Source organism: Plasmodium relictum (assembly GCF_900005765.1).
Source record: "Plasmodium relictum strain SGS1 genome assembly, contig: PRELSG_00_v1_296, whole genome shotgun sequence".
NCBI classification, from domain to species: domain Eukaryota; phylum Apicomplexa; class Aconoidasida; order Haemosporida; family Plasmodiidae; genus Plasmodium; species Plasmodium relictum.
Genome location: NW_021628500.1, coordinates 5622 through 68834, shown reverse-complemented (window position 1 = coordinate 68834; position 63213 = coordinate 5622). Strand labels below are relative to the sequence as shown.

At 19.1% G+C, this 63213-nt stretch overlaps 5 protein-coding genes and 1 pseudogene across 6 annotated transcripts, besides 7 other annotated features; all 6 read right to left on the bottom strand.

Moving 5' to 3' along the window:
• Positions 1 to 2618: 2618 nt before the first annotated feature.
• PRELSG_0023200 (surface-associated interspersed protein (SURFIN)) lies at positions 2619 to 6666 on the bottom strand (the record flags this gene model as incomplete). The annotated part of the gene is given in 3 exon segments (XM_028680159.1): positions 2619 to 3796; positions 3799 to 5179; positions 5299 to 6666. Coding segments are annotated over 3 exon segments (3927 nt in total).
• A 3060-nt stretch (positions 6667 to 9726) lies between these two features.
• Positions 9727 to 11312: a repeat region.
• Positions 11313 to 11621: 309 nt separating this feature from the next.
• Positions 11622 to 12068: a repeat region.
• A 4500-nt stretch (positions 12069 to 16568) lies between these two features.
• On the bottom strand, positions 16569 to 17360 carry PRELSG_0023100 (hypothetical protein; the record flags this gene model as incomplete). The annotated part of the gene is made up of 1 exon (XM_028680148.1): positions 16569 to 17360. The coding sequence occupies one exon, from the start codon at positions 17358 to 17360 to the stop codon at positions 16569 to 16571; it is 792 nt and encodes a 263-aa protein (XP_028531106.1).
• Positions 17361 to 21204: 3844 nt separating this feature from the next.
• Positions 21205 to 21759: a repeat region.
• Positions 21760 to 25367: 3608 nt separating this feature from the next.
• PRELSG_0023000 lies at positions 25368 to 26575 on the bottom strand (annotated as a pseudogene). Its single transcript is given in 2 exon segments — positions 25368 to 25805; positions 25808 to 26575. Coding segments are annotated over 2 exon segments (1206 nt in total).
• A 9227-nt stretch (positions 26576 to 35802) lies between these two features.
• On the bottom strand, positions 35803 to 37008 carry PRELSG_0022800 (hypothetical protein; the record flags this gene model as incomplete). The annotated part of the gene is made up of 1 exon (XM_028680137.1): positions 35803 to 37008. The coding sequence occupies one exon, from the start codon at positions 37006 to 37008 to the stop codon at positions 35803 to 35805; it is 1206 nt and encodes a 401-aa protein (XP_028531105.1).
• A 6671-nt stretch (positions 37009 to 43679) lies between these two features.
• PRELSG_0022700 (hypothetical protein) lies at positions 43680 to 44447 on the bottom strand (the record flags this gene model as incomplete). Its single annotated transcript, XM_028680126.1, has 1 exon — positions 43680 to 44447. The coding sequence occupies one exon, from the start codon at positions 44445 to 44447 to the stop codon at positions 43680 to 43682; it is 768 nt and encodes a 255-aa protein (XP_028531104.1).
• Positions 44448 to 46501: 2054 nt separating this feature from the next.
• On the bottom strand, positions 46502 to 47349 carry PRELSG_0022650 (Plasmodium exported protein, unknown function; the record flags this gene model as incomplete). Its single annotated transcript, XM_028680115.1, has 2 exons — positions 46502 to 47041; positions 47158 to 47349. 2 exons carry the CDS (start codon positions 47347 to 47349, stop codon positions 46502 to 46504), a joined length of 732 nt encoding a protein of 243 aa, XP_028531103.1.
• A 9208-nt stretch (positions 47350 to 56557) lies between these two features.
• Positions 56558 to 57254: a repeat region.
• Positions 57255 to 57277: 23 nt separating this feature from the next.
• Positions 57278 to 57972: a repeat region.
• Positions 57973 to 57982: 10 nt separating this feature from the next.
• Positions 57983 to 58485: a repeat region.
• Positions 58486 to 58496: 11 nt separating this feature from the next.
• Positions 58497 to 59651: a repeat region.
• Between the last annotated feature and the right edge of the window lie 3562 nt (positions 59652 to 63213).

Genomic DNA, 63213 nt, shown 5'->3' with positions numbered 1-63213 from the left:
AAATTTAACTTCAATTAAATATTATGCATCATAAGAAAACAGTATATATATATATATATATATATATATATATATATATATATATATATATAAAAACGAATATATATACATAAACGTATACTTAGTTATACATGCTCTTTATTAATTTGTTTTCTTAATACTCTAGCAAAGTCATTAAACAGGCAATTAATAAATCAGCCATGCACTGATACTAGTTAAAAAAAAAAATATATAAAGTTATTTTTGTTTTGTTTTTATTGTGTATACATCTTTGTAATAAAAAAAAAAAAAAAAATGAAATTATTTTTTTTTTTTTTGTCGGTTGGCGTTTGCTTGAATTAAAATGATAATTAATTTTTACTTACATACAAATTTAATGAAAAAAGTCAGACATATACTGACACCAGTTATAGAAAAAAAAAAAGAAAAAAAAAATATATAGCTATATTTTTTTTATTTAATTTTTATTTTTAGATATCATTGTAATTAATAAAAAAAAAAAAAAAATAATTTTTTTTTTGTCGTGAGTTAACGTTTTTGGAATTTGAGAAATTAATACTTATCTTAAAATATAAAAATTAATGTAAATAAATATAGTATCTATGTTTTATTCAATTTGTATATTTTGAAATTGCATTAAATAATTTAGAATTTAATTTTTGTTATTAGTTATAACTTAATCTTGTAAGTATTTTTAATTAAAAGAATATACTTATTTTTTGTAAAAAAAAATACATTTATAAAAGTAAAAATATGTCTGCTAAGCAATATTGAATTACTTAAATCAAGTTAAAGGTTATATATGTATATATATCAATTATTATATATAATAAGTATATATATATATATATAAATCAGTATATTTAATTATACATGTGTTTTATTAATTTCCCGCTTAATGACTTTGCTAGAGTATTAAACAAAAAAATTAATAAAGAGAGTGTATAACTAAGTATACGTTTATATATATGTATATTCGTTTTTATTATATATATAATGTTCTTTTATGATGTATAATATTTAATTGGAATTTAATTTTTACTGCATCTCTTAATAAACCTATTAATTGTTATAAATGAGTTTTTATTTACAAGGAATTAGTATCTTCTTTTAATTAAAAACATACAAACAAATTATGACAATAAATTCAAAACTTTAATTTATTCAATTTTATTTCAAAAAATATATATTGAATATAACATAAACATTATTCGTTTTATATCTTAAGTTTTTATAAGTAAAAGTTAATTCTTTACTTAATTCGAAAGATAAATATCAACCAAACAACAACAAAAAAAATAATTTAATTTAATTTATATTTTTTTTTTTAATTACAATGATGTATATCAAATAAAATAAACAAAAAAAAATAACTTTATATTTTTTTTTTTTAACTAGCTTCAGTGTATGACTGACTTGTACATACACGACTAGTAAACTAGCTTAGTGTACTACAAAAAGTTAATAATATCTTTTATTGACCAATACTCTAGCAAAGTCACTACGCAACTACTGATTTATTAATTGCCCATCTAATGACTTTGCTAAGGTATTGAATGAACAATGTAATAAAGAGCATTTTCATAAAGTTTAATCTTTTTATTTGTTTATGTTTTTACTTTTTAGTGAAGTTACATAAAGATGATAAAGTGTTTAATTATTTAATAATTTATAATTATTCAATAGTCAACATATACTTAACATATAATAAATATCTTATATAAGCATACATACGTAATATCTTTGATTAAATATAATGCCTTTTACTTAAGTTTATATATTCTTAAAAACTTCATTTTCTTTCCAAAAAAAAAAATTAAAAATTAAAATTAAAAAATAATATCTTTCTTTACGAAAACCAAAATGTTAAAAAAAATTAATTTAAAGAATTTTTTTTTTTTTTAATTTAGCTAAAAACTTATTGGCGTTGATAACATTTGGTGAGAAGCTAAATTTCTTCATTATTATTTTAATTAGCTATTATATACAAAGTTAATATACAAACTCTTATTAACTAATTGCTTAACAGACATATTTTTACTTTTACGCGCATAAAACTATGTTATAACAAATAATAAAAATTAAACTTTACGTTATTCAATTTTATTTCAAAATATACAAACCGAATACAATTGAAACTATATCTTTTCATACACTAATTTTTATGTAAGTAAAAATTAATTATTTCTTCTATTCAAACACCAACAAAAAAAAAAAAAAAAAGTTTTTTTTTATTAAATAACTACAAACATATATATATATATATAAGTAAAATAAACGAAAAAAAAAAAAAAAAAAATAAAAGTAAAAGTAAAAATAAAAATAAAAAAAAATATAGCTATGCATATATATATCTTTCTTTTTCTTTTTAACTATCGTCAGTGCATGGTTAGTATTTTTCTAATTAGTAATCTAACTTTATTCATTATAAAAAGTTAATAAAATCTTTGTTAACCAGTACATGAATAGTTTTATTTTTCTGATTGAAAAGACGACTTTTATTATTGCAAAGAATTATTAATATTTTTTATTAATAACTAGTTATCTATAAAGTAATTGGATAATTAATAAATAAATTAAAAAGTCATTAAGATATAGTGTACACAATATACTAGGTTTTATAGTATTGTAATATCCAATTCTTTTAAATCGTTTTCATCATTTTCGCCTTCTATCGCTTCTTCATCTTTGTTCTTTTTCATCAACATTTCATTTTTATTTTGTTTATTCCGTTTCTTTAAAATATTCCTTTGTCTTTCTTGCCACTGTTTCTCAATTATTTGTGTTTCCAACATGGAATTTATAACTTTTTCTCTTATATTATCCGTTATTTCTTTCATATGTATCATTTCCTTTTTCCAATTCAACTTTAATTCCTGAAACCAATCCTCTTTTTTCCAACACTCCCATTTTTCTTTCTTATTCTCTATCATAATATTCATTTCTCTTTCTTTTTCTATTTCATCTATTTTCTTATTTCCCGTTTCTTGTTCACGAAATTTCTCATGTTCTTTCTTTTGTTCTATGTATGATTTAAGAAACTCATTTTTCATTGACTCTATCTCTTCCTTTTTACATTGATCTAATACCATCATATGTATCTCTGCACACATACTATATATTAACCTTTCTTTCTTTATGTCTACTACTGCTACTTCTTTTATCTCATTTTCTAAGTTATTTTTTTTTTCCTCTACATTCTCCTCGTTTTCTTCTTTTATAAATTCATATTCTTCCTTCTCATATTCTTCTAACAACTCTGTAAACCATCCTTCCTTATAATAACCTATAAATACCTCCCTTTGTCTCTGTAGCCATTTCTTCCATATTTCTTTTTTCCTCTCTAATGTAGTATTACTCTCCATTTTATCTTGTATATCCATGACTTCTAATTTATCTTTTGTTTCTGCATACATATTCTCCTCCTTTTTCCATTCTTCTTTCAAGTTTTTAAACCATTCTTCCTTTTCCCATTTTTCCAATAGCCTTCTTTTTCTTTCTATCCATTTCTTTGATAGCATCTTCTGATTTTCTAATGCTGCATTACTGCTTTCTTTTTCTTCTCCTAATATGACTTCTTTGTCCATTATATTTTCAATTATTTCCTCGTTTTTTAACCATTCATTCAAGCAAATTTCTAAAAATTCTATTCTATTTAATTCCCACTCCTCTTTTTTACAATCCTGCATTATCATCATATGTATTTCTATTATAGTTTTTCTCTTCGGCTTCCTTCTCAATGTCATATAATTACTCTTTTTTTTTACTTCTTCTATCTTTCCTTCCATATGTTTCATTTTTTTTTTTTTTTTTTTTCCTTTTTAATTTCGTCTTCTTTTATATTTTTTTCTTCTTTATTAATTTTATCTATTTCTTTTACATTGGTTTCTTTTTTCTTTAATTCTTCCATCAACTTTATAAAGCACTCTTTCTTATTTTCATCCTCTAGCTTTTTACATATCTCTTCCCAATGTTTCTTCCATATAATCTTTTGCTTTTGTAACATGAGATTTTCAATTATTTCTTCATTAACTCCTAATAAGTTTTCTTTATTCACTTCTTCCATATATTTCTTTTCATTATTTATCCATTCTTGTTTCAATTCAATAAAACATTTTTCTTTTTTAAATTTCTCCAATTTCTCATTTTTTTTTTTTAATGTAATATTTTTCATTATTTCTTCTTCTATTTCTAAAAGTTCTTTTTCATTTGAATTATCCTGTAATTTTAATTCTCCTATGCATGTTTTAAAAAATTCTTTTTTGTTCCTTATCCACTCCTCTTTTTTGCATTCGTCTAATATCATCATATGTATCTCTATTCTTAATCTTGATATTAATTTATTTTTGATTGAATTATTATCTATTTTATTTTTTTTCTCAATCTCCCTTTCTATTTTTTCTCTATCTATTATTTCCATATTCTTTTTCATTTCTTCTTCTGTTTCATATTCTACTAACAATTTTTTTAACAATTCTTCGTCATCAAAAGTATGTAATTTATTTTGCTTTTGTATCCACTTCTTCCATATTATTTTTTGTGTGTCTAGTATGGTGTTAACCGCTCCCTTCTCTTTGGTTTCCATCATTTCTTCATTTTTTATCAATGGTATATATTTATTTACCTCATTTTTCCATTCTTTCTTTAAATTTTTAAACCATTGTTCCCTTTTCCATTTTTCTATCAACTTATTGTTCCTTTCTGTCCATATTTTCCATAAGGGTTTTTGTTCTAAAAAAATATTAGTAATTTTTTCTTGATCTGCTTCCATAATTAAGTGTTTATTAATTATATCCGAATAAATTCCTTCTTCTTTAAATTCTTCCAAGCAAATTTTTAGAAATTCTTTTCTAATCAATTCCCATTCCTCTTTTTGGAACTCCTCTAATACAATCATATGCACTTCAATTACAGCCTTCCATTTTAACTTTTTCCTTCTTTCTGCAATATTACTTTTTGTTTCCATATTTCTTTCATTATTTTCATTTTCCAATGCAATTTCGCATGTGGAACTGTTTTTCTCATTACATATTGGAAAGTTTTTCATATTGATCTCTGATTCTTTATCGGAAAATCCTACAAATATTGATTCATTATCTATCTGTACTTGCTTCTTTTTTCTCTCTGTTTTTTTTTTCTTTGATCTACTGTTACCCAGCCACGATCCAACGAAAGAACACTATTACAAAATATTAAATTTATAAAATATATCTCTTTTATTTTAATAATTTTAATCAAAATTTATAGTTAAAATAAGTACAGATATATGTATGCATTTATATAATAATTTTGTCTTACTCTATACAAAAATATAAAAAGGAGAAAAATTCCCAAAAATGATCCCAAGGCAGCTGAAAGAGGAATAATTGTAGATTTAGTTACTGTAGATGAACTTTTAATAGAAATACCCGAAGGCATATTCATATAACTTGTATTATTAACAGGAATGCTTGCAGATAAACCATGTACGGATGTAGTAGTTGTAAAATTAGTTAATACAACACTGGAATTTTGTTTTCTATTACTTAGTGTAGTTGAAGGTATTGATGTAATTGTATGTTTTGTTGTATTTGTATGTTTTGATGTAGTTACAGGTTTTGATCTAATTGAAGGTTTTGATGTAGTTGTAGGTTTTAATGTAGATAGGGATGCTGTTGTATTTGTAGATTTTAATGTAGATGAGGGTGATGGTGTATTTTTAGCTTTTGGTACATTTGTTGATGTAGTTGAAGGTACTTTTGCAGATATGGGTGTAGTTTCTCGTGCAGTTGAAGGTGTAGGTGTGGGCATAGATGTAGTTGTAAGTGCAGTTGTAGATGTAGATTCATTTTTAGATGTAGTTGTAGGTGCAGTTGTAGATGCAATTGTAGGTATAGTTGAGGATATAATGGTATATGTATCTGTAGATGCATTTACTATATGTGCAGATGTAGTTGTAGTATTAAGAGCAGTATTGTGTGCAATAGTTTTAATTGATGTTACATTTCTATTAGGAATTTGTGGGGATGCTAAAGGAGAAAATGAACTTTGTTTACTTGAATTACTCGTCATTTTTTTTTGTATCTGGTTATATTTATCACAACTCTCATTTGAAAACATACCCATATTGATCAATGTACAATTATGAGAAATTTTGAAATCTTGATCTTTTCCATTGCTATCATTCGTACTCCATGAATTGTTTTTTATAAATCTATCCTTTTCTTCATTTATCCATTTATTATAATTTAAACATTCCTCATTTGTCCCTTTTAATTTGAGGACTTGAAAATGTTCATCTCTTTCTTCACAGAAATCTATTATCTTGTTCCTTTTATCTCTTTTTTCTTTTGGATAAGTACTAGGAATTCTTATACATTGAAGATTGGGATATTGACGTATTTTTGTATTTATATGTTGTTCAATTTCTTTCCATAGTTCTTCAGGATCTCCATCAACTTGTAATTTTATCACTTTTACTCCCATAAAATCTTCTTTTGTGTCATCTACGTTACCATTGAAATCTCTACATTGTTTTCTTTTTTTTGTTTTATTTCTTTCTCTACTAATATTCTGAAGTTTATTATCAAACTCATTAGTAACTTGACTCTTCCATCTATCATATCCAGCTCCATATTGTGAAGCACTTCTAGTTTTTCTTCTATTGATTTTTCTTTCAGTATTCATTCAATGCTCACTCTTAATTATGTTTATTATTTTTATTATTTAGTTTGTATATATAACTTAAAAAAAGAGTATATATATATATATTCATATAATTATTCAAATGCCAATTTTATATTACTTAAAAATAGTACTAAAGTATTCAAATATTGCAAATAAAGATAACAATAGTCAAAAAGGTAGGGTTATTTATTTTTATTTTTGTATAAAATTTATTTAAAAAATTTGTGTGTAAATTAGATAAATTTGTAAATATATTAGTGTTTTTGCAGGTTGTTATAATACTATTAAACATATTAATAGATTTTGTATTAAATCGTTATATTTCTTAAATGTAAATATTTCATAATAAGAAGTTATTTATAATTTGTTTTTCATAGTAATTTATAATAATGTAGTTATTTTTAGATAAAATTAAGGCCTCTTAGAAAAAAATAAAACAATAACTTAAATAAAAGTATATTATATAAAATAAAAATTAATAAGATAGTAAAGAAAAAAATTATTTTACAAAAAATTCTTATATAAATGTATTATATTTCATTTTTGTTACTGTAAATTATTGAATAAACTGAGTTTTTAATTCAAATATATAAAGCATGATTTTTATTCGCGTCGAATATTTTTCCTAACATTTTCTATCTATTTAAAAAAATTTCTTGATAAATATGAATATTCAGATTGAAAAAAAACACTTTTTTGAGAAATAAGTATTTTTTTTAGAAGCATTAAATTAAAAAATCATAATTTTGTTGGTTCACTTTTGCGTTTATAATTATATATAAGGAATTTAAAATTTTAAATTTAAATATATAATTTTAAGTTTAATTTAAAGAAAAAATATTGTAAAAAAAATTATTATAATTCCTAATGAATTTTTTTTTTTAACTATTGAAGGGTTATATATTTTAGTAGTTTTTATTTTATTCTCATCAAGTTATTTCAAAGATAATTTTTCTGATCTTTATGTCGATTTTCTATGATCTTCTCTATTTTTTTTATTATAATTTTGTGATACATTTTTATTTCTAGAATATTAAAATTCTTAGATCATAAAATATATTTTTTAATTACCAATGTAATTTTATATATATTGATATATTAAAAAGTGTAACAATTAAAAATAATTTGAAATATGAAAATTTTTTAAAATAGGAATAAATAAAATTATAAAAGGAAAAAGGCTAGAAAATTTATATATTTGTTGAAAAAAATAAAAAAATAGTTGCATATGCTATATATTATCAATACATTAAAAAAATATATACGTTATCCGAATTAAGCTCAAAAAAAAAAAAAAAAAGTAATAAGTTCAAGATGACTTTTTTTTTTCTTTATAGTTATAATATTTACTAAAGTATGTGATAAAAAGAATCTTACAAAAAATTAAAAATCATTTATTTTTTTAAATTTTACTTATATTATTTCCATTTATAAATAACACCCAATAATATCACTTCATTTACAAAAAACAAATGACAAAATATTAATTTTTACATTTTTGTTTAAGATATATGTTTGCTATAATACTTTTTAAAATATACAAAATATTAAATTTTAAGTTGAAGTATGGTATTATATTTTAAATGCTTTTTATTGTTATGATTGCTTAGTGATTTATTAATTGCCCATTAGAATATTTCGCTAGAGTATTGAATGTACAAATTAATGAAGAGCATGCATAAAAAATTATACTGATATTTTTTTTATACTTATTTTTATTTTAAATTTAAGTAAATTTATAAAATGTAAATTTAATTATATAAATTTTATTATCTCAGAGAAATTTATTTATTTTAGCAAAGGTGCATTATATTTTTGTTAAAATAAGTTGATATTCTCTTATGAATTATAATTATGTAAAGTAGTTTAATAGCAACGAATAACAAAATTTAATTTAAAGTTATTTAAATATCTTTAAAAACATAAAAATTAAAAAAAATATATATATACTTTTTATTTATATTAAAATAAAAAGTTTAATATTCTTTCTTTAAATACTTCAAAAAAAATAAAGAAAATAAAAAAAATAATTATGCATTTTTCATGGAATCAGTATACGAATAAATTTGCATTTTCCTGATTAGAAAGATGACTTTTATTACTATAAAGGTTTAATAATATTTTCTATTAATCAATTAGATATTTTTTAACAAAAACAGGATCTTTCATGTTCCTATAAATATTACTAATATGTTACAATTAATTTTTTAAAGATATATTTTATATTATTTGATTGATATTTTTCTTTTTTTTTTTTTTTTTTGTTAGAATGCTTTTTCACTGCTTTTCCAATTGAGAATTTTTATTAACAATATAAAAAGAAAAGGAAAAAAATATATTGTGTATGGTTTATAAGCATCAATATTTTGATTATTTAAAATATTTCAAAATTTGAAGTTATATGTATAGTATTTATAAAACATTAAATTTGTCCCTTTTTAATTTTTTATTAATTTATTTTTCTATAAACAATAAGTTTAATTTGAATAGAAAAGAATTCATAATTGTAGATTATCATTAGGTATTTTTTCTTTATTCTAGAATATAAAGTTTACCCGTTGATATTTAATCTATAGAATTTACATTTTATAATAGATTATTAGTTAATAAAATATATTATTAACCTTTTGTAGTATGTTAAGCTAAGTTACTGGTCGTGTATATACAAGTTAGCCATGCACTGACACTAGTTTTAAAAAAAAAAAAAAATATAAAGTTATTTTTTGGTTTGTTTGTTTATTTTATTTTTTATACATCTTTGTAATTAAAAAAAAAAAAAAATTAAATTTTTTTTTTTTTTGTGGTTGACGTTTGTTCGAATTAAAAAGAGAATTTATTTGTGTTACATGAAAAACTTAAAGAAACAAAAAGTATAATGTTTATGTTGTATTCGATGAGTATACATTGAAGTAACATTGAATAAATTAAAGTTTTGATTTTATTAATTGTTATAATTTGTTTATATGTTCTTTAATTAAAAGAAGATACTAATTCTTTGTAAATAAAAATTCATTTATAATAATTAATAGGTCTATTAAAGGATTCAGTATTAATTATACATGCTCTTTATTAATTTGTTTGTTTAATACTCTAGCAAAGTCATTAAGCGCCAAATTAATAAATCAATTGGCGACAGAGGCAGGATATTCGAAACCAACGCAAATAGAACCCCATTGGATTAGCAAAGTTCAAGATGAAATAAAATATCAAAAGGATTAGATTCGAGACATTTAAAGAAATAGTAAATTTCAATGAAACATATATATTTAAAGTAAAGGAAACCGAGGAGTTCACTAAAATCAAAACTCCAAATGGAATAACAGAAATTGAAGAGGAAGAAATAGATGATTATTTCTTGTGGTTTGAAACATTCGAAAATAAGATAAGGATGCAAAGATTAACAAATATTAAAACCTGTTTGATATTGGAATCACTGTTATCAAGAGCTCATGACAGAAAAATATTCAAGTCATGTGAAGACGAGGAAATAAAGAATATAATGCAGTTGAAAATTAAACTAGCCAGGAAGATCTTTATAGACAACGATGAGCAAATAGAACATATAATAAAGTTCGGAACTGCTAAGCGTGACTCAAGTTTAAAAGAAGCTATAAATTCATTTATCAAAGATTGTTTGATATATGCTAATAGTTGTTTATTCTTCAATGAGGTCAATGATGTTACTACAAATTATTTATGGAAATATTTTAAGAGACGTGTTTCAAAAGAAAATCTAATTCAGATACCCGGTTATTATCCAATAGACAAGACATTTATGGAAACCTTATCTTCTGCATCAATGAATATAAAAAGAACCTCCAAGAGAGAAATAAGATCTGATGTTATAGTATATTCTGTAAATCAAAATTATGATAGGGATACAGCAAAATATAAAAATAAACTTATTATTAAATGCTATTGTTGTGGTAATAAAGGCCATTTAAAAAAAATTGTGAGTATAGAAAAGAGAGATGTAAAAATTGTTATATGATAGGAAATTTGGAAAAAGTATATCCAAAAAAAGTCATAAGAGATAAAAAGGATAGAATTAAAGGAATAATAACTGATAAAATATATGATATGCACGTTAAGATGTTTAAAAATGAAACCAATCCACAGAGGATCCGTCAAATGCAAATATATCTTGATAAACAGATGGAATACATCACAAAAAAAAAGGAGAGAACAAAAGAAGGTATAAAGAAAAACAACAAGCTAAGGAAAGTGATGAAGATTTGACTCGAAAAAGAAATAGAGCTGAAAATATTATTGAACGAGATAAATCATCAAAAGAGTCTGATGACAATGATTATTCAGAATAATCAAAAGGAGACATATCTTGTGTTAATAGAATTGAATATTGTGAAGACAATCATGATTGTGAGAAGTATAGAGAAGATTAGTAGAATTTAATGGAAAAGTATAGTAAATATCTTGCTAGACTCAGGAGAAGATGCAAATACGATATCAACTCACACTGCAAAAGAATTAAATATAGAGACTGATTTAACAATTCTATTTTTTTCAATTAGATGATTATTTGTTAGTAATAATGGGAGAAAATCTAAAAAGGTTGCAATAAAGATGCTATCTAATGGCAGAACAATTAAAATAAGGTTTGTAATCGTAGAGGGAAATAAACCTCTAATTTTACTTAGCATGACGATAATGAAACGATTAAGACTTAATATTCAAGAAGAATATGAAAAGAATGCATATATTACGGAAGTTAAAGCTGAAAATACAGAAGAAAAAGTGAAAAAATCAAATCAAAAAATAATACAAAATTTTATTGACAAATCTGATTTAAATGGCCTGAAGAATAAAGATAGAATGAAAAATTTATTAGAAAAGAGCGTTAATCAATGAATAAATTCATTTTCCTTAATTAATGTACAGTTTGAGGTTTATCTTAATAAAACTTATATATATGTTCGTAGTTAATATCATAGTACTAAATAATTATTTCTTTATCTAGGAGTACAATACAATGCAATAAGTTAAGTTACTTGAACCTTAACCCACTTAGTGCGTCTCATTACTATTTGTTTTTTGACACATCTCGGTTATGATTATATTATATCTTTTTTTTTTACTTTTTTTTTATTTACGAAAAAAAAAAAATATACTTTTTATTATTATTATTATTATTATTACTATTTTTTTTTCGGAGAATGAATTTCTATGGAGAAACATTGAAAAAGAAAAGGATAGCAAGTGGATTGCTTTTATTTTATTTAAATTCTATAGACTTTTATTTTCTTAAAGTGATTTAATTAATTTTGTATTATAAATTTAGAATCTATAACACAAAATTATAAAGGGGTCCTAAAACTTGCTCTTTATTAACTTGGATATTCATTACTTTTATCTAAGTCTTTGAATATTCAATTAATAAATCAATAGTATAAACATTATACTTTTTCATTTCTTAAGTTTTTCATGTAACTAAAAATTAATTCTCTTTTTAATTTTAACAAACGTCAACAAAAAAAAAAAAAAAAAAATAATTTTATTTTTTTTTTTAATTACAAAGATGTATATACAATAAAATAAACAAGCAAACAAAAATAACTTTATATATATATATATTTTTTTTTTTTTGAACTAGAGTCAGGATATGGCTAATTTCTATTTTCCTGACCGATAGCTCATTTTATTTTTACAAAAGATTAATAACAATTTGTTTATTAACCATTAGTAAGCTAACTTTATTTTATAAAAGCTTAATAACATTTTTTTGTTAACAATACTCCACCACTGGTCAATGAATAAATTAATTACCCTTAATTAATATTCAGTTTTAAGTTTTGTCTCTATAAAGCTTATTTATATATACATAATTAATTGAATAGCATTAGGTGATTTATTAATTGGCTGCTTAATGACTTTGCTAGGGTAATAAACAAACAAATTAATAAAGAGAATGTATAACTAAATATACGTTTTTAAATATATATATATATATATATATATATATATATATATATATATATAATGGTTTCTTATGATTCATAATATTTAATTTGGATATTAAATTTTACTGTATCTTTTAATAGATATGTTAAACTGTTATAAAAGAGTTTTTATTTACAAAGAATCAGTTTATTCTTTTAATTAAAGACATACAAATAAATTGCAACAATTAATAAAGTCAAAATTATAATTTATTCGATCTTATTTTAAACATATACATTGAATATTACATAAGCATTATACTTTTTCATTCATTAAGTTTCTCATGTAACACAAATAAATTCCCTTTTTAATTCAAACGTCAATCGGCAATCCCCCTCAAAAAAAAAAATAATTTTAATTTTTTTTTTTTTAATTACAAAGATGTATATAAAAAAAAAAATAAACAAACAAAAAAAAATAACTTCATATTTTTTTTTTTTAACTAGCGTCAGTGAATGGCTAACTTGTACATACACGACTAGTAAACTATCTTAGTGTACTACAAAAGGTTAATAACATATTTTATTAATCATTAAACGATTCGTAAGACCAAATTTTATTTTGTTTTGCCTAGGAGTACATTTCATCTAAAATCTAAAATTATTATCAATGTGACCAACTTAGTGTGATTAATAGAAGTTTTTTTTTAGAGAATATCTCTGTTATAATTACATTAATGTCTTTTTATTTTTTTTTTAAATTTTTTTTGTGAAAAAAATGAATGAGAAAAGAACGGTAAATGGATTGTGTCAATTAAATTTTTTAACTTATTATAGATTTTAATTTTTTTTAAAATTGATTTATTAAATTTTGTATTATATAAAAACTTTAATACAAAATTATAAAGGAATTCTAAAATTTGCTCTTTATTAACATGGATATTCATCACTTTTATTAAAATCGTTAAATAACCAATTGATAAATCAATCACTTATCGGAAGCTATGATATTATTTATATTTTGCTCTCTCTGGTTTTTTATATAACTTTTAACTCCTTTTCTGTATTTCTTTATTAATTCTTCTATTCTTATCATCCTAATTTTCAAGTTGCGAAAGGTTATTTCTATCAGAAATGCCGAAATAATTTTTTTGTTTTAATACTTTTGTAGCTTTTAATTTCCTTTTATGATTATCAATTACTTGTATTTAATTTCTCATTTGTCCTTCGTATATTTCATTTGTTTTATTATTTAATAGTTTTATCTTTGATAAAGGAATCTGTATTTTCTTGCTTCTTGTTTTATTGTCTGCTCAAAGACTTTGCTAGAGCATTGAACAAACAAATTAATAAAAAGCATGTATAATTAAATATACGTTTATATATATATATATACTTATTTTTATTATATATATATTTGTATTTAATAATGTATAATATTTATATTACTGGTTAATAAAAAAAATTGTTATTAACCTTGTGTAAAATAAAAATAAGCTACCCAATTAGGAAAATATAAGTCATCCATTCACTGACGCTATTTAAAAAAAATATATATAAATTCATTTTTTTTTTTTGTTCATCTTATTTTATATATATCTTAGTAATTAAAAAAAAAAAATTTTAAATTATGTTTTTTTTTTATTTCCGGTTGTCGTTTGTTCTAATTAAAAAGAGAATTAATTTTTACTTACATAAAAACTCAATATATGAAAAAGTATAATATTTATGTTGTATTCAATGTGTATATATTTAAATAATATTGAATAAATCAGAGTTTAATTTTTTTTATTTGTTATGAATTTTTTGTATGTGTTTTTAATTAAAAGAATGAACTTATTCTTTGTAAATAAAAACATATTTATAAAAATAAACATATATCTGTTAAACAATACAGAATAATTTAATGTATAATATAAATATTATACCTTATAAAATGCCGATATATATATAAATGTATATTTAGTTATACATGCTTTTTATTAATTTGTTTGTTCAATACACTAGAGGAATCATTAAACAGGCAATTAATAAATCACTGACTGGTAGCTTATTTTATTTTACAAAAGGTTAATAACAATTTTTTTAATAACCACCGAATTAATATAGAGCAAATTTTAGGACTCCTTTTTTAATTTTTATTTAAAGTTTTAATATATTCCAAAATTAATAAAATCATTTTTTTTTATGTATGTAAAAAAAAAAAAATAGACTAAAAAAAAATAATAAAAAATTAGTATAATTATAGCCGAGATCTTCAAAAAAAAACTTTTATTAGATACCTAAGTTGGCCACATTGTTAGTATTTTAGATTTTACATACAATGTACTCCTAGGTAAGGCAAAATAAAATTTTATCTTACTAATTAGTTAGTATTTTTCAATTAATCACGTAAATATATAAATTTGTTTTAATAAAGGAAAAACTTAAAACTGCACATAAATTAAGGGTAATAAATTTATCCATTTATCGATATGACAGCAAAAAAGTTACATTGAAAGCCCCTCATATATAAAAGAAAAAAGTCATTTTCTTTTTTTTTTAAAATAGCAAATGAATGACTAGTATGTTTTTTCCTTACAAACAACTATTATTTTTATAAAATGTTAATAATATATTTTATTAACCAAAATTATAAAAATTATTTATATAATTCAATAGTTGCATATTTCAGATATAAAAATTTTGTATATTGTTTTCACAAAAATATCTTTTCTTTTATATATATAATTATTAATAAGAAAAAATTATTAAAAAAAATTAAAATAAAAGGAACGTTAATTTTAATTCTATTTTATGAATATTTAGTATAAGATACAATTTAAGCAATTATCCTTTAAAGTATAATTATACAATACGAATACTTTGCTCAATATATCCTTTATTTTAACTAAATAAACATTTAAATAATAATTAAAATCTAGAATATAAATTAATAAATTAAATATTAAAATATCTATAACTTATATATACAATAAATTAAGTTGCATTTTTTAAAATAACTATAATTATAAAATTTTAAATTATATTTTATTCAATATTGAAAAAAATATACTTATAATGTTAAAATATCAGCATTTCAGATGTATTACAAAATTAATTAAACATTTCTAAGCAAATAATTATAGAAATTATTTTATAAAGAATCTTATTCTTAAATATATATATATGAATAAACAAAATATTATTTTCGACTTACAATTTGAATTATTACTCCTTTTTGTTATAAGTAGTCTAATTATTCTACAAATTTTATTAATAACGATGATTGAACTTTTGATATATTTTAAAAAAATCATATATATTAACATTCTACATGATTTGAATACATGGAATTTTTAATAATGATTTTTTATTTTACAATATTTTATTCTTTAGGATATTTCAGAGTATTTATTGATTATAAAAGAATCTTTACAAAATAAAAACTTTCATAAAAATTAATGCTAATAAATTTTTATTCATATGTTTTTTTGTAATTCTCTTTTATTACTCAATACAAAAAAATAAAATTGTAAAAATAAAAATAGTTGCAAAGTTTTTTTATTAAGTAATTTCTTCTGAAAAAAAATAAAATTTAAAAAAAAATTATTGCGCAAAAACTAAAAATATAACAAGAATAATGTTCATAAAAAAATTATTTTTTTTTTTAATATAACTAGATGCAAACATTTTTAGCTAAATTTTATATTTACATTCTTAAATACATTTCTAAATAAGTTAATTCTTTATATAATATCACAAATTCACATATGTAACATGGCTCATAAGTAATTTTATTAGCCAGTTTTTAAAACTATTTTTTTAATATATTTACATCCCTATTTATTTCTTTTTAAATTTTTTAAATATTTCCCTATTTAGTTTAAAACTGAAAATTTTTGATAACATTATGATTTGCTTTTTAAAAACTATGGAGATATTTTACTATTCTCTATTTCTTCATAGTACCTTCTTAAATTTTTTACATAATGAACTTATTATCACTTACCGTTTTTATCAATTTTAGTCTAACTTTTTTTTAAGTATACTATTATGTTCTTTTGTCATAAATTTATGCATCTCATTCATTAAGTATTCTTCTCTAATATTTTTCCATGATATTTCATAACTTTGGAGATATATCTTAATTAATAATTCTACATCAGTTTGGTCCATCACATCAATAAAAAATCTTGTTTGTGATAATTCATCTTCCATCTTCAATTTTATCAAAAAAATATACCATTTATTCCATAATGCTCCTTTTTGATCATCAGTCATATCCTCTAGATCCCGCATGTTTTTAAATTCTTCCTTCATAGATTCAAGAAGATTATGCCAATGTGCATCTATTAATTTATCATAATGCTTCTTCATTTGAAAACAATGATTTATAGTATTCATCTCCTTTTGATCACTTACAATTAATTTAAAATTTTCCTTAAATAATTCATAAATTGTTACAACAGTTGCGTATTTTTCTTGATCAGTTGAAATAGTAAATTTTCCATCTATAATATTATGAATAAATCTTTTCAAGTCATCTTGGTTTTTTAATAAATCTTTTTTCTCATCAACTGGAATATTATTAAATGCTTTTAGGACAATTTCAGTTATATTATTCTTAATTATTTTTAGCGCATTATATGAAAAATTATTTTCAAGACTTAAATCTATCTTTTTAGAATATTTCCTATTTCTTAAGTTATTATAAGTGTCCTTGGAATGAGAAATAACCTTCAATGATAAACATGGAGCTATTATGTTAAGAACTATTAGATAAATGAAGAAACAAAATAATTTTGAAGTATTCATTTTAGGTTTAATAAATAAATATAAATAAATGATTTTTTATGTAATAATGCCTATTTTTAAGTAAATAACGAGCAGCTCATATGGAATTATATTTTTTATTTTATCATGTATTAATAATATGTTAACAAACAATTTTTTTCAATAAAGAATAAATTTTTCTTAAATTTATTATAATTGATTTTTTTTTCTTTTTTCTATTATATTTGCACATAAATGCAGTATTTAGTCACTCTAATATACAAATTTTTTAAATGTAAATAACTAAAACAAATTGTTAAAAAAAGTTTTAAAAATAAGATATATAGAATTTTTTATTATTCTATTTAACATACTTGTATCGCATGTATTATACATTCATTTATTTTTTAATTCAATTTATTAAAGAAGAAAATTATTATGTATATTATTACAACTTTTAATCCGTTTCATTATCTTATTATAATTTCTCTTATTATTGTCTATTTTTTAAAATATAAGAAAATTACTTTTATATTTTCTTGTCTTCAAAACATTTAGTTATTACTCAAATTTTTATAATAAATTGTTAATATATTATGATTTGTCTTTTTTTTTATATAATAATTTTTAATTTTGCAAATTTTATTAATTTATCTTTTATAATAAAACATAATTCATGATTATAATTGCTTTATTTTATATTCTACATGAAAAAAAAATACAATTTTTTGTTATTTCGTTGTGTCAATATATGTGCATTTTTTATTTTTAAAAAAATAATTATTGATATGAAAATAAATTAATATAGTGTAGTATAAAACTTAATGGACTTTATTAATAATGTATCATTTACGTAAATAATGTATTTGTATTAGAAAAGTAAAAATAAATAAATTAAAAAATATTTAAAAAAAAGAGAAAAAATATTTGATGAAAATACATATTAATAAAAAATAAGTAAAACCATCAAAATAATCATTCATTTTCCTAAAAGCAAAATTAAAAAAAGTGACTAATTAAACTATTTTTATTTCCTTTTATTTAAACATTAGAAAGTAGTTAATATATTTTTTTTTAACTTATTTCTCATAGAGTTTTTTTTATAAAATATTTATTATGGTCTTTAAATGCGTTATTTAAAAAAAAAAACTAAACAATAAAATGTATTATCCATTATGTTTTAATTCCTAAAAAATGTAAAAAAATTAAAAATTTTTCTTCCCAAAAGATATTTATATATTCATGAGAAAAATAAAGTGTATTAATAATATGTTTCCTTTTTTTTATTAAATTAAACTGCAAGTATTAGTTAACAAAAATATCGTTTTCTATATGAATATAATTGCTTTTGTTATAATGTGTTATACATTTTGTTTAATATGATTATTTATGTTATAATATAATAATTATTTTTATTGTTATTATTAAATACATATAAATAAAAAGTGCTTATATTTCAATTTTTTGAATTTATATCTAAATTTCTTAATAAATGTAAAATAAAAGAAAGTTCTTTAATTTTTTAATAATCATGCAATGAATATATCATATTATTTTTAATTCAGCCACACATAAATTTATTTGTATAAATCTCATAGTTTTTATTCAATTATTTTAAAATAACTAAGTAAATTTATTTAATATTTTTTTTTATATTGTTATCATAGTTGTTATACGTGTTTTATTATAATATCTGTTTTCATAAACAATGAAAATTTGTCTTATTTCATCTTAAAAAAGTTTTTTTTAATTTTAATAAATATATAAATATAACTTTTTTTGTTTTATTTGTTTTCTCTTTAATCGTAAAGAGTTCTCGTGAATATTAAGATTATTATATAACATTATTTTGTGTTTATTTGGTTAATAAAAGATGTTATTAACCTTTTATAATACATAAAGTTAGTTTACTAATCATGAAAATATAAGTCGGCTATGCACTGACTCTAATTATAAAAAAAAAAAAAAATTTTAATTTTTTTTTTTTCGAACTTTTCGAATGAAAAGGTTATTAATTTTAATTTGAAAAATAGAAATTAATGTATAAAATGTATAATGTTTATGTTATATTCTATTTGTATATTTTGAAATAACACTGAATAATTTAGAGTATACTTTTTGTTATTTGTTATAAATTTTTTGCATTTTTAATTAAAAGAATATACTTATTCTTTGTAAATAAAAATACATTTGTAAAAGCAAAATATAAGTCTGTCAAGCAATACAGAATTATTTAATTCAAATTAAATGTTATATATTATAAGTATTACTATGTATATGTTAAAATAAGCATATGCATATAATAAAAACCCGTATATTTAGTTATACATGCTCTCTATTAATATATTTGTTTAATACTCTAGCAAAGTCATAAAACAGGAAATTAATAAATCAGTATTTCATTAAAAACATTCGATTTAAAATTAAATATTTTTTAGACATAATAGTATTAGTTCATGTAAAAGTGATTTATTTGTTGAGCGTTCAATGACTTTGCTAGAGTTCTGGATAAACAAATTAATGGAGTTGTAAAGATGCCCCTACTGATTTTAATTGTTGTAAAAAAATATTTATATTATTAATACATAAACTTTACACATGTAGTTTACATAACTGAGCAATTATTACTTTAGAAGTATTAATTTACTTAAATAAAAATGTGCCTTTTCTTTTATTAAAAATTTGAATCACAGTTATTAAAAAATATTATTAACCTTTTATAAAATAATTGTTATTCATACAGAAAATAACGAGTTAGCCATGCATTCGCTAGTTTTAAAAAAAAAAGATCAAATTAATTTTTTATAATGAAGGACTTAATGAAATGATTTTTTTTGTAAAATTTTTGTTATCGAATTGGTTTATTAATTGTCTGCTTAATGAGTCTTCTAGGGTATTAAACAAACAGATTAATAAAGAGAATATATAACTAAATATACAGATTTTTAATATATGTACTTATTTTTTATTATATTGATTTGTTAATTGATCATTTAATGACTTTGCTAGAGTATTAAACAAACAAATTAATAAAGAGCATTGTATAACTAAATATACGTTTATATATATATTAGTTTTTAATTATTATAAACGAGTTTTTATTTACAAAGAATTACTTATTCTTTTAATTAAAAACATACAGATAAACTATAATAATTAATAAAGTCAAAATTTTATTATATTCAATGTTATTTCAAAATATACATTGAATAATACATAAACATTTCTTTTATCTCTTAAGTTTTAATAAGTTAACATTTATTCTTTTAATTTTTTTTAAAACACTAAAAAAAAAATTGAAACATAACATAACATAAAATAATTTCAACAACCAAAAAAAAAATATATTTAATTTTTTTTTTTTTTTTTTAATTACAAAGAAGTATATAATAAAAATAAACAAACAAAAAAAAATAACTTTATTTTTTTTTTTTTTTCTTTTTTATTAACTAGCGTCAGTGCATGGCTAATTTGTACGTACACAAGTAGTAAACTAGCTTAGTGTACTACAAAAGGTTAATAACTAATTTTATTAACCATATATATAATAATATTTATAATATATAACATTTAATTTGAACTAAGAAATTTTGTATTGCTTAGCAGACATATTCTACTTTAACAAATGTATTCTTATCTACAAAGAATAAGCATATTCTTTTAATTAAAAACACACCTACAGAATTAGTCTATAAAAAATAAATTAAACTCTATTTATTCATTGTTATTTCAAGTTACGCAAATCGAATATGACAAAAACATTATATTTTATATACCTTAATTTTTATCTTTCAATTAAAAATTAGTAATTTTGCAACTCAAAATATCAGCAGTAGTATGCTAATTTTATGCTACAAAAAGTTTAACCTTTTTTTATTAACTAAGCATCTAATCCCATCTTCATATCTTTATATATTTTCCCACTTTTCTTTAACTAGTACTTCAGGTATGACATTGCTTTTTCCATAGATATCAAAATGACCTTTTGGTTCTAACAAACTAGTATATATATATTTCCTTTTATTTTTGTCAGAAACTTATACTAAATTCTTTAACTGATTTTTATGTTTCTCTTATAGCATAATAGTTTAATTTTAGCCAAAGGAATCTGAATTTCATTTCCTCTATAATATACAAGTACAGCCTTTAGAACAGTACCATTAGCCTCTGTAATTCTATAAGGAAAAGACTAGTAAGGTTTATATCAACAATTTCCACTGTAATGTTTTATTTGTTTCTCTCATAATCGGACGGTTCACATGAAATGATATCTCCCATAATAATACCCATTTTTTTATCTTTTGACTTTTCATCAAGTTTATTTAGATCTCTATATACCTTTTTCCAATGATCTTTTAAATGAAGGATTCTCACTTCTAACTATGTTTCAGATATTAGTCTAGATAAACCTAGGCATATGCAATTAATTCCAAACGTAGCATGATAAGCCATATGGAAACATGATAGAGTAAAATAGTATATTAAATATTAATAAAGAAATCAAAAAATACTTATAAAAAGATATAAACAAGATAGAATAATTGGCATAGATAAAATTATACCAATTATACAAAAAAATTCAGACTTCAATATCACATTTAATATATGGTTAATGCTTATTTAAATTTAATAGAATTTATCCATAAAAAAAAGGAGTAAATGATAATATAGAAGGTTTTTTAAATCACAAAAAAAATGATAGTAAATCAAGTTCTCTCTAAATTCATCGGAAACTGAAAGTAATGATTTTTTCAGCATTGTAACGGATAAAGTAACCTTAGGTGTATTGGGTTCTTTACTTGGTGGTGGCATAGTATTTACTTTTTATTATAAAAAAATAATATTAAAAAATTAAAAGAATCATGGAATTTGAGGAATATAAATATAGTAATGATTTATGTGATTTAAATAAAAAAGAATTTATCAAGGTATCTTTTTATAAAAATTAACACTTAAAAAGAAATGAAAAAAAATTGAATCATAATTTTTACATTTAAATTATATAATCTTCTAGTATTGATTTATTAATTGCCTGTTTAACGACTTTGCTAGAGTGTTAAAGAGACAAATTAATAAGAAGTATATATAAATAAATATACTGACTTTTAGTGTATTACTTTGACATAATATATACCTATTTACAAAGAATAAGTATATTCCTTTAATTTATAAATGCACATAAATAATTAAGTTATAACAAATAACAAAATCATACTTTAAGTTATTCAACGGTATCTCAAAATATATGAATCTAATATAACACAAACATTATATTTTTCATACATTAATTTTTATATTTCAATTAAAAATTAATTTTCACTTAAATAAAAATATTGCCAAAAAAAAAAAAAAATTTTTTTTTTTAAATAATTACAAAGATATATAAAAATAAAATAAACAAAAAAAAAAATTTAGCTATATATATTTTTTTCTTTTTTAACTAGAGCCATAATATGAATGATTTGTATTTTTCTGAATATTAGCTTTATATATTATAAAAAAGTTAATAGCATCTTTTATTAACCAACATAGTAAAAATAAGTATATAAACTAAAAAATCAGTATATTTAGTTATATATGCTCTCTATTGATTTATTTATTTAATACTCTAGTAAAGTCATTAAACAGGTGGTCAATGAATAAATTCATTGCCTTAATTAATGTACAGTTTGAGGTTTGTCTTAATAAAACTTATATATATGTTCGTGGTTAATTCCATAGTACTAAACAATTATTTATAACTTAAACAATTATTCCTTTATCTAAGAGTACAATGTATGCAATAAGTTACTAGAACCTTGATCAATTTAGTGTGTTACATTACCATTTTTTTGACACGTCTCGGTTATGATTATATCATATCTTCTTTTTTTTATTTTTTTTTTTTTTGGAGAATGAATTTTTATGGAGAAACATTGAAAAAGAAAAGGATAGCAAGTGGATTGCTTTTATTTTACTTAACTTTTATAGATTTTTGTTTTCTTAAAGTTATTTAATTAATTTTTCGTATTAAAAAAAATAGAATCTATAATACAAAATTATAAGGGGATCCTAAAACTTGCTCTTTATTAACATGGATATTCATTACTTTTATCCAAGTCTTTGAATATCCAATTAATAAAGCAGCAGGCAATTAATAAGCCAAATATATATATGTACTGCCTTTAACCTTCCATTTTCAATTTTAGTTACTTTATATGTAATTTGATTTATTAATTTTCCATTCAATGACTTTGATAATGTATTGAATAAACAAATTAATAAAGAGGATATACATAAATATTTACTAATTTTAATTGGATATTATTTCTTATGTAGAAGTTGAATTTAAAATTAATTTTATAAATAATTTTTAAATAATGCTTCATTAAGGGAAACAATGCTCATTATTTAGTATAAAAGATTAATTCCATAAATAATAATTTAAAATTAATGAATATATGGAAATATCGTAAAAAATAAAATATTGTAAAAGAATATATTATTATGAATGATTATACATACTCATATAACTTATAATCCTAATCCTCATAAGATTTACCTATAAAAATTCATAACAAATATTATCACAGTACTTCATTAATTGAAAGTTCATTGAGTCTAATAAAGTATTGAACAAATAATTTAATAAAAAGAATGCAGAGATATCTCTACTGATTTTATTTATTGTAAAAGAATATGTTTATGCTAATAATATATAGTTTTTATTCATATAATTTACATAATTGAGCAATTATAGATTAAAAGGTATTTATTTACTTTAATAAAAATACACTTATTTGTTTTTATTAAAAATTCAAATCCTCATTAAAATTATTTATTATGTAAAATAATTAATTAAAAAAAAAAAATTTAATTATAGTTATAATTGTATTTTAAAAATAAGTAATAATTTAATAATATTGAAAGTATAATTCTTTTATTTTTACTTTAAAATTTAATTTTTTTTTTTTTTATTTTAAAAACTAATTTGATTTGATTAAAAAATATTGCAAGCATATTTCCTTTAAAAATTTTTCTACTATCTATACCAAAAAATTTTCATTTCTTTTTTTTTTTTTTAAATGAATAAGAATAAATATAAAAAAAACACATTCAAAAAAAAAAAATTGTCATCTTTTTTTTTTTTTAAATTAGCGAATTCATGGACAACTCCCTATTTCCAGTATAAACAACTATTACTATATAAAAAGTTAATAATATCTTTTATTAACCACACAAATACTAAACACATCTTTATCTCAATTTTTGTAATTATTTCAAAAAAAGAGTAATATAATAAATAGTATCGTGATGGTAGTTCATTGAGTAATATATTAAAAATTAATATAATAAATAAATAATCTTATTTAACATAACAATTCAAAAATTTTTTTTATTTATTAACTTTTAATAAATAAAATTGAAATTCTATTGATAACTTTTAAAATTATATTTTTAACTATTGATTTATGAGCTAACTGTTTGAATACTTTTAAAATATTTTAAAAGAGCCAAATTAGTAATGTTTAAACTCTCATAAATTTTTGTTTATTAATTAAAATAAACAATCCCAATAAAAGAACAAAAATTTTGCAAATAAAAAATTCTTCATAAAAAATAAATTCTTTTTTCATAAAAAAAACGAAACTAATTTTTTTTTAAAATAAAAATTATTACACATATTTTAATAGTTTTTTTTCTATTTTTATAACATATAAATCTCTACAAATGTATTTCTGCAAATGTGTTTTTTTGTATATGTATGTAATAAAATATTGCTACGCATATGATAGTATATATAGCATTATACATGTATTTTTCTAGTATTATGCATGTACTAATAGCATTTATATGATTGGTTCATTATTTTAAAAAATTTAAAAGGTAAATGAAGTCTTTTATTTGCCAACTATTAATTAAATGTATATTCCATAAAATAATATTATTTTTATCCCCTTTACGTTAATATTAACTGTGAAATAAATATATTAAAAATATATATATTTTACTTAAGCATATTTACAATAGTAATGTTTTATTTTTATATATATTTTAAGTAAAAAAAATTTAGATAATATCTTCAGTAGATCTAAATATTCTATGGGTCATTTCATTCACATCCTTCAATGGTAATGAAACAGAATTTAATCGTAAAGTTTCAGTAACTAATGCTTTTACATTTTCCATATCTTTGAAGTACTCTTTTAAATTTGATTCACGAAACTTTTTCAGTTCTTCTGTTACATAATGTACAGATATTAGTTTTTCCAAATAATAAATATTATACAACTGGTGAACTACAGTCAATGTTAAGTTACTAGGATCTAATTTAACAATACGTTCCATTATTCTGAGATATGAATTCTTAAATTGATCATATGATATATCGATATTCATTTCTTTATATAAATAATAAAGTGTATCTATTATAATAGAATCAATATGCATACTATATTCATTATCACATGATTTATTATATAAATTTTTAACTACTGTGTAAAGTGCTATATATTCAATATGAAATAATTGCTCCACATAACTTTCATTTTTTTCGTGTTTAAGAAATCTATTATTATAATTTTAGAAGCATCTTTAACAGAATTTTCTATTATTATTGCTAATTCATAATTATGATGATTAAAAAATGGTATATGTATTCCTTCCAATTTTTTATAAACATCATATATCACATTCCTTAAAATTGGTGTAATATCACTTATATTTATTACATCTTCTCCTTTATATATATTATTCAATAATCCTTGAGAACAAGAATGTTCTAACAACAAAATATGGGACATGCGATTGATCCTCTCATCTGTCTCATGATAGTGTTGTAAATTAATACGTTTAATTATTCTACTATATACATCCATCAATTCTGCAAATGACAACGATATTCCCTCTACTTTGAATCTACCATAAATAATCGAAAGGTTTTTTTCTTTATTGTACATAGTATCATGTTTACAATTACCTTCTTTTATATAATCACTTAATATTTCATAAGATGATGAAAACTCCGCATAAATGAATCTACTTAATAGATCTTTTCCACTCAAAAAATTTGCTCTTTCATCAATTCCATCATCAAATATTGTTTCTTGAACCGTTTCTGCAAGATTCCTCTTAGTAAAAAATCCTAATTCATAATTATTTAATGGTAATACATACTTGAGTAAACTTGTTAATGTATTAACATTCAATACAAATGCTACTGAGCTAGAAAATAATAATAATAAATTAAAAAAATTGTATACTTTTGATAAATCCATTTCAATGATAATGAATAATATTTATAAATTTTGAGTTTTCTTTATAATTATATTCCTATAAATATTAATAAACATTGTTAATATAACAGAAAATATAACTATTAACATATAAAAATAAGAGTAAATATTAATTTAAGAATAACAATGATTTTTGTTAAAAAAGTTTAAATATATTTAAATGTTTTATAAATACACTTTTTTTATTCAAATACATTTTATAATATATATATATATAGTTATAAACTTGTTTCTTTCATTTATGAGATAATATTTATAAAAGAAATGTTTATTTTAATATTTAATGTAGAAAAGAAAAAAATTTAACATAAAATAAACAGATAAATTTGCAAAATAAAATATCTTAATTATCGATAATATGCAATGCATTTAAAATAATTTTATATTTTTATGTTGTAAAGGTAAAAACTCTGCATGCATCATAGTTTTTCTACTTGAGTATTACATCAAAAATCAATATGAAACTACAAAAAATATTGACTTTTTTTATTATAAGTAATTTCCTGTCAATGTATATTTTTTTTTTTTTTCAAAAAAAGGAAATTAATAAATCACTTAAAAATAAAGGAGATATTTTAAAAATTGTTATTTACCAAAAAAAAAAAGTAAACAAATATTTTAAAATACAAATTGACAAAAACAAAATAATATAAACGAATCACCAAGAAATATAATTCAATGAAAAAGAATACGTTTACAGTATTTCAAAACAGAAAAATTAATAATGAGAATATAATAACATTGTCACTTATATTAATTATAATATAGCCTCTTATTATAGGTAATTATATATTTTTTATATAATTATGCTATATAAAATAGCATAAACAAATTTGACTTATATTTTAATTTTAATCAAGTTCTTCTATAGTTTTTTTTGAAAAACTATTATTAGTTATATTTAGAAACTAAATGATTCATACAACAATATTATATGTAAAAATAAAATAAAACTCATTATTATTTTATTTTTTATAATATTTTTTTATACAATTAAATTAATACAAATACATTTATTACAACTATTTTATTATATATATAATTCGATACTTGTCTTTCAAACATCTTATATATATATTATAAAATTTTTTAACTTTTTCATCTTATTAAAATTTCAGAAATGTAAATGATACCCTTTATTATCCATTAAAAAAACTTTTACGGTATTATACTATAAAAAATATAATATTTTTAATTATTTTTAAAATGAACCGAAAACGAAAAATTATTTTTTTTTTTTCAAATAAATTATTACAATGTTTGCTATATTATAAATAATGAAAAGAAAAGAAATAAAATTTCATTCTCTTCAACTTCTTTTTTTTTTAAATTAGATTAATATATAATTAAATTAGCTATATTAGAAAATATATTAATTATAGGCAAATGCAGAATTGTTCTTATTTTTTTTTTTTTTCTTGAAATATTCTATAATATATTATTGTGCAAATTTCTACTAAAAACAATGAAAGGAAAAAAAAAAGTTCATTAAAACTGATTAATCAAAATATATTTTTATGGTGATTTTTATAATATTTACTTATTATGATAAAGAAAATTTGAATATAAAATGAATGCTTATTAAAATAATAAAAAAAAAAACTACCATAAAAAAAAAATTTCTAATAAGATATAAAATTAAATATATAATAAAACAAGAAAAAGTTAAAATAAAAAATTTATATGTTTAGTATATTCTATTATTTTTATTTTCTAAATTCATAATAAGACATTATTTCCACAAACATATGCAAAAAATATCAATTCCTTATTATCACTATAAATTATATATAATAAAATAAATTAACTAGGCTAAAATAGTTATATTTTTTAAAAAAAACATACTCATTTATCAAAAAAGAATAATATGTTATAATTTTTCACTATAAATCTTTATACATTAGCTAATAAAAGATACGAAACTTTTATATAATAACAGATTGTTCATATAATGTGTATTGAAATAACCATAGATTTGCTACATTTAAAATAAAAAAAAATGAATTTATTTTTTTTTTTTAATTATATAATAAAAGGACTCAATGAAACATATTTTTAGTAAAATTTTTACCGTCAAATTGAATTAATTTTAAACCAATAAAAAAATTGTATTTGCAGTTTCTTGAGAAAAAAAAAAAGGATTTTGTTTTTTGAATATTTAATTTTTACATACTTTTGAAATATTGTTGATAATTATAATTAAATTTGTTTGTTTTAAATAAAATTATTTTTTACATAAGTAATAATTTTAATGAGAATTTAAATTTTTAATAAAATAATAAATGTCTATTTTTAATAAAATAAATAAATTCCTCTTAATTATTGCTCATTTATGTAAACTATATGTATAAATATTATGTATTATTGGCATAAATATATTTTTTTGTAATAAATAAAATCAGTAGATATATGTCTTCATATTCTTTATTAAATTGTTTGTTTCGTGCTTTAGCAAATTCACTGAACGGGCAATAATATAAATCATACACTGAAATAATTTTTTAATAAGTTAATAATAACTATAAATCAACAACAAAAAATTATTATAACATAGAATAATTTTTTGTCAAATTATTTAATAATATTTATAAGGAGTTAATTTTCATTTATAATATTTATTATTATAGTAAAAAAAGAATAATAAAAATAAAATAAAAATAGAAATACCTTTACAAGTTCTTTATTAATTTAACTGATCATAATACTCTAAATACCCTTGAATGGCCAAATAATAAAGTGATACCATTCTTTAACATTGGTTAATAAAAGCTATTATTAGCCTTTTATAAATTGAGCATTGCTGTATATATATGTAGAAGAATTGAAGTTAGTTGTACACTAACTTTGATGAAAAAGGCGCTTAATAGAATTACATACTCATCAAAATTTTTCAAACTAATGAAAGTTAAAAATTCATAAAAGACAAATCTTTTTAAAATTTTTGAATATCTCAAATTGAAAATAACTTTTTTTTTTTTATATATATATACACATTTTTATGTATTATTTTTTAATTCTGTTTTTTTAAATAACAAAAGAAGTGAGTATAAATGAAAAGAAGAGATACTGCTTAAAGTAGATAAAAATATCTAAGGAAGCAGTGAAATATTAAGAGAGAAAATATTTCATCAAGTATATTATGTTAGTGTTTATGTAAATATATTTATTATATATTTTCTACATATTTTACATGTGAATATTTATGCATATAAATAATTGAACATTTAAGTAACTTTAAATTATACTATTACATAATAGAAGTAATAAATCCCAATTAAATTAGTGTAATCATTTATTTATGCTCTTTATTATTTTGCTTATTCAATACCTTATTTATTGATTGTCTATTTAATGACCTTGATAGAGTATTAAATAAACAAATTAATAAAGAGCATGTATAATTATATATATTGATTTTTAGTTTATATATACTTATTTTTATTATATACGGTCACATTTAGTATGTATATACATATAATCTTTAATTTGAATTAAATAATTATGTATTTCTTAACAGACATATTTTTACTTTTTACAAATGTATTTTTATTTTCAAAGAATAAGTATATTTTTTTAATTAAAAAACAATCACAAAATTTATAACAAATAACAAAAATTAAACTCTAAGTTATTCAATGTTATTTCAAAATATACAAATCAAATACAACAAAAAAATTTATACTTTTATACATTAGTTTTATATTTTAATTAAAAATTAATAACCTCTCAACTTCAAAATCGTCAACAACTCCAAAAAAAAAAAAATTTTAATTTTTTTTTTTTTTATAACTAGCGTCAGTTCATGACTGACTTGTATTTTCCTAACTAGTAATTTAAATTTATATTACAAAAGGTTAATACATTTTTAATATGTTTAGCTTACAATTTGTCCAAGAAATTTCTAAAAATTTCTTTTTTTCCCTTATTTTATTTAGATAGAAAATTAAACATTATTTTGTAACATTTTTCCATCATTATTACATGATAAATCAAGTAATTCTAAATATACATTATAAAAGCTCTTAATACTTTATAAAATCTTACCAGTATATACTGGATAGCACCAAATAAAAGGTTATTATGTCATTTGGTTATACGATAATTTAAATGATTTTCTTTTGCTTCTTTAAATAGAGTTTCGGAACAATTTTATAGATTGATCTATATATTTAAATAACTTCGAAATTTACTGCGAATCATCTTATGATTATGGTATTAATGAACCATGAATTAATCTAGTGTGCACCATAATTTTTTAAAACATTTATTATTTGAGTTTCTAATTTTTTAAAATTTTCAATATTTTTATGCATATCATTGATAGGAATAGAAAACATTTCTATTTTTTTATTTATATCATTTTCATTAGTGGTAAATAATTTTATTAAATTTTTATTATTATGCATATGCTCTAAATCTATTTTTATTATTTTTATTGTTTTTAAATTTAGAATATTATTGATAACTACTAATTTTATTAAAACATTTTGATTAATATTTTTTAATATTTCATTTATAAATTCTTTTAATTCATGAGGTTTTTAAATTATATTTTCTCTGAAGGTCACTTTTCTTTTCTTTTAATATTTTATGTACATTATTTATAAAATTTATTATAGGAAATATGTTTTTATGTTCTATTTTTGAAAAATTATTTTTGAACAAAACATACTAAAATTTCTCATGGCTCCATTTGCAATATGATAATCTCTATAAATAGAAAAACTTGAATTAATTTCATTATTTTTTTTTTTTATGGAATTGACATCAGCATTATATTAGCTCTTTCTCTTTCTTCTATTCATTATTTCTATGTTTTTTTTTAGATAAAGTTTTAGTGTTTTCTTAATGTAAATTATAATTAATCTTTATTTCAGAATCTACAATATATCTAAAAGTAAAAAATTTTATATTTGCTTTATATTATATAAAATAAAAAAATATATGTACTTTTTTCTAATTGTATAACAAGGTTATGACCCCTAAAAGTTGAAATATTCTATAAATCAACTACACCCTTTAAACTATGGTATATTTCGAGTAAATTACCACATATTTTTTGTAAATAAGGGGAGGAATATTATAAAACAAGATGCATTTTGCAAATCAATGGAATTATTTTGTAAATCCCGAGATATATATATGTATAATAAATTGAATGTATTCATTTGTGAATTATGGAAATCATATAAAAAATTAGAAAAATTAAATTGTAAATTAGAGAAATTATACTGAAAGCATAGAAATATATATTTTTAAATAATATTTTTTTAAATTATGTGGATTATTATGTGTGTTAGGATTCCATTGTAAATTATGTGAGATATGTAATAAATTATAGGGAATGATTCTTGTAATCTATGAACCATATATTGCATATCATAATTATTTTGTAAGTCTAGAGTATCACATTGTAAATTAAATGTTTCATTTTGTAAATTAAAAGCATTATTTTGCAGTTCAGGTGTAGTAATATTGCAAATAAAAAATAGCATTTAATAAATTATATGTATTATTTTTTAATTCAGGAGTAACATGTTATAGATTAAAAGTAGTGTTTATTTAAGATGTATAGGCATTTTTTTGTATTTGAAGACTAGTGCATTGTAAATTAGAAGTGTTTTGCAATTCTCCAATATTACTTTGTAATTAACTGGAACCATTTTATAATTTATTGATAATATTTTGTGATTCGTTAATTTATTGATTATTTAATGACGTTTGATAGGTATTAAATAATCAAATTAATAAAGGGAATATAGAACTATCTCCGCTTCATTAAATAATTATAACTTAACTTTTAAAGGAAAATGAACAAATATTAAGTGATTAAAATACGTAATATGAAATAATCACTTTATTTCATATAACTTTTAAAATATAATAATAAAATATATTTTTAACTCTTGGTCAATAAATAACATTAAAAAGGAATATTATACATATAAATTTTTATTTGTATATGTAAGGTATGAGAAGAAAATACAAACATCAAAATACATACACTAGATAATATTAATTATAAAAAAAAAAAAAAAAAGATTATGTAGAGATAGATGTGTATATTAATATTAATTTTTTTTTTTTTTTTTTTTTTTTTGTAAGAAGAAATAACTTTAAAGATTGATTCTTGTTATTTGGTAATAAAAGTGTATGATGTATATAGTATTGATAACGTATTATAAAAGTGATAAATAATAAAGTTGGCATTAAGTTTAATTTATAGATAGTTAATAATCTTTTGTAATAATTAATATTATAATATATAAAATAAGTTGTAACAATTATCCATGCTCATTATTAATCTTCCTACTCTATGCATAAGTCAATGAACGCAGTTAATAAATTAATTGGATACAAAAATAGAAAATCAAAGTTGACGCAGAAAGAATCACATTATATTGGAATTATATCATAATGGAGTATAAACTGGAAAGGTGCTATATGAATAGCTTTAATGATATAGTTGATTTATGTAAGCCTTACAAGTTGTTATTAAAAATAAAATTAGGATCTGTCTAAATTTTAAGTACTCAAAGAATTTCCAAAATAACAAAGCATTGTATACTTTCGATGGATGAAGTATATAAATTAATACATATAATAGTGTCTCTATCATATTGTAATTGAATAAAATAATTATTTACAAATGAAGAAATAACTAGTATGTATTACATTTTCAAATTAAGTTATCTAGCCTTTTGTTTGCATATTGCTCAATATAAGATTTTATTTAACTTTTTTTTATTTCTTTAAAATAATAAAAAAAAAAATACATATACAAGTTTTTAGTGTATGGAACTTGTTCAAAAGAAGCATATATACAGATAAACATATAAAGACAAGTAAAACAAGATCTTATATGTTCATATTGGTGTAAAAGGATGTGTATCTAAAGATATACTTGCAAAAATATTTGTATAATGAAATAATTATAATAAAAATATGCGTATATTACTTTTTTTTTATAAATTTTTTTTTTTTTTTATATGTGAATAATTCATTTTATGTGAACAACTAATAACATAAAAGTATTTAATAATAGTTAATAATAAAAACTATTGAAAAACATGATTAAAAAAAATATTGTATTAAATTTATTTTATGTTATTTCTTAATAATATTTTTTATTAACCTCTTATAATATAATAATTAAATATGAGTACAGAAAAATGCAAGTTATATTTTTTTTTTTTTATATTTTTATTTTACTAAAATTTATATTTAAATTAAAAAAATTTTTTTTTTTATAACATAAAAAAAAAAAAAAAAATAATGAAATACTTATGCAAAATTTGCTCTTTTTGCCTAATCGAAATAACTTTAAAATTAAAAATTAAATTTATATTATTAAAAAGAAAAACAAAAAACTATTTTTTTTATTAATATTTAATTTTTATGTATTTTAGAAATGTTATTAAAAATTATGAAGTTTTATTTCTTTTTTTTTAATTAAAATAAATTTTATATATGATCAGTAATTTAATAAAGATTAAAATTTTTAATAAAAAAATAAAGGTATATTTTTATTAAAGTAAATAAATGTTTCTGAAGCAATAATTGCTCTGTTATGTAAATCATATATATAAAACTTACGTATTAAAAGCATAAATGCATTCTTACAATAAATAAAATTAGCAAAGACACTTTTATATACTCTTTTTTTAGCTTATTTATTCATTACTCTATCAAAGTCATTGAATAGCCGTTTAATAAATTAATTATATAGATAGTTATAATAATAATATACAATTATCTATAATACATGATTTTTATAATAAATATAATTAGTACAGATTTCTATACATGATATATATTGACTGTTTCAAATACTAAAAAAGTATTTAAATGTCTAAATAATTAACCAAGAATCTAATAAACAGATTAAAAAAAAACATGTGCGGGTAAAGATTTATACTTATTTAGTTTATTATAGTATCAATTATTACAAAATACTATTATTCACATTATCACATATTTTTTCTATACACAAAAAAAAAAAAAAAAAAACATAAACGAAAGTTAAGAAAATAATTTTTTTTTTTTTTTAATGTATTTTCTTCGTATACCTTTATACAAAATTAAAATTCAATTAATTTTATATTGCTTAATACAATAAAAAAAAGTTGTTAATACTATTTATTGATTAAGCAACTAATTAATCATAGGAATTTGTGAAATTTTCAAAGATTTTTATATAGTATATTGAACAACAAAATTAATAAAAAGCATGCAAAATAGTATCTATCAATTTTATTTATTCCACAATTATATATAATCTTTATCTGTATACTATATAAAATGAAATAAATAATTTCATATAAACTTTATAATCCTCTTATTTAAGATATTTCAACTCAATTTTTTATTATTGTAAATATATTAATTATATATTAAAAATTACTTCATACAGTTTAATAAAAATTTTCATTTATTTTATTAAAATTGCTTCATAGAAAAATTTTTTTTGCCAATTTGTTATATGTATATACACTAAAAGAAAAATAATGTTCAAAAAAATAGTTTTTTTATGTTTAGTGCATATACTTTCAGTTAAATGATTTTCCTAAATATTTTATGTACAAAACCGAGGTTTTATTTCTATTGTATTTCATCCTATTGAATATTTAAAAAGAGAAGTAATATTCATAATTTAGTATTTAGGATAAATTCTACGAGAGATATTTTATAACTAATGAATATATATGAAAATATGACAAAGAATAAAATAATGTAAAAAAAAATATTATTATTATTATTAATATCACATATTCATATATGTTATAGTCCTAATCCATATAAAATTATTATATAAAAGCTCATAAGAAATTTTATGACAGTTATTATACAAATATTCATCTTAATTTCCATAAATATTTCAAAAAAAAAGTAATACAACAAATAATGTCTTAATAGTAGTTCATTGAATGGGTTATTAATTATTAATAAATAATATATAGATAATCTTATTTAGCATATGAATTCAAAATCTCTTTTATGTAATGAACTTTATAAATGAAAATTTATTCATGTCTTTTAAAATAATATCATTTATCATTAAAAATATATTTCATTATTTCATAATGAAATATAATCCCCTTTATATTAATATTACACATGGAATAAATAAGTTCAAAAATTATATAATTTATTTATGTATAAACACAATAGTAATTTTTTGTTCTTATAAATATTTTAATTAAAAAAATTTAACTAGTCTCTGTAGTAGATCTATATATTCTAAGTGCCATTTTCCTCACTTCTTCCTGTGACATTAAAATATCTTCTGATTGTAAAGCTTCATTAACTTTATTTTCTATAGTTTTTACTACATCTCTCATGTCATGCTGTGTTTCTTGTTCATCAGGCTTATTAATTTCCCTTATTACATGATTTATAGTCAAATTATTTTCAATTTCATAAGCATTAAACAATTTATGCATTTCTTGAGTTGTTAATTCACTATGATCTAAAGGAAATACACGTTCCAGTAATCTGTGATATATATTTTTAAATTGCACATATGTTAATTCTATGGTACTTGCTGAAAAATATTTTAAAATCATTTTCAATATAAATGTACAATTATCGTAAATAGGTTTGTTAACATACACACCAGTATATACAGAATGAATTAATGAAATTAATATTAAATATTCAGTATCAAATAATTCATTTACATAACGTTCATCTATTTTTGCATCCTCACTAAATCTTTTATTAAAATATACAATAACGTCTTTAATAAGTTCATCTATTATATATTTCAAATCATTATTTTGTTCATATGGTAGCCTTATATCCAATGATTTTAATTTTTCTTCTAGTAAAAATGATTTTTCCCTTAATATAGGCATAATATCTTCTTGTTCGACTTTTTTTTCTTCACAAATTATACTCTTCAATGATTCTTCAGACACAGATTTCTCTATAGATAAAATATATTCGAAAATACTCCTCTTTTCATATAATGTAAACCAATTTCGCAAATTAGCACGTTTAATTATTCTTTTATATACATTTAATAATTGATTAATAGGTAATGTTATTCCCTCAAAACAAAATCGACCAAAAATAATTGCAAGATCTCTTTCCATACAATTAGAATCTTTGTGTATAATGAAATTTACATCTTTATATTCATCCACTATTTCTTTAGATGATAAATATTCCGCAGAGACAAATTTTTCTATGACCTCTTCTTTACTCAAAATTTTTGTATTCTCATTTTTCTCATCATGTTGTAGTCCTTGAAGCATTTCTGCAAGATTCCTCTTGGGTATTAATCCTAATTCGTAATTGTTTAATAGTAATGCATCTTTAAATAAAATTGATAATAAACTAACTTTGAATATAAATGCTATTTTATAAGCTAATAATAAATTAGAAAATTTAAATTCATTTGGAAAATTCATTTCAATAATAATGAATAATAAATATAAATTTAAATTATTTTTATATTTATATTCCCACAAATATTAATAAAAATCATTGACACAACATCAAACATAGCTCTTAATATAAAAAATAACAATTAATATTAATTAAAAAATAATAATCATTTTTAATAAAAACTTTATCATATTTCTTATTTTTTTAATTATATTTAAATATGTAATTTTATAAAAATATTACATAGTTTTAGTTTTTACCTTAATTATTTTCTTTCTGTTTTTAATTGAATTCTAAACATAAATTTGAAATAAATATATAAATTCAAATATTTATTTAGAAAGTTCACATAAAATTCACTAATGCACAAGAAATATTTTAAATATACTTCTTTTTATTCAAATTCATTATAAAATATATATATGTAGTAATAAACTAACTCAAACATTTATAAGGTAGTACTTAAAATAATTATTTTCCCTTTTAGAGTATAAAAAAAAAAAGTACAACTCATTTTTTTTTTTTATACACACAAATTAATAAAAAAACATTTTATTATATCTATTTTATTACACATACTATTCGATACTCATCTTTAAAATATCTTATATATATATTCTAAATTTTTATAAGTAATATATTTCATCTTATTAAAATTTTAGAATTGTAAATGATATCCTTTATTATCCATTAAAAAAAATTTTATATCAAACAATAAAAAATATAACATTTTTAATTATTTTTCGAATCAATTGAAAATGAAGATTTTTTTTTTTTTTTTCAAATAAATAATTGTAATATTTTTTTATTATGAATAATGAAAGGAAAAGAAATAAAATGTCATTCTCTTCAACTTCTTTTTTTTTTTAATTGGATTAACATATAATTAAATTATTTATATTAGTAAATATAATAATTATAGGAAAAAAAATAATTTTTATATATATATTTATTTTTTTTTTTGAAGTATTCTGTAATTTATTCTTTTGTAAATTTTTACTACAAATAATAAAAAGAGAAAAAAATTCATTAAAACTTATATTTTTATGGTGATTTTTGTAATATTTACTTTGATAAGGAAAAGTTTAATATAAAAATAATGCTTATTAAAATAATAAAAAAAAAATTTCTAATAATATATAAAATTAAATAAATAATAAAATAAGGGGAAATTAAAATAAAAAATTAATTTTTCAATATATACTATTATTTCTATTTTCTAAATTTATAAGACTTCATTTCCATAAATATAAACAAAAAATACGAATTCCTTATTATCACTATAAATGATATATAACAAAATAAACTAGGTTAAATAGTTATATTTCTCAAAGAAGAATATACTCATTTAGTAAAGAACGATATATTATAATTTTTCATTATAAATATCAACAGGTTTAAATATTTTTTAAATAAATTAATAAAAAATATAAATGAATAGTAAAATTTTCCTTTAATATAATATAATATAATTTTATGTCAATTTATTTAGTATAATTTATAAGGAAATAATTATCATTTGTAATACTTAGTATTCCAGTAAAAAAAATAGAGATCTGTCTATATATTATTCATTAATTTGACTGATCAAAATACTATAAAAGTTCTTGAATGTCAATTAATATAATGATACATTTCCATAACTATTCATTAAATAGAATTACCAATCTATTTCAAATGATATTATAGAATGAATATCACATAAATTAATATTTTTTTGTGTATTAATTATATATTAAAAGAGTTCAGACAATTAAGTTCATTCATCATAGTGCTTAATTTTGAATGAAATTTTACACTGAAAAATAATTGTATATTAACAAAAAAGAAAAAAAAAAAAAAAGACTAGTTTTTCCTTCTAAAGAATAATTTCCTTTTACCTAAAATGCTATACATAAAGAGTTGCATAACATATCATGTAAAATAGCCATATACTTGAATAGCATAACTTAATTTTTAATTTTTGGTTTAATTTCTTTTCTTTTATAAAAATTATTATTTATTTTAATTCTTTTATTTTTTTTTTTTTTTTGGGGAGTTATATTCCTTAATGTTTAATAAAAAATATATAAAATTTTGAGTAACATTAGCTTTGTAATGTATTTCTTAACATTTAAAGTAGATAAAATTTAACAGTTAGCATCAACTATTAATTATAAAAAATAAGGTTTCATTATTATAACATTATAATAAACAAAGCCAGTAGAGTTTATATGCTCCTTATTAATTTTACTGTTCAAAATAAGGTGAAAATACCTTAATACCCAAATTAATAAATCAAATGGCAACAATAGTAGGAATAAAAACATTATATGGAAGAATACATTAGGTTAACAATTACATTATAATATATCAAGGTATAGAGATGTTAAATTTAAAGATTTTAGATGAAATAAATAATTTAAGTGAGACTCTGGTTTATTGATTGACCACTTTCATATTTTTATAGTATTTTTAATAGTCAAATTAGTAAAGAACAAATAAACTGTGACATTTCTGCTATTTAAAAATTTTTATACTACCAAAATCTCATAATATTTTAAAATTATATAATTAATAATAATTTTAATAATTATTTACCATTTCATTTAATAAATGTGCATACAATATTTACTCATAAAAAAAAAACTTATTACACAAAATGCAAAAATTATTCTATATAAAAAAAAATATTACACCTCCCCCCCCCTTTACAGTGATTATTATGCTGTTTTCCTTAAAAACTTGATGTGAAGAAGACAAAACTTATTTATATAATATTCTTTATTAATATTATTAAAATTAACCGATAATACTATTTATTGATCACACTCTATTACCCAAGGAGAGTAATAATTTTGCTTCATTTTCTTTTTTTTAACTTGCTTTATAATCTCAGTCACTTTTAGAATATTTTCATCCACATCATTATTATATATCATTATTCAAATAATATGTTTGAATATTACTTTTTCTATAAATATGAAAATAATCTTTAGATTTCATTTCATGTATAAACCTTGACTTTTTAATTCTATTAGTAACCTGTATTATATTAACTGAATTTTATATATCTATCTCTTTTTAATAATTAATAATTTGATCTCAATAAATTTTCATTTTCCTTATCTGTATAATATAAAATAAAATTATTTTATATATTATTTTATTTTTAATCAAGTTCTTCGATGTTATTTATAATATCTTATTTTTATTCAGAATTATTATTTATTTTTAAAACTAAAATCAATTACAAAATAAAAGTTAAAAATAAAATAATATTTGTGATTTATTAATTGGGTATTCAAGGACCTTACTAATGTATTGAATAAACATATTAATAAAGGGTATATATGCAGTAATATTTACTTTTTTTTTTTTTTATAATATTAATTAATATTATAGATTTATAATTATTTATAAATTATAATTAATATCAACTTTGTAAGTTATTTATCACATAAATTATATAATACATACTAAATAAAACACATCATACATAGACTAAATCTCTAAACAAAAAAATAATGATAAAGAATAAAAAGAATAAGAAAAAATTAAATTATATTAAAAAAAAAAATTATTCTTCAAGCACATATTTATTTTTGCTTTTTTTTTTTTTTTTTTATTGCACACTGATTTGTTAATTGTGTATTCGATGACTTTGCTACATTATTCAAAGACAAACTAGCAAAGATCATAGAGATATGTCTCTACTAATTATATTTATTGTAGAATTATATTTATGCTACTCATATGTAAATTTTATATATATATAACTTACATAACTGAGCAATTATTATTTAAGAGACATTCACTTACTTTAATAAATATACACCTATTTTTATTAAAAATTTAAATCCTCATTATGATTATTTAATATTTTTTGTTTTTATTTTTAATTTTGAACTTAATTTTTATTTTAAACAATAGTTATATTTGACTACAAAAATTTTACAAAAATATTTCAATGGACAATCTTTTATTATTGATCAAAAAATAAAAGAAATTATCACATTAGTTAATAAAAAAATGTTATTAACCTTTTGTAATATAAAATTAGCTTACTAGTTAGAAAAATACAAGTTAGTCGTGTACTGACGCTTTGTCTATTTTATTTTTATACATCTTTGTAATTTTAATAAAAAAAATAATTTTAATTTTTTTTTTGGAAGTTATGGGCATTTTGAGTTGAAATACAAAGATTTATGTATGAAAAGTATAATATTTATGTAATATTCGATTTGCGTATTTTGAAATAACATTGAATAACTTAGAGTTTAATTTTTTCTATTTGTTATAACTTAATTTTGTATGTTTGTTTTTAATTAAAAGAATATACTTATTCTCCGTAAATAAAAATACATTTGTAAAAGTAAAATATGTCTGGTAAGTAATACATAATTGCTTAATTCAAATTAAATGTTATATATTATAAATATTACTGTATATAATCGAAAATAAATGAATATAAACTAAAAATCAGTATATTTACTTATGCATGCTCTTTATTAATTTGTTTGTTTAATACCCTAGTAAAGTCATTAAACGGGGAATTAATAAATCACATATCTTCTTTTTTAACCTGCGAATGCATGGATACCTTTCTATACTTTGCATGAACAACTAACTATTATTTTATAAAAGATTAATAATAACTTTTATTAATTATGCATATACTATTTTTGGTGTACATAATTTTTTTAATTTTTTTTTATTTTTTTTCAGATTTGAACACCCTACTGTCTAAAATTTAATGTACATATTTTTCTATCAAATCTTATGTGCACAACAGGAAATTTATTTATTTAATATTTTCTCTTAATATTATTTAAAATAAGTTAATAATACAATTCATTAACGAAGTCGTGAATAAAAATTATTAATAAACATGAATTATTAAAATTGATAAATATATAAAAATAAGATCTTATAAATAATTTTGAAGAACTCTATTAAAATAAAATAATATACAATATAAATTCACTTATTTTTTTATAGATAATTATATAAAGATTATCTATTATGTATGTTAAGTAATTTTATTGCAGTTATAATCAATGGAGATTTCTCTATATGCTCTTCATTAATTTGTTTGTTGATTTATTAATTGGTTATTCAACGATTTTAATAAAAGTGATGAATATCCAAGTTAATAAAGGGTAAATTTTAGGACTCCTTTATAATTTTGTATTAAAGTTTCTATATAATACAAAATTAATTAAATCACTTTTAAAAAACTAAAGTCTATAATAAGTTAAATAAAAATTTAATTGGAACAATCCACCTATCGTCTTTTTTTTCATTCATTCCTTTCACACAAAAAATTCTCTCAAAAAAAAAAAAAGACATTAATATAATTATAACCGAGATGTGCCTTAAAAAAAGATTTTTATTAAACACACTAAGTTGATCACAGTGTTAGTACTTTAATTTTTGCATGCAATGAACTCCTAGATAAGACGAAATAAAATTTGTTCCTACTAATTGGTTAGTGATATTCAATTAATTAAGTACATGCATAAATAAGTTCTATTAAGGAAAAACTTAAAATTGAATATTAAGAGCAATGAATTTATTCATTGCCAATTTGTTCATTACTTAAGCAATATCATTGAATGACTAACTAATAAATTATAACCCTATTTAGAAGTCTCACCAATTATAATTTGTAAAATAATCAATAAAGGAACATCACAAATATCTAAAAGGTTTGTAATAAGTATGAAGTCTACTAATAAAAAATCTAGGATATGTCTTGCTAAATTAAATATAGAGAAGCCATATACATATTGACGCTGTTGTTATGAACCATGTGAAGCATTTTATTATGAAATAATACTAAAATTACATATATATATATATATAAAGGAAATTAAATCTGAAGGGAATGAAAAAATAAAAGGATCTGATGAAGCTATTACTCATAATTTCATTAATAAAACTGATTTAAATTTTCACAATGATAAGAATGAATTAAGAAAAGAACTGAAATCCAATCTATTACTTTAAGAAAGTAAAGTAAGGGAAATACCAAGTAAATACAAAGTTTCTATTGAAGTACAAAGAAAACTACAGAAATATAATCCTAAATCTTTGAGTAATGATTTATTAATTGATCACTTAAATACATTTGTATTTTTTTAATTAGTCAAATTATTAAATAAAATGTATAGAATCTTCTACTTTTTTTGTTTATTATAATATAAATTATTGGAAATAATAATTAATTACTTGTAAATTATATTACATAACTTAAGAAAAACTTTATTTTATTTTTAAATAAATTTTTTACTATATTAATACAATTTTTAATAATTTATTATTTTATATACACTTTATTGTGTATCCTTCCTTTATGTTTATATATATATATCGTGTAATTATTATTATTCACGAAGCCTTCCAAAAAAATTATTATGCATGCATATATATACATCTATGTAATCGTATTTTTATCTAATAATTAAATTATTCTTATAAACATCACGTATGCATATCTAATTATATATTTATTTTAATAATTATTATATTTAAAAAGGTGAACAATACTCCTTATCTTCTGGGTAACAAACCTGAAAAAAAATTTAAGTCTTTTTCCTTATCAAATGATTCAGAGTAATAAACAAATATAATTCATATTGATTTCGAAGATGCTTTTATAATGAAATATACTTTTCATGAAAGTTATAAAAGTAACCAGAAGAATTACAATTTATTCAGTAAATTCTCTCACATAGCAATCCGGAGGAGGGGGAATAAATTCATGTAAAACACCTAATTCCAAAGCTATGTCATGAGCTCGTCTTATAATTCTAAACATCATTCTCTTAATATGCAATTCTGGAAGTTTAAAATTTCTTTTTTTTAATTCTCTTTCAATTGAATCAATTATATTATATTCATTTGTTAAAATATTTTTTATATATGCTTGATTTTTATCAACAATGCTTTCTAGTAAAATTTTTGTCAGATCATTTTCCATGGTGAAAATTTCTTTTGCTTGTTCAATTATTTTATCTGTTCTCCTCAATAAAATAATTAATGCATTACGTTCTTTTACTCTTATTATTTCATTTCGTATTAGTCTATACGAAAAAGTAAATCCTGCATTAGATAAATGAGCTTGAATTATATCACCAATTTTTAGACCATTATTATTATATGATAAGCCATAATTATTGAATGCTGGATCTTTTAGCCACAAAAGCGTATCAAGATATGCCGAATGAACAATATCGCATATTGTATTAAAACGTTCTATAGTATCTGAATTACTATATTGATTTACATTGAGCTTAGCTCCTACACTTGAACATTCCCCTTCCGCAAGACTCCTTTCTATTCCTTTCCATAATAGTTCATACTCTTTTGTTGGTGCTATTCTTGTTACATTTGAAAATAAGTTAATATTCAATAAAATTATTATTGATAAATTCATAAAAAATAGCCAATTAAAAAAATTAAATATTGAGCTTTTCATTTTCAATTAAGGAAAAAAACAAATACTCTAAAAATATAATTTTCTTAATAATGAGAAAACTAAAAATTAATAATATATATATATATATATATATATTTTCTTAAAAGTAAAAAAGTTATTTTACTAAATATATTAAGAAAATCATAAATAAATAATTGATAATTTTAAATACTAAAAAATATATATATATTTTTTTTTTAAACCATTAAAAATAATTTCATGCATTTTTAGCAAAAAAAAAATTTATAATTATTTCAAAATTTTTTCATTTAACTTTATTTTTAATAAGCTCTTTCATAAAAATAAAATTCATTTTTTTGTATGTGCATTTCTTGAATGAATTAATCTTAATAATAATACTATAAATTTATATAAAATACAGTAACATAAATTTAATAGAAGAAGCAAAATTATATATTATCTATAGCAAAATAATATATTCAAAATAAAATAAAATAAGAATAAAAAAAAATATTAAATAAAGATAAAAAAAAATAAATCAAAATATATAAAATAACAATAAAAGCATTATAATATGAAGATGCATGTAAATTTATAGACACTGCAACTATCCATGTATCAAGAAAAAGCATGCAAAATTAAGATAATATATCTTTAAATATATATTGTTCATTAAAAACAACTGAGCTTATATTAAAAAAAAAATTAAAATAAGTATTTTATATTTTTATATTTATTTATTTTTTGTTTTTAATTTGTGTATTCCTAGAAAAAATAGAAAAAAACATGTTTTTAAAATTTTTCCTTTACAGATATATAAAGAAAAAAATTGAATTAATCTATGTATTTTCTATTATGGTAATTGGTTTATAATATTAAAATGAAAATTTCTAAAAAAAATTACAAACTTTTTTTAAATATTCTTTGTATATAATTCTTTTATTTTTAATCTTTATAATGTAATGACTTATTTTAATCTTTTATTTAATTATATGTTTCTTAATTCTCAAAAAAAGAACTTAGTTACGTAAATATTTCTTGCATAAATTATGACTGCAAAAAGATAACAAAATATATAAAAATAAATTAAAAGAAAATAATAATATATATGAATTAATAGAAAAAATATACATGAATATGCTAAATTAAACAAAAATACAAACATTATAGAAAACATTTGTACATAAAATAAAAGACATTATAATTTATGTATAATTATTTATTATATTGATTTATTAATCTCCTGTTTAATGACTTTACTAGGGTATTAAACAAGCAAATTAATAATGAGCATGCATACGTAAATATACTGATTTTTAGTTTATATGTATTTATTTTCGATTATATACAGTAATATTTAATATATATATAACCTTTAATTTGAATTAAGAAATTATGTATTGCTTAACAGACGGATACATTTTTATTCTTTACAAATGTATTTTTATTTTCAAAGAATAAGTATATTTTTTTAATTAAAAAACAATCACAAAATTTATAACAGTTCACAAAAATTAAATTCTAAGTTATTCAATGTTATTTCAAAATATACAAATCAAATACAACAAAAAATTTATACTTTTATACATTAGTTTTATATTTCAATTAAAAATTAATAACCTCTCAACTTCAAAATCGTCAACAACTCTAAAAAAAAAAGTTTTAATTTTTTTTTGTTTTATAACCAGCATCAGCTCATGGCTGACTTGTATTTTTTTAACTAGTAAGCTAATTTTATATTACAAAAGGTTGATAACATTTTTTTATTAAACACACATATATTGAAAAAAATTCAATTTCAATTAAGCAAAAAATAAAAATAAATATTTTACATATGATAATTCCTTTTACTTTTAAAATTTTGACAAAAAATAGAGAAAAAATGCATAGTTTAAAATTTTATCATTTCCAACATTGGTTAATAAAAAGTATATTAACTTATTTTTTTACCTTATATGCATTCATTAATGAAATAATTTGAAATACATTATGAAAAAGACATATAAGCTAATATATACATAAAAAAGTAAATAAGACATCTTTGAAAAAATAATTTCATATAAATCTTATATCCATCAACTTTCCTCATATGATTACATTGAGTCCCAATTTTCATCAGATCTATTTTCAGGTTTATGTTGCACATATTCTTCTACCATCATTAAATTTCTTTCCCATTCTTTTTGTTTTTCTCTTATCCACTTTTCCGTAAATTCCTTGTAATCCTCCTTTAATTCCATAAATTGCATCCATAATCTATGCCTCTGATTTTTATCAGCAGTACCTTTTTCTAAAATCCAGGTAAAATGGAAATAATCATCTTTATAACTATCCATGTTTTGTTGGTATTCCATATCCATTTTTTTCATTGTATTTTCCATATTATGATTCATCCATCTATTGTATTTATAACGTTCTCTTCTATGATTCCATAGATTAACCATTTTCTCCTTTGCCAAATTCCAAGTTTTACTTATATTCTTCATAACATTATCCCAGTTCTCTCGTTCTGCCTGAATATATTCTCTTTCTGTATGAGATCCTTGATTACTAGAATGTTCTTCTAATTTTCTTGAATAATTACTTTTTAGATATATCTTAGAACAAACTTTATTTTGTGATTTCAATGAACACTGTTATAAAATTAATAAATTAAGAATTTAAAAAATAATTTTTTAAATTAATGGTAAATAACTAATCTAGATAAACAGAATATATATGAATATTTGAATAATTTGAGTTTTCTTACTTGTGCTAGAAGACACAAAAGAAATATAAGTGTTAAGTGAAAATATCTAAAAAAAGAAGGATTTGTGTAATTCCTCTTTTTATATATTTTACTTTGATTTTCTGATGAATAAGCAGAAATAATATTCCTAATCAAAATACTACTAGCTAAAATTCCTTTACTCAAGTTATTTGTGATATTATTAGATTGCATAATTAATTTTTTATTTTTTTTAAATATAAAATGATTATTATTGAAAAAAAATTCTTGTTTTTTTAGTACAAATTAAAAAATGTATTTAATTTTAGACTAATATTACCTATTCCATAAAAAAAAAAAAGTATATAAAGCATAATAATAAAGATCATAAGATTGCAATAGAAAATATAAAATAATAAGATGTAGCAAAAATAAATTATGTCATAAAACTTTCATTTAAATTTAATTCAATTTAAAGTTATTATAAAAATATTACATATAAATATAATAAAAATTTAATAGATAAATAATATACATAATCTTAGAATTTAACCATTAAAATTTTCTTTAAAAAAATTTTTTTTAAAAGAATTAATCTATATATTCCAGTAATTATTCTTTGATTCAATTTTTATATTCATATATAAGAATTCTGATAATAATTTGTTACTTTTTTTATATTTTTTTGGTGAATAATTTATATAAAAATATAATCACTTTAATTCAATTCTTTTAAACATGTAATATAATATATTAAAATAAATATAAATTATAAAAAATATTCTTTCCTAAAATATGTTTTGCAAAAATAAATTTTAGTTATAAATTGGATTTTCATTATTCATGGGGTTGTGCACTAATTACTAAGATTTTAAAATTTTAATGAGATTCATTATTTCTAAAAAATAAATTATTATAACAATTAATACCAGAGTACATAAAATTTTTTTAATATTAGTGCACTTTTTCTTTTACTTGTTTTCATTGTGACTATTAATTTTTTATTAAATTACGTAATGCTTATTTAAGTATTTTTTTTAGTTTTTTTCGAGAGTTCTATTTTTTAATATATTAGAGAATATAATATATATAGGAATACTAAATTGATGTGTATTCAACATAATCAAAGTATTTTGTATTCAAATACAAATTAAAAATAAAAAATAATTATTTTCTACCATATTGTTATATTAAAATAAAGAAATAATTTAATTTTTATTAAAGTAAATGCTACAATAATTTTTTTAATTTTTATAAAAGTAAATGCAATAATAATTTTATTTTATTTAAATAATTACTTAATTTGTGTTTCACTAAATATTTACATTAATTAATCTTATTTTTTTTTAATAATTTTTCAACCAAATTTTTACTATTTTTACCATCATTTTTACAAATTCTAAATATGTTAAAATTGTCTTCTTTACATATGATTACGAAAAAAAATAAAGATAAAACTTATATAAAAAATATAATGTGCGCTATATAACATTTAAATTTTGTGATACATGCGGTATTTTGATAATATTTATCATAATAAATATTACAATAATGTAATATATTTATAAAAATAAAAAAAAAAAAATGAAGATAAAATTTTAAGTAATGACAATTATAGCAAAAAAATCACAGTTCATTATTTTAAATATATTTTAATGATTATCTAATATATATATGTATATATATATATATATATATATAAGATATATATGAAGTTACAATAGAAATGGGAAAATCGAAATCGAAATCATTTACATGCAGTTATATTTTACTAGTGATAACAAAAAATTATAGAAAAAAAAGGAAAAAATAAAATAAAGTATACAGGTTTAAAGACTTATGTAGTATATAAAAGTTAGAAAATTAAAATTTATTAAAATAATTTTATTTACAACGTTAAGATGCATAACATATAATTAAATATAAATTAAATACTAAAAATTAAAAAACACATACTTCAATAATTAAATTCCAAATCCGATATAAACAAAAGAAAAAAAATGTAATAATATTAAATATAAAAAAAAAGAAACATAATTTAGTAAAATAATATTATAAAATACATTACAGAAATTTTATATATAATTAAGATTTTAAAAATAAAAGTTAAAAGTTTTTATTAAATTATAAACATTAAAATAGTTCATTCGAAATAATGATATAGCAATAACTATTATTGTATAAATTTATTAAATGTAAAAATGAATAAAATAATATGATTTAATTAAATTTTTAATTTATGCGCGAATAAATTATAACATAGTTTAGACTATGTTAATTTTAAATGATATGATTAATGATTAATTTATTTTAATTTTAATATTCACAATTTAGGTGTAAAACATTTAAATTCCATTATAATTTAAAATTAAAATTTAACTTGGAATTATATGTAAATATATTTTTTTTTCTTTTTTTTTGTATTAATAACTATATATTATAGAAGAAAGTATGCAAAAACAATAAAGAGAAAAAAATAAATAAAATGAAGATTGGAAGAAGAGAAAAAATAAGTGGCATTTAATTTTTAATAACATAAATATTTAGATAGTTACAGTAAAAATGCAACACATAAAGCATTAAAGAAGGCATATACAAATATCATTGATGATGATTCCATATACTTAATTTTAAATTATTCTGAATTAATAATAATGAAAGTAATTTAATCATAATAAAGTTATATTAAAAAGTATAAAAGATAATGAAAAAAATATATTATAGTATTTATGATATTGAAAATAATATACATAGGACAATGACTTAAGGCATATTATTGAAGTCCTTGTTAGAATTAAATACATAAAAAATTGAAATTTACTTTATTATTAGAGATATGGTGTTTCTATGTGTATATGTAAAGATACACGTAAACATGTTTTTTTTTATAGTTTCTTCATTTTATTTTATTTTATTTTTTTTTTTTTTTTGTAATTAGTTCTGATTAAATATAACACAAAAGTAAATAGAAGAAAAATTTAATTTCTTTTATTTAATATATTTTTACATAATTATTTCTAATAATTGTCATGTTTTAGTTTTTATAGATAATTATTTTACTATGTGAAATCAAAATATAAATTTTCAAACTTTAAATTTAATTTTTTATAGTTTTTTTATTTAAATTTTGCTTTTTTTTTTTTAAGTAGATTGAATACTAATGTTTAAATACATCATGTATGCTTGGTATGTCTAAAAAAAAATTAATTTTTAATGCCAAAAATTAGAAATAATTTTTTTTATGAAAATTTTAATATATATAAATGATAAAGTTTTTTTTTTTTTTATAGTGTTTATATTTTCTATATTTTAAAATTAGGTACTATTATAAAAAGAATCTCAAAGCGATTTTAACATATATTTTAAAATAAATACCTTAAAAATATATTTTAAATTCTTTCTTTCACTTTTGTTACAATAAAATTTATTCTATACTAAATTAGATAGACAAAATATATAAAACGATTATATATTTTTATATAAAATTATGTGATGAAAAAAAAAAGCCATAAGGTATATTTGATTGTATTTTTATTTGAAAACATATATTGAATCATAATTCTTGAGATAAAACTATAATGCATAGTAATGATTAAAAATTTTAATAAAACTAAAAAATAGAAAGAAATAAAATGTGTGAATACATTATTCATTTAGAGTAACTAATATAAAGATATATATTTATTAATAACTATAAAATTTTACTTATTTCACTTATAAAGTATAATTATTATCGTAATATATAAAAGGATAATGCACGTTAAAAAAAAATATGAATTAATAAAAAAATGATAAATTACTTTTGTATAGCTTCAAAATATTATTTTCCCAAAGAGATTAAATTCTATTTATTACAACATAACATTATATTTCACCAAAATATTTTGTATAAAATAATTTATTGAATATATTTATGTCATTTAATTTTATTCTTATGTATATTAAATACTTTTTGCCTCTAAATGAGGCAAATAAAGAAATATGTTACAAGAAAACTAGCATAGCATAATATCGTTGCATACTTTATATTGATTCGATTTCTCTTTTTTAGTATTATTATTTCGTATTTTTTTTTTTTTTTTGTATTTTGCAAAGTCATATTTAAAAATATATCTCATTATGTTATTTCATTTATGATTCTACTGATTTTTAGTGCAATGGATTCTTATTATTAATACTTTAAATTATTATGCTACTACTAATTTTTCTTTTTTATTTAATAGAGATAAGAAAAAAATGAAAAATGAAAAATATTATAAATATTAAATGTTTATGAAAAAAGTATAAGAGTATGTTAAAAAAACAAAAATAATAGAAAAGTTAATTCAAAACACATTAAATAAAACAAAATATTAAATATAATAGATTTTAAATAGAGATATATTAAATTGTAAAAAAACAAAAATAAAACAAAAATAATGATTATTATTTTATTTTATCTTCATTTTTTTTTTTTCTCAGTATTCTATAAAGATCAGAAAAGATATTATTTTAGGTACCATACAAATTATTTCATATAAAAAGTTTAAGAATACTAAGTCTATATGTGTAATAAAAAATTTTTTTTTCATATTATCTTTATAGAAGATAATAAGTAATAGGAAAAATAAATAATTATAATATTATTACTTAAATTCCATTAAATATCTGCAACTATCTTTGTAAAATTCTATGTAATTAAGGATTTTTCATATACTGTCTTGATTATGTGTTTATTAATTTTTTCTTTGTATATATATATAATTATTTCGTTTCTATTTTAATATTTTTTCATATAAGTAGTTTTCATCATTTTTTTTAATTCTTTTATATCTTATTTTGTTGTATTATGTATGTGTTTTCTATAATTTTGGCTTTCCCCTTTATGTGTTCATTCATTGATTTATTAATTGGTTATTCAACGATTTTAATAAAAGTGATAAATATCCAAGTTAATAAAGAGCAAATTTTAGGACTCCTTTATAATTTTGTATTAAAGTTTCTACATAATACAAAATTAATTAAATCACTATTAAAACTAAAATCTATAATAAGCTAAAAATTAATTGATGCAATCCACTTACAATCCTTTTCTCATTCATTCTTTTCTCAAAAAAAAAATGTACTTGAAAAATAATAAAAAGATATTGACATAATTGCAGCTGAGATGTATCTTAAAAAGAAAATCTTTATTAGATATACTAAGTTGGTTACAGCCCAAATACTTTAGCTATTTCATGCAATACACTCCTAGGTAAGACAAAATAAAATTTATCTTTACTAATTGGTTAGTTCTATTCAATTGATCACACACATGTATAAATTTTTTTATTAGGGCAAAATTTAAAACTTTATATTAATTAAGGGAAATCAATTTATTCATTGGGCATTCATATAAATTGTATGCGAGAATTATACTTTTAATTACTTAAAAATTAAAGAAATATTTGGTAATTTTATTTTAAAGTATTAATTTAAGTATATCTTTTTTATATCATTTTATTTTACAAAGGAATATAAATTTAATCTATTCATTTTACGTAAAGTATTAAATAAAATTTTCCATTTACATTTTTAAAACTAATTTAGAAAGGATATTTTTATAAATTGAATATAAAAAAGACACTTATAAATTATATTTTTTATTTTATTTTTTTTTTTATTGTCTTAAAAGCACGTTATTATTACCAACTTATTTTTTGAAGCTTATATATTTTTAATATAATATAGAAATAATTTTAATATTTATTAAGGAGATCACCGATTATATTATTAAAAATTCTATTTAATAGATTATTTGTTCTAAAAAAACGATGAAATATAAAAAATAATATGAAAATTTGCAAAAACACAAAACTTTGATAATACTAACTTATAATATACATAAATTTTAAAATAATAATAATAAATAAAAGAATAACTAAAATACTACGATTTATAATGAAAATCATTAATCAATAAAAAGGTTCATGAACAATACCCTATGAAAAAATAAAAATAACATGAAAAAAAATTAAATGAAATTAAAAGAATCTATGCATTCTAAAAAAAAAAAAAAAGAAAAAATACATGCACAAATTCTATATAGAATATTATTTATACTTTTTTTCAAATGTACCCATGTTAAAAAAAAAATTCTTAAATTAAAATAAAAAATATGAATCTAGGATATATTTGAAAATTTTCTAAAAAATTAAATGAAGGCATAGAATGTAAATTAAGAAATTCCGATTATAAAAAATGCATTATAGTAACATTAAATACAATTAGAATAAATAAGAGAACTATATATGTGATTCAACAAATTAAAAAATGAAACACGCAATAAGAATTAAATAACAAATAAAATCGAAAGCATACTAAAAAAATTTAGTAAATAAGTTTTTTATTTACTAATTTGATAACTTAATACTTTGCTGGATTATTGAATAAAAAAATTAATAAATTTTAAGTATAAATAAATTATACTAATTTCATTAGATTTTATTAATTACATAGAAATTAAATTTAAAGTTAATTGTTTATTTATTTAATTGTATAAGTGTTCACATAAAATATGCATTACTACAATAATTACACAAATACGAACATAATATATTTAATGGAATATTTTCTCTCTTAATATTTCATTGCATTCTCAGATATTCTTATTTATTTTAAATAGTATTTTATCTTATTTAAGACACTGTTGCTTTTATTTTGACAAAAATTTTATTGTGTACATTACTATTTACTGAGTGTATACTTACATGAAATTTATAATATTCTTAAAATTATAAAATGACAATAAAAAAAATAAAAAAGATAATTTTAATATATGTATATAAAAAATTTTATCTTTTATTTGAATTATTTATAATTTTTAAAAACAATTAATTATTCTTTCCTAATTTGCTTATCATAAATCCTTTTACTTTAGATAATTATATACCCTTAATACAATTATCTATATAATATAAAATGAACAAAATTTATTTTATTTTAATTTTTTCATTACACTTTTCTATATTTTTTATTATAAACTATTATCAATTATTTTTAAAAATAAATCATTAATACATAAAATAACAAAAAAAAAAATTTTCATTAATTTCTTTTTTTTTTAAATTAATATACACACATTTTATTGTAATTATTTTATTATGCATATTCTTATACCCGAGTTTTTCGAATATATTGCATGCAATGTAAATTTTTTATTAGGTAATCTTTTCTTTTTTTTATTATTTTAAAATTTCCGAAAAATTCCAACAATGACTATTAATGACCAATATCTTATAAAATCCTTTGAATATTAAACTAACAAGACAATTATAAGAATTATATATAATCTACGGTATTTAATTTTATAATAAATATAATTAGTAGAAATTACTTTACATGTTTCTTATTAATTAGATTTTTCAAAATACCATAAAATCCTTTGAGTGACTAATTTATTAATTGGATATTCAATGACTTTCTTCAATAATTGAATAACCAAATTAATAAAGAGAATGTAAAATTATCTTTAATTAATTTATTAATTGGAACTTTTAAAAAAAAAATACATATATTCTAAGCAATTAAGCTTCTTAATAAAAGTTACCATAATTCATATAACTTTCAAAATCTAATAATAAAAAATATTTTTTTATCTCCATACATTTAATCATTCTTTTAAATTCTACTTATTTAAGAAAATTTTGTATAATTAAAAAAAAAAATCTAAAAAAAATTCATAAAATATTAAACATAAATTCTTCAATAATGATAATTAAAATATCACCAAAAAAAAATTAAGGTTTATCAGACATCATAACCATAAAGATATATCTCACATTTCTCTTACTTAGAAAAAAAATATACTTTTTTTTTTCTTTTATTAAAATATAATTATAGAAAAAAAATAACTTCAAAAAAGAATATTTCAAAAATTTTATGAAACAAAAAAAATTTCTCTTTATGAAAAATTTTAATGCACATTAATAGAAATGTGTCTAAAAAAAGAGGTGTCTATTCTCAAATGTCTTGCATGTATAATTAAATATCTAGATATATTAGATTTATGTCTCACTAAATATTCAAAGAATCGGTAATATTTTTATTGGCCATAGGATAATTAATAAGCCATAATCTAAAGGGATTCGACCAGGAAATAATCTCAAAAATTCTATGATTAACGTATGGCCAATAAAATATTTTATCTTTTTGACATTTTTATATAATGAAAAATATTACACATAAAAGTTCTTAGTACATGCAAGTTATTCAATATATGGTTTCATAAAAATACGTATGCAAAGATATTCATAATGAGATAATTATAATAAAAATGTATGTGTATTAATAATTTTTTTTTAGTCATGATTTTTTTTTAGTGTGAGTTATTAAAAAAATATAAGGAATTAACGAAAGAATAAAAACCATTAAAAAACTCTATTATAAAAATAATACTTTAAATAAATTTATTTTATAATATTTATTAATTGTCCATTTGAATACTTTACAGTATTTTAAACAGTCAAATAAAGAGAATGTAGAGGAATCTCTTCTAATTTTATTTATTAAAAAATTAGTCTGTTATAAGTAATGATTTTTTTAAAAATAATTATTAAGATAATAAAAAATAAAGAAAATATCTATTAACTAATTTATTTATTTTAATATATTAATTTCGGTCTTTTATCATAAATACTTTTTTTTATTCAAAATAAATATTCTACAAAAATATATAATTTTTCAAAAAAAGAAAAAAACTATTATGACTTTTTAAAGAAAAAATAAAAATAATTTTTATAAAAATTATTATGTACATATTTACTAGTTTTTTCATTCTATTCTTATAATATATCACTTTGCAATAATATATCTACAGGTGTTCTTTTCTGAATATCTATCTTGACAATAAATGATTAGTACACATATCTTAATATATACATTTCTATATATGCGTCCTTCTAGTATCTTAACATATTAATAAGATTTATATGTTTCATTTCATTATTTTAAAAGATGAAAAGATAAATGAAATCCTTTACTTATCAGTTGTATAAATAAATATATGAATATTATATAATTATCTATGTTAAGTGACTTTATTATAAGTAAATTTAGTGAAGATTTCTCCATATCTTCTTTATTAATTTGTCTGTGATTTATTAATTGCCTGCTCAAGGACCTTGCTGGAGTATTGGTTAATAAAAGATGTTATTAACTTTTTATAGTACATTAAGTTGGTTTACTAGTCGTCTATGTGCAAGTCAATCATACACTGACTCTGGTTAAAAAAAAATATATATAAAGCCATTTTTTTTTTGTTTTGTTTTATTGTATATGCATCTTTGTAATTAAAAAAAAAAAATTAAATTTATTATTTTTTTTTTTCTTTTTAACTAGCATCAGTGCACGACTGACTTATATTTTCCTGACTGATAGCCCATTTATTTTACGAAATGTTAATAACAATTTTTTTATTAACCAAATGCCTAAAGATATCATGTCAAATATATTATGTTTTGATAATACCTACTTTGCATCCGGTTTAAATATTTTATTATGCATTATCTTACATATTAAGCAATTTGAAACATAATCTTCAATTTCTTTGCTAATATTAGACCACCAAAATTTTTTTTGAATTTTCTTTAATATCTTATTTACTCCATAATTTCCTGCAAATTTATTACTATGAAACCAATACTTAAATGATTTCTATATTTTTCTGGTATATATAGCCTCCCTGTTCTGTGGTGAACTGGGAATTCATTCATCCACACTACATCTCTTGGTATATTCATCTGATTTTTCCGTACTTCATCAGCAATTTCTTGACAAGATGGGATATTATATATATCTTCGTATTCTTAAGGTTTATTACAACACAATACCATATAATTTGGAAGATCAGTATCATCTTCTATTGATCTAGTAATCCAATCAGCTAAACTATTTTGTACTCCTTCAATATGTTCAAACTCTAAATTAAATTCAAATAATCTCAATTTGCATTGATACAATTTTCCAATATTAATTGAATTCATTCCAATTAAACTATTACAATCAGTTTTTATTAATGTTTTATATCCTATAATATAATAATTGAATGTTTCACAAGCTACTACTATAGCAAATAATCCTTTTTCAACTGTACCCCACTTTCGTTGAACATCATTTAATTTATTTAAGTCTTTCCAAATTCTGGAAATATTTGTGAATATTCTTCATTCCATTCAAAATTTTTCTTTTTAATCAACAAAGGAACTACTTTAGAAGTCCAATTTGAAAATTTTCTTATATAATTCCAATAATAATTAGTAGCTCCTAGAAATGATCTTATTTGTTTTTTTGATTTAAGTCTTTCTGCTTTAGTAGTTGTCTCTATTTTATCTAACGAAGATTTTATTCCTTCTCTATATATTATTTGTTTTAAATATGTAATAGAGGTTTTATATAACTCAAAATTTTCAATATTTAGTCCAAGATTGTTATCCATCAACAATTTGTAAACTCTTTTTAAAATGTTGTAATGTTTAGTTATCGTTTTTGTTAAAATAATGAATCATTCATTGTACACAACTGTACAATTTTCTTGAATTAATTCCATAAAAATATTTTCCATTATTCTTTGAAATTGTATAATACTTCTTTTTAATCGAAATGATAACACATTATGCACAAATTTACCACGTTTTGAACTATAAAACTTGTATAATGCTTACTATTCTCTTCTAATAAAATATTCCAAAAGTCATTTTTGAGATATTTTTTTGAAAAGCATTTAGTACCATGAAACGCTTGAAATATATGTTTCATATGAGGAATAACATATAAATCATCTAATATAAATTTATTTAAATAACAATAATCTATAGTGGTTCTCCACTATCCATTTTTCTTCCTTATCATTTGATTTATTAATTGAATATTCAAAGACTCGAATAAAAGTAATGAATATCCAAGTTAATAAAGAGCAAATTTTAGTGATTTAATTAATTCTGTATTATAAATAAGGTCTATAATACAAAATTAATTAAATCACTAAAATTTTTAAAATTTTTAAAAGTTCAAAAAAATAAAAGCAATCCACTTGCTAATCTTTTTCATTCAAAATATTTTTCCCCCAAAAAATATTTTTCTTATCTCAAAAAAAAAAATTTAAAAAAAAAAATTATATTTTTTTTTAAAAAAATAAAACATGCAAAAAAAAAATAAAAATAAAAAAAAGATATAATATAATTATAACCGAGATGTGTCTTAAAAAAAATATATAATTAGACACACTAAGCTAACCAAGGTTCTAATAGCTTAATTTTTTAGCATGCAATATTTTCCTAAAGGAGACATAATTATTTAAATTTTAAATATTTAAAATACATATTAATTAAGGGCAATGGATTTATTCATTGACCACCATTATAATAGGTGAAGTCCATTCAGCATTAACAACCTTAGTTATAACATTCAATCGTAACATTTCGTCTACTTTTTGATTTAATATTTTAAACATTTCTTCACTTAATAATATAAAGTTAAAGAGACAAGCTTTTCCTTGTACCTTAATAGAAACTTTATATTTGTCATTGGGTTTTATATTTTTATTCTCTTAGAGTTTAATACTCTTTTCTAACAAAATTTTCATCTATCTTTATCCTGATAATTTACATCATATTTGTCCATAAAATTTTTTATGACTTCTTGATTGGATTTTTCCAATTTTTCTTCAGTATTTTCAGCTTTAACTTCCACGACATATACATGCTTTTCGTCTTAATCTTGAATAATATGTCCTAATCGTTTCATTATAATAAAGCTAAGTAAAATAATCAGTTTACTATCCTCAATGATTACAAACATTATTTTAATTGTTCTTTCATTAGGTAGCATCTTCACTACAACCATTTTAGATTTTATCTCATTGTTACGATCAAATAATCCCCTAATTGCAAAAGGTGGAATTGTTAAATTAGGCTTTATATTTAATTCTTTTGCGGTGTGAATTGATATTGTACTTATATCTGCTTCTGTATCTAGTAAAATATCTACTTCTTTTCTATTAACTTCTACTAACCGTTTTCTATACTTCTCACAATCTTAATTGTCTTCACATAATTTAATTCTATTAACCGTAGACATATCTCCTGATTTTTCTGAGTAACCATTGTTTTCAGACTCTTTTTTGACTCATCTTGTTTACTTATTTATGAACTCTATTTCTTTTTCTAGTAAAATTTCCATCACTTTCCCTATCTTGTTTTTCTTTTTGTTTCTTTTTTGTTCTTTTCTTTTGTTTTGTAATATATTCCATTTATTTGTCAAGATTTTTTTTGCATTTGACTAATTCTCTGTTGATTATTCTTGTTTTTAAACATTTTAACATCTATATTGTATCTTTTATTTTTTATTATTCCTTTTATTTCATCTTCTTTATCTCTTATGACTTTATTTTGGCATACTTTTTCCAAATTTCCTATCATTACAGTTTTAACGTATCTTTTTTCTATATTCATAGTTTTTTTTAAAGTGCCCTCTATTACCACAACGATAGCGTTTGATGAGAATTTTATCTTTATATTTGATTGTATCCTTACCATAATCTTGATTTACAGCACATAATCTACTATCATACATTATCTCTCCTTTAGTGGTTCTTTTTATCCTTTTTGATACAGCTGATAAGGCCTCTATGAATGTGTTGCCCATTGGATAATCATGATCAATGAACAAAATCATTGCCCTTAATTAATGTACAGTTTGAGGTTTATTTTAATAAAACTTATATATATGTTCATAGTTAATTTTACAATATCAAATAAGTATTTAAAAACTTAAATAATTATGTCTTCTCTAGGAGTACATTGCATGCAAAAAGTCAAGATACTGGAACCTTGACCAACTTAGTGTGTCTAATTATATTTTTTTTTTTTTTTTGCATGTTTCTTTTTATATTAAAAAAAAAATTATTATTATTTTTTTTTTTTTTATGGGGAGAAATTGAAAAAGAAAAGAACAGCAAGTGGATTGCTTTTATTTTATTTTAACTTTTATAGATTTTTTTTTTCTTAAAGCGATTTAATTAATTTTGTATTATACATAGAATTTATAATACGAGATCATAAAGGAGTCCTAAAACTTGCTCTTTATTAACTTGGATATTCATTATTTCTATCCAAGTCTTTGAATATCCAATTAATTAATTAATTGCTCAACAAATATATGTTTTCTTTTATAAATATATTTTTATTTACAAAGAATTAGTATATTCTTTTAATTAAAAACAGACACAATTTATAATAAATAACAAAAAACTCTGATTTATTTAATGTTATTTCAATATATACACATTAAATACAACATAAACATTATGCTTTCTCATATATTAAGTTTTTATATAAGTAAAAACTAATTCTCTTTTTAATTCTAACAGACTTCAACAGACAAAAAAAATAATTTAAAAATTTTTTTTTTTTTAATTACAAAAATATGTATAAATAAACAAAAAAAAAATTTATATATATATTTTTTTTTTAATAGTGTCAGTGCATGTCTTACTTATATTTTCCTGACTGGTTGGTATCTCATTTTATTTTACAAGAAGTTAATAACAATTTTTTTATTAACCAATTTGTTTAGAATACTCTAAATGTTTTAAGATGTCCAATTAATAAAATAGCTATATACTATTTCATCTTATTAAAAATTCAAACAGATCGATAATATTATTATTGACTAGACTAACAATTAAGCTTTCAACTATTCTCTATGTCTTCTTACTGAAATTTTAAAAAGGTCAATAACATGCTTTATTGCTCAATAACCAATATATACAGAATATATTCTAATCATTACGATGAAAGAAAAAAATATGACAAAAAATAGCCATGTATTAAGAGGTTTTTTGTGGTATACTTCATTTGCATTTACGGACAAATATATATAAAAGTATGTAAATTATTTAATTAACTTAATATTTATTATTTAAAGTAGAAAACTTTAGATAAATAATTGGATTTATTTAATAGGAAATATGTAACCTGAGTAATTTTGAAGAAGGGGGATATAAAATAAGATATACAATATTCTTTGATTGAAGTAATCCAAAAAGTAAATTATTATATTTCTTGTATTAATGCATTTAATAATATAAAATGGAAGAATGAAAATCTCTATATGAACCTTTATACGAAATTTTTCTGGATGAATAAATGAACTCTAAAAAGTTATGTTATAAATGTTCCCTATAATTTTTGAATAATAATATTATTTACTAAAGTTTTGAGTATTTTAATAATATAATCAGTATGTTAAAAAAAAAAAAAAAAAATAAATAAATAAGAATTTTCTATATATATATGACTAAAAACTATATAATGAATGCTCAAGAAGATAAATATGAAAGAATATTAAATGATGAAATGAGGGGGAAGAAGATTAATGGTTCTATTAAAAATAATCATAATTTTCAGATTCTAAATTAGAAACATAATATGTTTTTATAAATCCAATATTAGAGTAATCAAGGATTAACATATTTTTCAATACCAAATAATGCACTATTACCTACGTAAAAGAAAAAGAACTTGTATAAAAAATAAAATAATATTATGTATTTCAACATAAAATAAGGAAATAATATAAAAATAAAAAAATTGTAAAAATAATAGAATATAAAATCTCTAAAAAATTTGTTTTTAAGTATTATGTTTTTTTTATTTATATATACACATGTAAAAAAGATTTAATATTTTTTTATAATATTATATATAGCATTTTTTTATATTATTATTTATTTTTATTGTTAATACCAATTGATATTGTAAATGTAAAATAAAAGTACAATTTTTTTGGAATATAATTTTTATTTTTTTCAAAAAATAGTGAATACTTATTATAATAACAAATTTTTAATTGCCTTTTCATAGAAACATATTTAAATTATATTATATATTAATCATTTAAATATATCAATTTTTTTATTTAATTGAACTTCATTTTATTTTGTTTTATTTTATTTTATTTTATTATTTTATTTTAACATAAATTATTATATTGTTTGAATTTAACATTGTTTAAATTTTAAAATATACAAATTATTTTACGTAAATTTGCTTAATGTTATTGAAAGAATCAACTGTATTGTTCAAATAAAATAAATAATATACATATCCAAAATATAACAGAACAAATCAAAATATATATTGTATTTGCAGTAATAAATAATATACAAAAAATGCTATTATAATTTATAATTAATTTTTTTTTCTTTTATTCTCATAAATATAATATAGTAAAAACTAATAAAATACATTAAAGCAATATCAATATTATTTATCAATAAGTAAAATACAAAATATTTATAAAACATTATCAAAAATCTCCACAAAGAATAATTAAAAAAACAATTTTGAGAATGGTTTACAAAAATAAGTTTATCATTAATTTAATTTAAAAAACCTATAAAAAATAGAAAATGGACAATAATTTATATTTTTAGTTGTCTTTTTTTATAGATAAGAAAATTTTAAAGGAATCCATTTTTTATTATCGCATATCAATTATAAATTATTTTTTTTTTTTAATTTTTTTTTATTAGATTTTTATTAGAATGGGACAAATTTACTAGAAATACATTTCTAAAAATTCTGGAGATATCGCTAGAGTTATCCTCAAAAAAAATGCTTTTCCAAATACCATAAGTCTATGGGATTTTATTTTGCAAAGTTTTAGCCACATATTTTTATTAATTGGCTGTTTAGTGGCTTTGCTAGAGTAATGAGCAATCAAATTAATAAGGAGTATACATAGATATCTCTTTTAATTTTATTTATTGTAAGAATAAATTTATTCTATTAATAAGTATATTTTATACATATAATTTAGATAACTAAGTAGTTATAATAATAGAGTCATTTATTTACATTAATAAAATTATAATTTTATTTTTTTTTATTGAAAATTAAAATCCTTGTTAAATTTATACGTATATAAAAGTTATTTAATTAAACAGAAAGAAATAAAATTTTAATTATAATTTTTCATCAACATTTCTAAAATATATTAATATCAAATATTAATAAAGACAAAATAATTTTTTTCTTTTTTATTTTCGAATTTAATTTTTAATTTTAATTAATAATTACA